General features: G+C 40.1%; 1 protein-coding gene across 4 annotated transcripts; it reads right to left on the bottom strand.

Moving 5' to 3' along the window:
* Positions 1–26632: 26632 nt before the first annotated feature.
* Positions 26633–55870, bottom strand: VGLL3 (vestigial like family member 3). 4 transcript variants are annotated; one of them, XR_011338571.1, is made up of 5 exons: positions 55636–55869; positions 46298–46553; positions 39157–39657; positions 32185–32638; positions 26634–29861 (listed from the first exon to the last, which is right to left on the bottom strand). XR_011338571.1 is itself a non-coding variant. In XM_069870065.1 (4 exons), the coding sequence occupies exons 1-4, from the start codon at positions 55729–55731 to the stop codon at positions 32595–32597; spliced, it is 891 nt and encodes a 296-aa protein (XP_069726166.1). In that variant the 5' UTR covers positions 55732–55870; the 3' UTR covers positions 26633–32594. The 4 variants fall into 4 exon arrangements, 3 of the variants coding, with proteins under 3 accessions (XP_069726166.1, XP_069726155.1, XP_069726139.1); XM_069870065.1 differs by having other exon boundaries at positions 26633–32638; positions 46298–46547; positions 55636–55870; XM_069870054.1 differs by having other exon boundaries at positions 26634–32638; positions 46298–46550; positions 55636–55870.
* Positions 55871–72089: the final 16219 nt, after the last annotated feature.

The following is a 72089-nucleotide window of genomic DNA, read 5'->3' as shown; positions in this document are numbered from 1 at the left end:
GGGATAATAATTGTGTTACTCTTTTTTTTTTCCACATCAAACATTTTTAAAATATATATCACATTACATATATACTCATACACACCTATCCCACATTGATTCTAAACATGCATTCATTGACTAAAAAACTCCAAACATCCATTTCTCAATTTTCATTATGTAGATCTGCAGGTATATTCTAAACTAAAGCAATATTCAACTTTTAGTCTGCTAAAAATCTTGATTATACTTGCACAGAATGTTAAAGTGATAGTAAATTCTTTGCTTTATAATTCCATAAATTAAGCCTTTTTTCTGAAAAAAAAAAAATTCACTTGACCCTATAAATTCCATATTCGTTTAGTAGATTTGTAGTCTGGAATAATATGAACGGTTACCAGCTAAGCCCTTTGTTTTGTTGAACTGGTATAATGTGTTTTACCAGTCTCAAAACCCAGAAACACTTTTTTTACTTAATACTATTTCTATGCAGCTCAGGAAAAACCTGTTATCAAAGTGAAAGCATTTACTATATCCTGAAGACTTTCAGACACTCTTTCCAAAATTAATAAGCAGTCCCCACAGAGTACTTATCTCTGGAAATTTTAATTGCTCAAAAAAATAAAAAGTCATTGCAAGTCTTTTTTCAGTTATCCAGTGATATTTAAACACAGATAAATTCTGCAGTTCATTTGGACAGGCAGATATGTATATCAAATTTTAGATCTAGTCAAAGCAAGTTTTGGTCCATGTGGCGTGTCACTAATACCACTAAGGTATTTTCTTATGGATCACAGAATGATCAGTAATTCTTTCAAGATGGCACTATCAGAACCTCAAACCATCTTTCTGTGTGGTTACAGTGAATTGGAGAAAAAAAAAGAAGTTATTCTTTGATGAACCTACCAAGAACTGGCTGCTAGTAAAACAAGCTGTTTCTGTTCAGCAGGATTTATGAGTTATACCAGGTGCTTCATTCTAGAAATCTCAAAATTTTCCAGGGATTCATTATCATTGCTATATGAATATTTTACTGTATTTCATGAATATTTTACACACCCCTGAATAAGAAGTAATGTTATCCAAGAATATATAAAATCAGCATCCAGGAGCTAACCCAGTAAAGCAGAACCACTTACAGCCTTTTGCTTTCTGGTCTATGGATATGATTTTCATGATTCCCATCAAACCGGTCCATGGAAAGCTGCTAGTCCTCTGTGATCCCAGGAAAGTTAAAGACTCACTTTAAACTGCAGTAATTGATAAACGTGCTTTTCATTTTAATGAAAGCAAGTATTTTCTTCACTTTTCCAAGATAGAGAGAATGCCAGGAGCCAAATATCTTATGTAGATTACTGTGAATATAGAGCCAGGCCTGTTTCTGATGAATTTCCTCATCCTGAGTAGTTCCTCTGTATTACAAAGTATGAGTCAACATGAGCAAAGGTGGCAGAGACTGTTGGCTTAATCTCTGCAGCAGCAGGGTTTCTATCTAAATTTAGACTAGATTTTGGCAACCAACAGACTAATTAATCACTGGTACTAATTACCAAGAATGATGGTAGTGACTCTCACCAAAATGTATAAACCAAGTGCCAGTTTTGGGCTACTTCGGTATCCCTACATTTTAAAACACACCTCCACCACTGAGGCCGGCTGAGTATTACATAGGCAATGTCACTCCCTCAGCATAAGGAGACAGTCAGTTCTATGTCCACCACCCTCTGGTTCAGCTTCATAAAGGAGCAATGGAATGAAACCTCAAGTCCTTCTTGGTTTCCTCAACTACTTTAATGCTCTCTCAGGGGAAACAGGAGAAGAGGTTGAATAGTGATTCAAGGATTTTTACTGGAATTCTTCAGCAAGTTGGGTCAGAGTTTAATCACCATTCCTCATGGGTGCCAAGTTGAGCTCATCACATGGCACAGAATCTGTTGGCCAGAATTAAACCCATGCAAGAAGAGTTATGTTAGCAAGTAAAAGAAAATGTCATTTCTGGAAGGCAGTTGCCACAGAGATGTCTTCAGTGGTTAAGGACAGGCACCAAGAGATCCTCAAGGAGAGGCCACAAGTTCAAGACCTGCATTCCTCACTGACTCGCAGGCAGTGCTGCCTGTAATAGACCATGGCAGGTTGGAAATTCCATAAGCTCTTCATTCACAATGATCTGACTCCATTTACGCTCATTCTTGTCCTTTCCATAAAAGATCACAGATCTGGAATTAACCTGAATTAGGAATAGGCCATCTGAAAAAAACTACAAAATTGGTGTACTCTCAAGATGGTCTTCCAGGAATCCTGAGGTCTAAGTCTGCCCCTCAGTAGCAGTCTTCAAGGTTAGGCTTGGGTTTACCTATACGTTTAAGTCGTGGACTGTGTTCTCATTTGCTATTAACAGTTATATTCAGGACAAGGTTTTGGCATTCTTGAACACGGGTGCTTCATCTTTCTCAGGATCAGGTCCAAAGCCATGCAAACCAATACCAGTTGAACCCAGACTGTCAATAACTCAAACTTTCGATGTTCTGCCCAGACAAATACTCAGATCTTATAAAACAAGAAATTGGGTAAATAACTACCTCCATAACATTTCTCTGAAAAGAGATAATAACAAAATTTTATTGACTGTATTGACTTTATACTGACTAATAAAAGTCTTCTGGTTCATTTCTAGCTGTGAAGAGCACTCAGATGTTACCATGATAAAGACAAGACACTGCGCAGAACAGAATTTTTAACAACTTCAGATGCCTGGCTGTCAGGTTGAATTACATTTTTATTCAACACCAAGTAGTTGTTGTGAGGAAGTTAAAGCCCATAGCAAGGGGAGGAAGGAACCTAGGACTCCTATGCTTAACTTCATGCATACTTACTTTCTGAAATTTAAGAGTACAAAGAAACTGCTAAGCAAAGCCAGACTTGTCAGACAAAACAATGAATGTCGTATGCAGCAAAGGATGCAAGTACACTTTTATAGTGTGCATGAAATAAGAAAATACTGTGTAGTCTTAACACAGGTTTCTGTCGCATTCTAAAACACAGGTCTCCAGAAGGTAAGAATACATGTTAACTACATACTCCAGGTGCTTCTGGAAAAGAGTTTTCTTGTAATCTAAGAGTTTCTGTTTGTAAATTTGAAAGATGAAATTCCCATCTCCAGTGGGCTCCTTAAACAAATATGATTCTTTGGGAAACAACAGCAAAAAGCCATGAGCACCAAGCCTACACTTCAAGAAACTTAACTGTGAACTGTGAACTGGTAAATTCAGCATCAAAATTATAACAAAAATTAATGAATTATGCACTACTCATTCCTGGAAGATCTGAGCAAATGAGAAGGCATATAGAGAGATCAAGGGAGGGAATGATCTAAAAATAAACAGCTCCTCTACTACCAGCTACCTGTGTAGTTGCATTACAGCACAGCTCATTTCTGAGCAGTCACTTCAAAGGGTACATTTGCTTATGTGAGTTTTTTTCTGTTGCTTTCTGGAAGCAGTGGGGCAGCAGAGAGACCTTTCTGTTTGCAAGGTTTCTGGCCAAATTTGGAATCTGCTGTAGAGCAAGAAGTACAGTTGCTTCCTGGTAGTGTGCATATGAAGTCCTCCTCCTTCAGAAGTTCTCAGTGTGGTACTTTTCCTCAATACATGACCCTTCAGAGGAAGAAGCATTTTGGTCATTAAGTTCCTCCTTCTGTTTCCTATAACCCTCCTTTGTTTGCATGACAAGGAGGACAGGAGTTGGACGTGGGCTGCAGAGCTCATTTCTATTGGCAGGGCAGCATGAAGTCCTGTGAGTTGTTTATAGTGTTGATGACAACCCTCACTTCAAATGCTATGTTAAAGTGCATGGGAGACAACATGGTTAATTTTTAAGCCTTTTTATGGCCAAAGGCCACTGCCACCATGTATGCCCTTCCCCAGGGCGCTGCATCTGGAGCAGTTTTAAAACAGGGACAAATTTGGCTTCTTTCCTCATTTTTGGGCCTCATCTCTCCTCGGATAGAGCCGTGCAAGGTCAAAATGAAGAGTGAATAACGGAAGCAGACCCAGGGTCAAATCAGAAAAGGTGGTACTCAGGCATCACACAGAAGGCAGAACCAATGAGTTAGGGTAGAGCCCAGGATAGGACTGCTCCCTCTTTTGTTGTAATCTGCTATTACTCAGCAGGAAACTGTCTTGGTCATAGCATTATTACAGGATACCACATGATTTTTATAGTTGTGTCTTGCACTCCCCAACACAGTCTTCCCAACAAGCAAGATGCAGGAGATTGGAAAATAGTATAGCCTTTGTTGTAGGATGGCTTGAGACATCACTTTTCCAGGACCATGATCATCCTTATGTCAGGCTAGATAGTGGTGCAACTTTTGAATGCTCCTTATAAAAGCTGCAGGAGCAAACTATTGTCATGGCAACACCTGCCTGTGGAGGGTACCATTTACCTCAAATGTTGGGCTCTGCATAATCTCAGCTAGACTGTTGCCTCAGTTAAATTAGATCACCATGGCACCAGACAAATGACATTCAGAGAAAAGTGTCTACAAGTTGGCATGTGTGTCAATTCAACTGTTTTGACACTAGCTATTTGTGGGGATTTGCACTGAAAGAAATCCGATTTCTCATGAAAGGAAATTCTGAAAATAATTCCTCTGGCCTCAACTAAAATATCTGATTGAACTAAAAAGGTCCTCTTTTACCTGATTTGTGACTATTTTTACAAGTAGAGACAGATTTATAAAAGGTAGAAGGAAAGAAATAAACATGAAAGCTTCTTTTAGGCAAATAGTTTATTTTAGTTTAAAAATGCTATAAAAAACAACACCATCTCAAATAATCTCTCAGAGTCAGATACTTGTTTTCACTGAGACACATCAAGAAGGAATATTCCCAAAGGTGCACACAAACAACACAAACCACTGCATTTAGGTAAGCTCCACAGATGTCTTTCAAAAGTTTTAAGACTGGTAGGGAAAAGATTGGGTTTACTTCTCAAGGAAAGCCAGAAGTTGTGCCTGTCTTCATTAATCAGTCTCACAGAATTACTGCCATCTCCATACGTTATACATCCAACACTCAGGCATTCTCTTAGCCAACATATATGTGGGCCTAGACCCAGTAACTCTAGAATTTAATATAAAGCATGCTTTCAGCAGCAAAAAGCATATTTTTGTGATCTTGAAGAAAAGATACCTTCCTTCTGTTCTTAAAACAAATAGGATTGTTCTGTATTTCCAGAATATCAGATTTTTTATTTCACAACAATGGTGCATTACATCGATGTATGTTTACAATAAAATACGTAATTAAGAAATATATCACTTCAGCATTCTTTAAGAATTCGCATCCAATACCACAGGCTAAGCCACCTCCCAAAAGAAATAATAGCTGTCCTTCTCCACTAGCCTGAGAGGAAAAATAAGCCCACGAGTCATAGAAATTTATATTTAAAATTCTTTCTATAGAGTGAAGTGGCCTCTTAGGTGGCTCTAGAAAAAAAAAAAGCAGCGCATAAGAATCCTGCCGTTAATTTTGACAGTCTTTGGATCTGTCCCTATTGTTTCATAAAAAATTGGAAATAAGTCTTGTCTACTCACATAATTTGAACCATACTGTAGCTATGTAAGTATAATTCACTGCAGTCCCATCCTCCTATGGGGATAGAGGCATAAATTCATATTATGTGAAAGGGATATAATCCATAACTGCATCCACAAGATGGCTCTGACCAGTATAACAGTACTGATCAGAAAACCACCTGCCTGCCCCCTCCCCAACAAGGTCATGCATATGGCGTAACAGCTGCTCGTCAGAGGGCTCCTTTCCCACAGCCCTTCTAATTTGTGCCTATCACCCATGAGCATGCACACAGAGCTCTTTGGCTCCCATTCGCTAGGTCTCTCTGCTAATCCAGAAAGCCACGACATTAAGAAACCTATTAAATACATGAGCAAAAAAATTGGCAAGTAGTCAAAATATTTCATATAGGCTTGAACTGCTGATGCTGCTTCTGGATATGCACTGCATGCTTTGCAATGGGCAACTCTGACAGATTCACTAAAAGTGAGAAGGTGTCTGAGTGCATAACAGAGCACATTTTAAAAAACCAACTAACAAAAAAACCCTTGGCCAGCTGACTTCTGATTAAAGCCTGATCACCAGCTGCCTGCTACCTCCAGCCCCATTCTGTCACTATGTGAAACTATAAAGAACAAAATGCTGTAAGAGACTTAAAGCAGGTATAAATGTAATGTTACCCACTCTTACAAGTTTTCCTCTTGAATTGCAACTGTGGACGTATTTTAATAAGATTTAAGGCCCTACATCTGACTACTTAAACCTGTAAAACCAGAGTATAAATCACTTCCCCCTCTACCCTTCTGCACAGACAGAAACTAATGCAGTGAGTACAAGAAGGAAAGATGCTCATTACCTCTCTCTGTGCCTTCCAAGACAGTCAAGCACACACACAGATGCTCTCACATTACATGATTTATATAAAATTTGTTTTCATATGAAGGGAAGTTTTGGAAATGGTTAATAAATACTGCATATATACAATGAATAGGTGAGGTCAATAACCATATCCACATGCAGAAGTGTCAGCGCTGTTTCTGGTAAAAGGAGAGGAAGGCAGGTGGGGAAAGAGCAGAGACACAAACCAGCCTTGTGCATCAAGGAGATCACCGCTGTCTCTTGGTCCACGCAGCAGCCTAAGGAAAAGGGTAAGCAATTCAAGATGCTGAGCACTCACACTCAGCAGCCTTGGGCTACAAGAGCATGACTGCTTCCCTCCTACTGTCAGCCCAGTAGATGCCACTAAAGTTAATAAAAATTTTTACTGATCCCTTCTGGAATAATTATGAGCCAAAAAGGATGTGAATTGAGAAACACTTTTTTACTGTGAGGGTGATTGAGCAGTGGCATTGGTTACTGTAGTCTCCCACCATGGAGATATTTAAAAGCTGTCTGGACTTAGTCCTAGGCAACCAGGCCTAGGTGATGCTGTTTGCGTAGGACAGTCAGACCAAATGACATCCAGCAGCCCCTTCCAACCTCAACCAGTCTGTGAAAAAGTGAAGTAGCAATGCTACATGCACACATCAAGTCTCCATGGGTCTTTAGAGCTGAACTTAGCCATCCCTATTATTTTGAACAGATGCATTAACTGGGCATATGCCATGATTATGTCCAAGTAAAGTCATTGTCTCCTGCTCTCTTCCCCACTAAAATTCAGAGTTGCCTACATTAAGCTTCAAAGATTGTTTTGAAATAACTAGCCAAAAATATACATATGTTGCACATAGGTCTACAAAGCTTGCAGCAAAGCAAATTATAGTCTGGGATGGATGATGGAAGCTGAATCAAAACACATCTCTGTACAAAATGCTTGTGGCTTAGCAGAAGTGGTCTTTTTCTTTCCTCACATGGTTAAAATATATTGTGTTATGAGCTAGCCTCATGCTAAGAAGCACAGAGAAGAAACCATGCTGGTCTTTTAAATAGACTATTGAGGGACCAAATCTAATCCACAGAAAATTCCAAATACCTTTGAAATGGAAGAGTTATATTGTTGCCTCTCTTCAGCAGCCTGACAATGGCTTCATACTAGATTTCATAAAAGACCATAACAGCACTTCAAGAGTAGTCACAGACAGGGAGATGGGAAAACATCAATTCTGAATTCTGACTGGAGTACCTTCCAAGCAAAATTAAAACTTCAAGTTTTACTCTCAAACCATTATCCACCAATAAACAGATGTAGCTGACAGTTGTATTGGTATTAAATCTAACCAGATTACTTCAGGTAACAATATTTAAACAATGCAGAGCTCAGTGCAGGCCAAAACCGACTTGCATATTCTGTCTGGCCCCAGTAATGCCAGCCTGTGTTTTGGGTCCTCCAGTGCCCTGGCTACATTGTGACCAGCTTCCAGACAGACAGAAGTTTAACTGCTTAGATGCATCTTTGTAATCTAAACTCAATTTGTCTTGTACATGCAGGTCTTATTTTGTAAGCTTCATCACAAGAAGTCATTGGACGTCTGAATTAAAGCAGTTGCACAGATCACATGTTCTTATGCTTCTATCTTGGTATCACACCTCCTTGCACAGATAGCATTGAATACCTGGCTAAGGTTTTCACTCCACGGTGAAAGGTGTTAGAATGCAACCCTAGAAGGAAGCAATAAGGAGAACACACAATGCACTTATTTTTAATAGGTGGATATTACACATTCCAAGTACTTTTCTTCATGGATGTGCATGGTACTGTATTCCCATATCCACAGAGTAAGGAATATTTTTTATTTTATTATTAAGAAAGTAAATGAAGTCTTAAATATCAAATTTTGTGTTTGTCTTGTGCCGTCATCCTCCTAGTCCACTTGGAGAACAATCCATCCTTTCTCAGCAATCTACACATTTAGCTTCAGATTTTTAACCCTTAATAACAAAACCCTATGCACAGCATATCTTTGGCGCAATTAAAAGTAGCCAAACTAAAATGAGCACAACTCAGCTTTAAGACTAATGTCAAAATAATTCAAGGGCTTCAATATTGAATATGGCTTTCTCAAGATAAACACAGTTGGGGAGGGCAGGGAGAGACATTCCATTTTTTGTTTGCTTGCTTTTTAATTGGTGCAATAGTAGAGGAGATAGATGAGAAAAAGCTTTCTCAGAGCATCATATGTCTTGTGCTACACTGTATAGTATGCTCTCTTCAGAGACAGACAACTGGTTTTAATCATCCCTGTAGGAGACCGTCATATTCCTAGCAGGGAAGTTTCAAGAGAAAGAAAGAAAAAAAAAAGAGGAAAAGAAAAAAAGAAAGAAAGAAGGAAGCAAAGAAAGAAAGGAAGGAAAAAAGAGCAAAACACTGAGCTGGCAAAGGCTATATTATTCAGATAGTTTTACACTGAGGTTCATCTGTTCACCAATTGCTAAACACTATAGTAGGAGTCGGCATTTATGCAGAGAGAGAACAAAATTCACTTCAGCATCCTTCCCATCATCTCAGGAGAATGTTTTCACATGCTTAAGTCTGTGCATGAGCAACTGCTAAGCATAAAGTGACAGCTGTGTTCATCTGTATGGTCTCAATGCAAAACCAACATTAAAAAAGCTGCCTTGGGCCAAACTACAGGTTAAAGGCATGCAGTTCACAGCTCGAATCCAATAGCACATATATATGTATATGTTGCCTTAACCTCACAAAGCTCACATGTCCAGTGTGTTGGGAGTCTACTTCCCTGGCTTTGACTGTAGTTAACCTACCCCATCTTCCCCCACTTCCGTCTCAGTGAAGTAAGAGCTGGACTTTTCATCCCTAAATGGCACTAAAATCACTGCATCACCCTCTTCTGAGGACCAGGGAGGGTTGGGACAGAGTAATGAGTGCTGTTAGGACATTGGTGATTTGCAATACTAGCTCAAGCACTCTTCAAGCTTGGTTAGCCTTGCAAATGGAAGAGGAGGATTTTAAATTCCCTTCAGCCTTCCCTTGAGCAATTAAAATACATTGTTTCTTATCTAATTTTGGTTTGGTTTTGTTTTTTTTTTTAAACCGATTCATTTCTCCAACACTGTTCACTAAAGGTGAAATTATTTCCTGTCCTGGAAAGTATTATATCCCTAGCATACCTACACAAGCTTCAATGTAAATTTCTACACTCTCTGAAGTAATCTTGTTTCTGTTGAAACATCTGAAGCCCAAGTTTAGGCTTGAACATGTGCAATAGGAGATAAAATTTGGCACCCCAAGTGTGAAATAGCTCTGTTGTCCACTGACTCTACATCAAAAAAAGAGGATCAGCCTGTTGGAAATGGTTCATTTTCAAAACTTAATGTAGTGAGGAGGTGAGAAGAGGGGAAAAAAAACAGGAAGGGAAAAAAAAACCAGAAAAAGCCACTTGATCTTTTATGAAGCCATGTATCCATTCATAATGCTCTGTTGAAAACATTGTCACACGATAAACCCTTTTCCCAAAAAATTAACCAGAATATTTTTCTGCTATATTAAATTTCTCTTTCCTTTCATCTTTATTACCAATATTTATCAAGCATTTTTTGATAAAATTATCCTTAATTAGAATTTACAGGAAGTAATCCCCATCATACAATCTGAATTCAGCTACCTCTGAGAACAAATGGGTGCTACTTTCTGCAGTTGGCTTGGGTAGCAAAATTTTTATGCTTATTTTCATTCCATATTTAAAAGGAGACCAGCCACAGCCTTGCAATCCTTTAAAAGAAATCAAAACACAAAGCTCGTTCAATGAGATTTTAATCTCCAGTTCAAGTAAAACCATAAACTATTTCGGAGACCATGTAGGACACCCAGCTGACATGAAGCAACTGCACCTGCTACACATTCTCAGCACAGGCAGCCCCAGAGAGCCTGAGCCACTGACAGTCCTGCGCTGCTGCCCAAGGTGGAGAGGGAGGCAGTTTTCCTGGGGTCTGAGCCAAACCTGCACCACAAAACCTCTGCTGACAACCCTAGAAGTTTGGTTCCAAGTGCAGAGACATTTTGTTGGCTTATGGATGTACGTGTATGAGAATAAATCACCATGACCCATTATTTTCTTATGCAGCAGAAAATGTATTGCTGTGAACAATGGAAATAGCGGTACTCTACTAGACAAGCACTAAGTACACTCATTTGTTATACCATGAGATACCGAGATGCCCCAGTGATGGGCACAGAGCAGGAACCTGATTATATACTGCAATACCAAGTCCACTGTTATCCTTGGATTCACTCTTTCTTCAAGACTCCCACTGCACATTCCTCCCACCCATCATAAACATGGAAAGCAAAGCCCAGGGATTTTAATCAACAGAGCTCCAAGTGGAGGGAACAAGGCTATAGGACCCGATTCCCGGTTACATGAAAGCAAGAGATGCCAAAGTCTTAAAGTACTTTGGCAGAAAGCTAGCTCTGTGTAATCAAGAATGCAAGCTCTGTGGTTATTGTAATCCCTGGAATAGCTCTGCAGATTTCGGAGTAACATTGTACAGGGTGAGTTTGGCTGTAATTTTTTGATATCTTTAAATTACTTACTGCTGTGTTTTCTTTTCTTGTCTTTTTCAGTCTTTCATATAAGCTTTCATTTTAAAACATAGAGAAGTGAGAAAAATAAGTAACTGTCTGAAAACAGATAGCAGTTTCCACTGTAGAAAATTTGAATCCTGGGAGAGAAATTAGTTCCAGTAGCCACCCAAGCAGTGATGTATCTCCACCTAGAAAGGATGTATCTACTTGTCCAAGGAGTTTTTTCAAGAAAAGAGCATTCCAAAAAAATCTTTCTTACTGTTTTTATTCTTTTTATTGCTAGTAATTGAGTCTTAGACTGCTAAAGCTGCAGCGACCTGTTTCTGTATTATTGTCACTCTTCTGTGCCCGGAGAAATAATGCAAGTAAAGAGATGGAGGAGGAAGGGGAATTGGAGTTGCATGAATGAGACAGATTAGTTGAAGTTATTAGAGGGCATTTCAGAAACATTATTTTTTTCCCCCCTTTCTTCAAACACAGGCTTAACATCTGAATACAAATGTCTAGCTTAGTGGAGAAAGGAGAGAGAAATGGCTTATGATTCCCATATGTTTTTGTACCTTTAAAAAAAAAAAAAGGCATGGTAATACTTAAACAATATTAGGCTTCAAACAGCTGGTATTGTGTTTGTTAATATAATGATATATCTAATTATATTGGAATGCAACAAAAAAGTGAAAAAGGGGGTTGCTTTGACAGCTCTGCACTCTAGGCTCCCAAGAGGCCACCAATTAGAACTTGGAAAAAGGAAGGAACTTGTAAAAACTAATGAGTGTTCAGCAATGGGATATAGATCTATTTTTGTCATTAAAGTTCTTTTTTCTACAAGAACTCTAGCCTCCTTTAGCTAAAGCAGATTTCTTTAGGTCACGTTCATGGTGCATGAATAAAATTAAAGATTTTTTTTTGTCAGTCAGCACTTATTTTCTGTTCTTTATGATTACATCCATTGGTTTCTATAAACATGCAAAACCTGCCACAATCTTGGCATGAATTCCTGATGATGAATGAAGATATTCCAATTTCCAGAAAATTATGATTGTTTTGAAGGTTCTAAGTTGGTGGTTCTATGTACATTTGCACAATTGGATATAATTTCCACAGCATTCAGAGAACGAGTTTTCAATGTACTGATCCAAGCTCTATACACTGGTGACAGATTTCTTCTTTCTCAGTCTCAGGAACATATCTCATGCTTCAGGAAAAAAAAATGGACAAAATGCTGAGCACTACCAATGTAGCTGAAAAAGCTTAACAATATACAGGATGAAATGTAGAATATGATCCACTAAGTCAGTTATACCAGTTGAAGGGTTAATTCAGCTGCACAGAGGCTAAAGAGGATCTTTTCTCTCACTCCAGTGCAACTGAATTTGGCCTAAACTATATTCCTCTGTAATGAAGAGAAATGAGATTTTTGCCTCTACTACATTCATCGTACCGTTGCATTGTAGTATCCACATCTTATCTTTTCTGCCACTCTGTTCACATTTAAAATAGAACTACATTTCCACTGAACAGGCATAGTAGTGTGTGAAGTTAAATCTCATTTAAGTTAGGGTAAATAAAGCTTCCAAATGCTTTCAGATCTCAGTTTTGATGCTTGTCTGAGTCTATTCCACAATACTTAGCAATTCAATTTTCTGTTTTGAAATTACACAGAATTTTTCCACAGACAAGACTTGCCTAGTGGTTCAGTCAAAAGAGAAAGCAAGCCAAGTCTGCACAGGTATTTTTTTTATTTTTAAATTCCTTTGTTGAGGTTATTTGTACCCAGAAGCTCTGCTCAGTGACAGCTGCACAATCAGAGCCTCAGCTGGAGGAAGGTCTGTGCTTGGTTTTACAAGTCTATCATTTCAAAGTGAGATGGCTGAAGCAAGAACCATTTATCTATGTTCACACATGGCATACAAGTCATTTTGGCTCCCTGTACAAAGGACTCCATTTAATTTAGCACTTACAAACATAACTGCTGATAGTGGAGGTTACTTTTTTTGGTTGGGTGGGTGGTTATTTGTTCAGTAGCTTAACTCTACCTTAGTTACAAGCAAAGGACTTGTGCAAAATGCAATTACTTATATTAGGTCTACACTTCCTCCAAGTTTACATAATGGGCTAAAAAGACGTGAACTTGAAAAATAGGAATAGGCTTATAGTTCATACTCAAATACTTTTTGAAAAATACAGTTTATAGGAGTAACTGAACTGATCTTTCAATAAGTTTTCTGTTAACGTTCCCTGTCCATTAATTCTTTAGTGCTCTCCATTTGTATAGATATGATAACCAAACCTCTTTGAATGCCTTGTAATGAAAATTGAGAGTAATGAATGTCCTTCTAAAGATATACGAAGTGTTGTCAGTACTTTCAATACATGTCTTAAAAGAGAAAACACAAACAAGAAAGGAGAATATAATCTTAAATACCTGCTACTGTCTATAATATGTTGCAAAATTTATATTGAGTTGTATTGTCTCATTGGCCCATCAGTTATTAGCATGAAACAGAATGCTCAGCTGCTCTACTTCTTTTCATGGCACCACTTTGGTGACCAAAATTCTTGTATTAATTTCTGCAGTTATAGTGATGGAAGACATTTACTGAGATGGGTCACAGAAATTTAAAATATGTATATGATATTCATTTGTAAGGACTCAGAATATTTCCTCAACTCTCTAGCAATAGTGTCATGGTTTAGCCCCATCCTGACTGGCAGCTAAACACCAGCAGCTTGGATCCCAGTTCCCTTCTCCTCCTGCCCCAGGGAAAGGGAAATGAGGCAGACCCGTGGGTTGGAAACAGAAACAGCTTTCATGAGAAAATATTAATAATAAGGAAAATACTAATAAGAAAATTATTAAGTGTATACAAAAATACAAAATTGCCTTGCTCCCCCCAAAGACTGCATCACCACAGATGCTGCAAATTGAGCACAGGAAAATGGTCCCAGGCTAGACTTGGTGGCAGGAGGGAGCTGAACTCGAGAATGCACAGACCCAGGATCAGGGCAGAAAGACAGACAAGGTCCTCACTGGATGTTGGCCATCAAAGAAGAGAGCTTGACCCTCGTGATCTCTCATTTTTATTCAGAGCACGATGTATATGGAATGAAATACTCTGTTGGTCCTTTTTGGGTCACCTGTCCTGTCCACTCCTCCCTGCAGGTGTGACCGTTTTTTGCTCTTCTCATTTACAGCATTCCATCAGCTCAAGGATGGCCTTGGTTACTATGAGAATAAGTATAAGCACTGGTCTTTCTGCGTACTAATGCCCTGTGTTATCACTTCTATAGAGAGAAAGACACTGTCTGAAAAACGTAAACTTTCAGAAAATGAAGTTACCCAGATGAGGCTTAGCTGAATTTAGAAAATTGATTTTGCTTTAGCTCAAACCAGAAAAACAGGCATTTGGAGGATGCATCCTCAAAACTGCTTTAATGCTTTTTTTCCTATTATTTCCAACTTTGTAGCAGGAATTCAGAAATCTTTTCAAGAATCTTAAAGTTTATGAAGATGCATTCCTATACTATAACATTCTTTCCAGTTTTTGATGTAAAGTCTAAGTCTATCTTGTTCTGCAAGCCTGCTTGTTTTATGTAGTTAATGAGTTATTGTAGTTTTGTCCATTAATGATTTCACAGAAACAGACTGGAATTACCCTCAGAAACTAACATTGTATTCTTCCATGCTTTCCAGCTTCTTTTCCACTGTCACGTAGCACTGTGACAATGATTCACATGACATGGTTTGCAGGGCACTAGTGCAAAATCTTTTTCTTTACCAAAACATATCTTGGTTTTATTAAGGTTTTAATTGCAAAGGAAGTTGCACTGAGCAGGCTTCTAAAGTTGATATCTACAATAGATATCATTTCAATTTAAAAGTGAAAGAGTGTAAACAGAAAAATGTAAACCCGCAACAGCTACAAGGCAAAACTTACATAAAACAACTGGGAGCCCCAGGGTGGATCCCCATGACCACCCAGGTACTGCGACTTAACAAGCTGTCAGTTGTCACTGCCTGGCTGGCTGTCACCAGAAATGTGCCACGTACCTCAGCCTGGTGCACCTACAGAGCCATGCACCTCAGTTTAAATATGCTTGTTTACTAACAACTATTGAACAAGAGCAATATACATTTCTAATGACATAAAACTCTTTTTAAGCTTTAGATCCAATCCTTATGCAAGAGGTTATTCTCTAACATGAACAAAATACAAGGGGACAAACACACAAAAGGTGCTTTTTTCTCTTTTCATACGCATATATAGAATGGTATCTTTCCACTACACCTCCTGAAGATGACCTGACGCATCAGAGACTTCCATGCAACTGATTAAATCATGTTTTCAATCTGGTCCATATGGATGGAGACACACACCCAAAAATTTAGTGTCAGAGAATGGATCTGGTCTGTTAGCTTTCTCCAGCAGTGCAAAAGCCATTGAAAAGAGGTTTAGATAGTATCTTTCCAGCACAAGTTTGTTTTTTTTTTCAGGAAAATCCAGCATCACTGAACAATGTTGCTGGCAGAAATGACTATTCAGGCAGTGTTCAAATGCATTCAGTAAAACTGTCACCGAAAAAGACAGTAACACTAGCAGGGGAAAATGGTGCCTGTGACCCGCAGCCCCAGGATGATGGTACTGATGGCAACAACAGGCTGTGTTTTAGCCTTTGTCTTCAGCCCTGCCTTTGCTCAGAGCCTTCCCCCAACAGCAGTACGAGGAGGTTGTTGGTGGACCAGCTCTGGACAGGCTGCTTACAGACATAACCCTTCTTGGTGCTACAGGTCTAGCGTAAAGAAGGTCTCCCATATAGTAAACTCTTTTGTTGCTTCAAGAGCTATACAACTTCCATTCTTTTTCCCATTGCATTCCCCTTCTCGCACATGCACTCCATTTTTAACCAATATAAAAATTTTCCTTTTTCAGGCCACATCTTAGACCAAGCTATGTGCCTCTATTTGCATACCATATAATAGCATAGATTTATTCAACAGTGGTAAAATGATCATGTTAAAAAGAAATAAAAACAAAAAGCAAACCAAACAGTATTGTAAAAGCAAGTATAGGTAAAGCACACAGCTTTCTTGAATGACTGATTTCATGGTAAGGTACTCTGTTAACCATTTCACCTCCTGCTCAGCAGCTTCCCTCCTGCCTTGTTTCCCAGCTCCATTTCTTTAGATGAGATCAGCTGTTCATGTCCAGTCCATAAACAGCTGGAGAAATTTACCTTGCTGTGAATGAGACTTTGTTTGTATAACTGGGGAAAATTAGCTCAATCTTAACTTCTCTGTTAAGGACAGAAAAGCAGCCTGCTGTAATAGTGCACCATGAAAGCTAAATAAACATACAGGTTATAAATATGAGAACACATACATGGTCTTTAATGGTAGATTTACACTTAAATATCTCAATTTTTTTTAAGACAAAACCTCTATAGGTATATCCAGTTTAAAGCCATTTCCTCTCAATGTGACACATACAGCTACTTTTTACTTAACAGTCCAATGCCACTGAAAATGCTTCTGCCTCCAATACTAATTAGAGAGGTGCCAGTGATGATTTTCTAATTAAAGCTGATTTAACTTTTGTATGTTAATCAGTCTTAGTTAATATCAATTAAATAAAGGAGTAATGAGGTCATTTCACATTTAAATCACGGAAGCATCAAGCATAATCTGCCTTAGAGGAAATTAGCTTGCAATTAAACGGTGTTATTAATAATTGCTTGTAAATGTTAACAGCCAAGCTGTTGCACAGGCCATACCTAGTGGCTGAATTAGAACCATCCACACAAAAATTGACAGAGGTGAATTTTTAATAAATCTTTCTCAAGATTTCAATCTGCTTGTTCTATTTAAACTTCCTGCCTTCTTAATTAATGTTATCCATCATTGTCTGTCAACAAGACATTTGTTGTGGAACAACAGAGTACTATAATGTGCTATTCCACAATACTGTCATCGTCTGCATTCACCTGCCTTCTGACAGCAGGGGGACCTCCCAGTTCTCTGAGCTCCTCTCAGTTACACTTAGAGGCAATTTGGTCAACGTTAAGTACTGTATTTGCATGCAGCAGTTAACTTAGAATGAGCCTGTGGTCACACTAGAACTCTTAATATAAAACTACAATGTGAAAACTAATATCAGTAATATCACCCACTGACATATTTAAACCTCTTTTTACCTGCACAATCTTTATATAAATAGTCCAAATGCACAACCAAGCAACTGATACAGGCTCTCCTCAGAAAAACAGACACTTATCCTCAGAACAAGCTTAAAATCATAAGTTATGTGGTTTATTTTCTGAAGGGGTGGACAGAGTGCCCATGCTTTTCACAATTAGAAATAAGCAGTTTGGGAAAGTAGATAAAGAAAGCAAAAAGTGGCCTTATAAAAGTAAATAACAAAACACTACCTGAAGCTGGGCTACAGTTTTACTCAAAGATTCTTATAGCAGGAGTTTTTGTGCTGTCACATCCATTCCCAGAAGCACACCTATTATTGAGCATCAAGCACAATAACAGATTGCACTCCTTAAAGTGTTCAATTCAAGTGCAAGCTTCTCAAATCTTCGCCAGCTTTTGTAAGTTTTATTAAATAAGACAGTTATTGAGAAACCAAGTTACTTTCTTGACCTCAGGAATAGAATCACAGAAAATATAAGGTCCACTCAGATCAGTATTATTTACTTAGCTGATTTCAGTGCTACAGATCAGCCCCTACAAAAACACAAGGAATTTTGTTGGTTTGAAATAGCTGATAGCCTACATGAGGTTTCATCTTTTTCACCAATTGTATGATGAAATACAACAAAACCTCTTATCTCTTCCTTCGGCTTAGTCAGCAATGTGCTCTGCACTGCTGTGAATTTCTGTGCCATTACCCTGACCTATAATTAGTTAATCAAACTACTTTGCTTTATATAAGAATACACTGATCACAATGTACAATGTTGATCACCCTTCTGGAAGTGAAATCTCCTTTAATGATGCCTAGTCAGTGAAACAACACCTATAAAAAAGGAGCAGCATCTATCATACTGAGTTTTCTAATCCGTGTTTCTCCCCTCCACATATTATATCACTAGTGCTAGGAAGTTTGACCGTATTCAGCTGTGTACTGAGCAAGGCAACACCTGTCATAGTACTCTAATATGCACAAACCAGCCAGAATCAATGGTGGCAGTGCATTTGGATGATGTCTTGCTATCAAAAACACTTCCATAACAGGACAGAAAGAACAAAGCAGAGGAATTGTTTTGCTGAACTTTTGGGAAATTGTCATAGACTACTTCCCACCTCCAAGTGAATCACCCTGCAAGTAGAAGGAAAAGAAACATCATCTGATAATTGTTCTCTTGTTCCCACTTGAACTTCCAGAGACCATGACCAGGATAGCAGTATGGAAGTAAACATATATCACTAAGAACCACTGCAGCACAGACAGAACTGCACATCTGGCTGTTTGCAAGGGTTGCAAGGGTTAAAGTAAATCTCTGTCTTTCTCCTGAGAGGTGGAGAGCTGTTTGCAGCAGCTACAAGTTGCATTTGTATCCCACAATGCTTTCCCTACTAACAGTTTTTGGATGACCTTTGGTTATTCTCTCCTTAAAACATTCCACACATCAGCTCAGAGCTCACTAAATTAGCATTTCTACTTAGTTTTCTTAGTTTTATTTCAGGTTCTCTTGTTATTTGATCCTGTTACCCTCCTTCTCTCAAGGAGAGACAGGGATTGCTACAGATGCACCTGCTCAGAGATCACAGGGAGGCAACTGCAACTGGATCTGCCATATGGGAATTAATCTTTTAAACCTACAGACAGCAGCAAACAACACGAACATGAATGGCTCTGAGAGACCAGGACAGTCTCAGCTGTTTGGCCATTTTTGTGCTCCTTGACATCAATGTTAAGTAGGTGCAAATGAGCCTAACCAGTGTTGAGGGGCAACATTTCACACCCACTTTGTGCAGGTGTAAATAACTATGCAGGGTACATGCTTAGGAATATTGTCCCTTACATCCTCCTACTAAGTCTGTAAATAGTATTTGTCCAAGCACTGTATATTAAGCACAGAGAGAGAAAATTTTCCCTTTATGAAAGTCAGTTTTGATACACTCTTTCCATCAGGTTTATACTCACTGGATTAATTAAAGGACATGAACAAGATTTGGCCTCTAATATATGTGATCTATCTTTCCTAGGCTCCCTGTTGTCAATAGATCTCTAATTTCTTGGTTTTCTTGTTGAACTAAAGATACTGGCTCCTAAAACAGGTAAAATAAGAAAACTGGAACATATTCAGGGCTTTCACTTCCTCCTAGCCTAGCCAAATTGTGACAACTTCAGCAGCACAGTCTATTCATACCTTGATCCAGGATTGGTGTGAAGCAGGGTCTTCTGAGCTATTTCAGAAGACCAGCTGTCCATCCAATTAATTATTTCCAAAACTGCTTTTCAATTTGAGCTTTTGTATACATGTTCAGTAACTACAGAATAACAAGATCGCAACTCAAAACTTGTGCATTGCAAGGGTTCAGATGACTTAACAATAGATAATAGCTCATAGTTCATTAATGTCTTATTCTCTTAGTTTTAGCTTAGCTTAAGCACATTCTGTCTACAGATTTACACAGCCAAATTATTTTAGGGAAAAAACCACAATGTGAATATATGCTAGCACAATAGTATCAGCCATGGGAGATGGAAATGATATATGATTGTTACTTCAGAGCAGAACAATACACCTCCCAATGACTTTGGAAGATGATCACTCTCAAAACTCAAAATGAAAGAATAAAAATTCTATTGTTAACTGTCTTAGCCCACACTGCTAATGTTAATACTGAAGTTGTTAAAAAAAACCCAAATGAAATGAAACAAAACACAGAAAACTCAGCAAGAGTCTTACATTAAATGATAAAAAAAGCATCAATCAGGAAGGTCTTGCTGTTACAAACTTCATGTTAACAATGAAGAAACACACTTCTACATGCCAAGATACCTAGAAATGTGTAAGAAGTTTTGAATTTTAGTCCAGTTTGGTAACTTATTTATGTTTCTTGAAGATGCCTATCATGCTGTAAGTGGAAGGAACACTTGCAAACATCAGCACCAAAAATGCCAGCAGCAAGATTTACAAGCTCCCAGTGGCAGATCTGGCTTTCATGCAGCCTAGGCTCTTGTGGAAAGATCTGCTTTGAAAACAAGTAGTACTTGTATCACCAAGGAGCCACTAATGTTTGGACACAAAGCAGTGGAGTAATTTTCTAGTCCATTCTGAGAGGCTTTGAGTCATAGCTCCTGGTGTCCCTCCTTGAAAGCTCGGCTTTAAGCCCTTTTTCATTGGCTGAGGTTAATGACAGGGCCATAAATTACACTGAATTATAAAAGCAGTATGTCGTGACATGTACTGGAAGCAGTGGTCTATATAGTGACTATTACTTAGAGAGTCTCCCACCTTTGTGCTGAAACCAACGGGGTCTCACTGCCTAGTAAAAACAGTTTTCTCTGAAAAGCCCTTGAATATGGCTAAGGAATGATCTTGTTTACCTCATTTAGCCCCAAGTTCTACAAGTAAGAGCCTGCCATGAAGAGTTCTTATGCTCTCTGATATCCAGCAGGGACAATGTGTCCTGTCTTTGTTTTCAGCCATCAGGCCTGTGTAAAAAACACCCTGACAGCTGCAAAATTTTTTGGTGAAAACAATAATTCTAGTTTTCCTTTCCATCTGCCTGCAGATGGTTTAAATCTGACCCATCAAAACATGAAGCAAAAAGAGGCGGGTGGGGATAATATTCCAGCTGAGATGAAATGAAAATGATTGCTGACTTTATATAAAGAAAATAATAGGTTTGAGATTTGAAGAAGAGTCCCTGCAATGATGCATTAAACCGTGCTTAAGAGAACTGGAGGTTCTACCTGTTCATTTGGGTTCTCCAAACTTCCTCTCAGACCTCTTCAAATCAGCAAACATCCACGTGACAAACAATCAGCAATATTTGTCATGTTTGACAGCTACTTTTTCTTCTTTACTAAGGAGAGCTTTTGTTAAGAATCACTGAAATACAGTCCAAAATATTAGAAGGAAATAATTTCTGAAGGGCAGATTCGAAATTCGAGGATTCTACTTAATTTCAGTGTTCCTCCAAGCTTATCTATGTTTCAAATGCAAATAAAAAAGTATAGGTTATTCCCTCTTTGTTACCAACTTCCAGCATTGCAAATGGTACTTTGCAAATGTACTTTATGAGTGAGAGAATATCAGTTATTGCAAGTAAATCACTAGCCAACTGATTTCAGTGTTTGCTGTTTCAGTGTTTCAGTCTTCGATAAGATCAGCACATACTGTAAAGTATCTTAAATACAAAGTGACAAAAGTTAATTACTTTCTGCCTAGAAATATGGGAGTGAAGAATGAAATGGCATCTCTTGTTGTGCTGGTCACTTTAAGACAGCACACAAACATTTCAGTGAAGATAGGTAGCAAGAAGTTCAGTGCCATATTCTTGAGTTGTTTATACTTCTGGGCATGGCTCATACATATCTGAAGCTCCTTGCACAAGTAGGGCATTCTGGTCTTTTGGTATCAACTTTAATGTGAAAAATATCTATTTCTCCATCACAGAAAACAACCAGGCCACATATGAGCCACAAAATAGTAAATTTTTTTCAAGTCACGGGCTTTAACAGTGACCTCAAAGATTTATCTGCATCATGTAGGCTCATAGCAATTTCCAGTCCCTGTAAGGGAAAACGTGTGGTAGAATGTGCAGTCACTGGAAGATGTCATATAGGGTAAGGGATGAGGAAACTAGAGTTAAGGAACCTGACAGTTTAAACTAGGGGAATATAGCACTAAGGAATTGTAAAATGTTATCGGTTACCAGAGTGTTCTGTCCCCAGGGTGTTGGTTTTTGGGTTTTATTTTTCATTAGGACACAGCAGGAAAAGTGTAAAGTGGGAATGAGGTTCCTAACAATGTTAGATCTCATAGACATCCCCTTAGGCCACTTCGCCTTCTCGCCAGGGCTGTTGTTCCTGCCATTGACTGTGGCCACCAGTCAAACAAATGGAGCTTATATTTGTATTGCACCTTTTGACGTCCACAAGCCTAAGCATCATGGCTTACAGATAAGTCAAACTCACTGTGCACTCAGATGCTAACTGTGTGACATGTCACTCTCCCATGTCCCTGGACATCTGCATCCAGACAGCTAGGAGTTTGGAAGACTGCCTTTTAAGCAGTGGAAGTGGAAAACAAGAGTAAGGATAAGTGTGGAAGAAATCATTAAAAACAACAGGTGGCTAAGTTACACAAAATATCCTGTAGAATTCGAAGCAGAACAGAGACTTATTGCACATAGAGATGAATTACCCACTCTGAAAGGGTTTCTAAAAAGAAGTACATTGTTCAATTTAAAAAAAAAAAAAGTGAAAAGTTTGGGAACATTATGACTGAATTTGTTCTAGGTGACTTTCTTTTCTTTTTACTGCAGTGACCTCAAATTTTTTCAGTAGGATCATGTATGTGTAGTCCTTGACTCTCCCTGGCTAAATAAAAGACTTGAGGCTGCAAAACTGTCACTTTTTCCTAAGCAACAGATTCAGTTCAGATAATTAAGACTCATACTCAAGTGACTAATGCATTTGTCAGGCTAGTTATGAAGCACCCAAGGATGGCCATGAATGCTGTGTGCTACATGTTATGTCTTGCATTACCATTCTTCAAAGACCAAGTTCAATCAAACCCAGGTGCCATCCCACCTCTGACAAAGAGTGACTGTTTTGTGCTGCCCTCAGGGCATGTGCTCCTGTGTTCTGCGGAGAGCGGGTTTCTAGATACAGTATGGGGTTCTTCACAGATGTTCAGGCAGACTTTAGGGCATCACATAGGCCTATCGTGCCTCCTCCCTCTTTGTCCAGTGGGAATCACAAAGTGATTATCTTGGAACAGACACAGATGCATAAAAAAAAGAGGGGATGATGGAAAAGAAACATTACAGAAAGCCTCCTCACGTAAGCAATGAGTACACCCCACAGCTGTTAGCTTTGTTTTGCATATTTTACATATTTACATACACAAAATATTTCCAAACATCCTTGTGTTTATTTTAAACTCCGTCAGTAACATATCTAGCAGAACAGATCCAGTGCAAACATGTTCACTGGATGACACTTCCCTGCATTGGTTTTCAAAGTGTCAGGGGTCAAAGGCTGCTTCTATTGAAGTAAAAAAAATAAATCCTAGGTTTCCAAAGGAGGAGGACCTAAGTCTATAATCCTGAAGTATTCACCTTGGAGCACAGGCCTTCTGCCAAACAGTCTGAAAATGAATGAGGCAACACTTCTGAACCAAGGACAATCGGTACATGAAAGAAAGAGATGTTTTTGCTCACATATCACAGATGTCAGTTGCTTATGGGTGGGTGGTAGGGGTAGGTTGGAATGGGAATAAATCCTTTGAAGGAAAGGATGAGTAGCCTTCCTTAGATGGTGTAGAAAAGTCAAAGAAACTGCTCAAGTTCAGAAAGATCCATGTACATGTACATGCTTATCTTCAAATGGCATTAGTTCCAAATCAAAGGTCAAATGATCACCCGAGGAAGTATTTAGCCATGAACTTTTGTGTTTTTTATTTGCAAGACATCCCTTCTCTTCCATCCCAGACAGCCAGGCAAGGAACTGGACAGCCCCACTCTCCCCATTCACTCTCTGTGGGCACCGCACAACTTGAAAGTCTGGCCATGGGAAAGGCTATAGGGCTGGCTATCCACATACTCCCCTCACAAGAAAGCCAAGGAGGCAAGGAGTGTGGGACAATGCTGCTGCTTCACGCTGCCTCATCAAGCTTACATGCTAGGTGGAGCAAGAGTTTGTCCATCACATCCAAGGAATTAACATCTCCACAAAAGCAAACCAGAAAAAAAAGGGTAAGAAAAAGTAAGGGTAATTGTGCAACTCATTGAGCTCCTTTTAAGCATCGACTTTCTTGCTCAGAAGACAGAAAAAGCAAGGCAGAAAAAGCACACCAGCACATGGGCAAGATTTATCCAGACTGCCAGTCCAAAAGGGCTTTACTGAAGGAACTCAACAGAAGTCTTCTTATAGGCTTCTACACAGATGCCAAAAAATAAGTTCATACCTTCTACTCTGGGCATTTGAGAGAGACTAGAGTGTTTCCTACTGAGAAACTGACTTTCTTAAGGTTGAACTTTCTCTTTATCTGTCTCCATCAGAAAAGAATTAAAATGTTATTCCTAAAAGGGAACAGATTTTTTGGTTTTGGCCAGATACAGAAATCTTTGTTGCTATATTTGGCTTCCAGTGTAGGACAAACTGCTTGCTGGTGGGAGGAGGAAATTAGAGCTGGTGTTACTCATCATTAAATGGGCATGAAAAACAAGCCACCTCTCTTTGAACTTTGGTGCTACTATGGGCATTCACATAACAAGTCCTTTGATACCTCTGTAGATGAAACAGCCAACACCAAAACTTTAATACCCACTCATTTTCCCATAGTGATAAACCTTTGCAGATATGTATCTACTGTCAAGGCAAAAATATTGGTAGTTCCTGGTGATCATTTGTTGTTTTGGGTTGGTTTTTTTTTAAATATCATTTCTCACTTGTCCTCAAAGAAAGAAAAAGTGATATTTTGAAGAAAAGACAATTACTGGAAGCCTGGAGAATTCAGCCCCCCTCCTCCTCCTCCCAACAACCCCAAAAAAGAAATCAGCTAAATCAATCGGCATCCCAGCCCAACTCACAGCTCAGCTGTGTGGAATTCTCACCAGATGTCTTGGCCCCCACCCGGCCTCCCACGTCACACAGGGAGCATAACCCCTCGGAGTCTGAGTTCCTGCTGGGATGACTGACCCCACTGTTACTGGGATCTCAGTGAAAGGCTGATGGCACCCCTGTCCCAACACAGCCAACCACAGACTAGCCCACAGACACATTTGCCTCCTCATCCTCCAGCATGGAGGATGCCAGACCTGCTCCTCGTGTTTTCTGTAGCATTTCCCCTGAGCACCACTGAAGTCACCCGGCTGGATCTTGGCTTTGAGGAAGCACCTCCCTCAGACACTAGGCTGGGACACAGTTTCCAGCTGATAACACTCAGAATAAAATTTATCCAGATGTAACCAGTGAGATTCTCAATGTGCATTAAGGTCACTGAAGTCAAATGAGTGATATCGATTTGCATTAACAGAGGACATAGATAGTCATGAATAAAATCAATCTCAAAATAATGATTACTCTTGAACATCATCTCCTCTGCTGTCATTTCTTGATGAAATGAAAGCACATAGAAATAATTCCCACGAGCACCTGGAAATCCAGGTGTGGGGCAACAGAGCTGGAGCCCTGCTGTGATGAGAGCAGTAGAAGGTATAGGGAGAAGAAAAAACTAGCTCATTCCCTAGCTTAATGAACTCTTGCTTCCTAAAATACATTTGCTTTGCTGAGGATAATAGTCATCGTCTTAAAGCAATAGGTCACCCCTATCTTTTCTCAAACTTAACCACAGTGTACACAGCTCACTTCAAAGAGATAAATTTCCTGCAATGTTTATCCTAAGTTTTCCTTGACACAAAGTTTATACCAAATTGCTAAGTCCTCACATTATTCTGGTATTTTTTGATAGTTGTTACATCCCCCTCCACATATTTCATGTTTTAGGCAAGTGATCGTTAGGCATTATTAGCTCATTTTTCAGCAGTCTGCATCCCATCTTCTCCCCCACTGCCCATGGAGACTGTTTCTCTCCTGGTACCTCCCAAACCCATTCTCTCCTACAGGAAGCTTTTGGACCCAGTCTTCTCCTTTCCTGGCCTTCTTCTCCTTGAGTTTCTGGCTGGCAACTCTCTCCATCTCTTTCTCACAGCGTAGAGAAGAAGAGCATTGTGATTTTGTGCAGAGAAAAAGCACCCTACCTGCTGTCTGCGCCTGGAAACAGGGTCTGAAACAAGATGTATGGGGAAAACCCTGCTCACCTCCTGATGCTCTAAAACAGAGTACATCCCTTATGGTCAGGATCTTCACAGGATTTTGTAACTAAACTCTTAACTGCTCCCTGCTGATTGCATGCAAGTGGCAATCTTTCAAAAGCTCAGTGCCTGGACAAAATTTGGAGGGATTGTTTCCCCACTCTGTTGGAACAGTAAATCATGTATTTGTGACCAGAACACCAAAGCTTCAGCCCTCAAGCCAGAATAGAGACATGTAAACATTTCTTAATTAAATAGTTTTAAGATAATTGTAGCAAGCGCAAAGTTAACTCCTTAGTGTGAATCACTGAAATTTGCCAAAAAAAAAAAAAAAAAAGTCAATTTGAGATAAATACATTGCATGGGAAGTCTCTACTTGACTGTCAAAACTGCCAGAAAGTGATAAAATTAAAAAGGGTCTTACATTAAGAAATGTCAGGTAGTGATTCTACTAGGTCTGATTGTAAAATAGCCTGTAGTGTTAAAGCAATTTAAAAAGATGTTTTTTAAAAAAGACATTGTAGCAGAACCAATTGACACTATCTGAAATGGAAAGCTAGTGCCTTCATGAAAGCCCTGTTTGAAATTCCTTTCATGCTAGGTTTTCACTCCACCTAATTTTAGTAGAAAACCATTTCAAAATCCTTGCTTTAAAACGTTCTCAATAGAAGATAAACTCTTGCTCTAAAAATTAATCTCTTGACAAAAAATAGAAACTCAGGATGCTCCAGTTTACAAAGAGATTTATGACTTCTTCAGTTCCACAAGAAGAAAAAGAAAGCATTAGCTAATTCTTGAGAAATACAGGCCAAACAAAAAAATGCTACATAAAAAAATACAACAGTAAATTTCACATTAAATTATTTATTCAGTAATTAAAACAGTGACACTTTTCTTTATACAAAGCCCCCCCCCAATCAGTTTTGATGAGAAGGGCAAAAAAGTTCAATGGAGTTTTGAGGGAAGCAGGGTTGGAAAACAAGTTGGGGGAAGAGAGAGACCCTGATTTGACTGATGGTTTTAAACAACAGCGACAAACAGCTAGCAGGGAAAGTGCAGTATAGTTCTGCAGATTCTTTACTAGATTACTGTAAACCTCAACTGCTATAAATATCAGTTGTCTACAGGTACTAGTTACCTGAGCCCACACTCACTGGAATCAATACTGATTCCAGCTGATATCCACACCAATGTTCAACTAGTCCTCAAGCAACCATGCTGCACCATCCAACACTGGACTGCAATTTAGGCATTTGAGGCTGGTCCAAACGATCTCAATGTCATCAAAGCTTTCTAAAGACACTAAGGGTAGGAAGCAGTATTTGGGCTCCTGTATGCAAACAGCCATCATCAATGATGCACAGCTGATGCATCTTGAAAGCTTGAACCATTGGGCAGGTGCATGAGATAACTATGATGCCTTAACAACCCCTTTCCCTAAACTATCTTTATTTGGAACTAAAAACATTCTGCCTTTTACAAGGAACTTCAGCCCAGCTTTCACAGGTCACACTGTGGTGTCATGGAGACGACAGTGTAAGAACAGGGGGAGGGTGATGGGCACTGTGCAGACCAAGGGCAGCTAACACAGGTTTCCAGGGATACCTCCAATTTCCTTGGAAATCAGATCGCCCCATAAGATAGGACGAATACAAACCTGCCACCACAGCCTGATTTTAATAGGTTGAGAAGTGGCTGCCCAAGCATCTACATACAATGCTGCAGAGGATCATCCTTGGTCACAGCTCTACCAGCTCAATCTTTACAAGAAGAGTGCTCCTGCCTCTGCTACACGGACTCTCATTTGACCTTGCTCAGTCAAGAGTCCCTTAAAGGGGCGTCTTCCTGCATCACAACTCTCAGATTGTCCCAAAGGGGCTAATATGCAAAAGCAGTATTTATTTTTAAATACCTTCCTGCTTGAGATTTCAGTTGCAAACAACATGCATCACCTTTTTTTAAAAATACACACACAATCAATATTTACCAAATAACCTTTAAAAGCTCAAAGTCTGACATATTAAAGCCAAGAAGTCAATTTTTAAAATATATATACTTCTAAAATGTATATAAGAAATATATTTTGCTGGTCCATTGATATGGAGTAAAAGCTTGTACCTGAAATTAGTTAAAAGAATCATATTAAAAATATATGCTTGTCTGCTGAAAGGCAATATATTGCACCTCTCTAAATAACTCAGCTGACTCCATAGTCATCTTTACAGATAAAACAAATCAGGGATTTTGAAAGTTTTGGGGTTTTTTTTGTTGGGTTTCCTGTTGGTGTTTTTGGTTTTTTACAAATACAAAAATTCCATTCACTCCTGAGGTTACAAAGAATGCAATAAAATGCCTACATTTTTCTCAGTCTCAGATGAGATTTAGTGATGTAATTCATTTCCAAAGGACATACATTTGAAGCATGAGGGTCGAATGGAGGGAATCAGGTATTGCTACATACACAAAGAATTGTGGAAAGAGAGCAAGACATATGCAATAACCCATAACCAGAAAGACCTGCTACAGGCAAGTTACTCCTAAGTGCAAGTGGGAGTAAACGTGACACTCCCACCCCGCAACCTCTGCTCCCTCTGAAAGCTATGATATTCACCCTTGAAAGCATGTTTTGAAGCAGAAGTAGATGACTGAGAGAAAACTACCATTCACTGAAGATCTTCATGCTATGAAAGAGGTATCAGATAAACTAATAACTGCATTTGTGTCTGGTGAGGAAAGTAATCAGAACAAAGTGCATGTTACTACTGCTAAACATAGCTTATTCAGCTTTCCAGAAATCAAATCTGCTGGGCAGTCAGCAGCTGCACTATTCCATCATCTTTTTAGGATGGAAATACCCAGTTGAAACAAACTGGTATCTGCTTTTCAAAAACCTTGTGGACATCTAGAACCCTCCCAGTCTTCAAATGAGGACACAGAAATTGACAGCAGACTTCTCAATGTTGATAGGAATAAAATCAAATCCTGGACAACTTTCAGGAGTTTAGCATACAGCTTTTCTTTAAATTAAATAGTAATTTTCCTATGTTCTCCCAGAAATAGTGACAGAGTACATTATGTTCTATATATCCTCATAAAATGAATCATCTAATTTCTTGGGACAGCATCAGAACTCCTCACACACAAAATGAATTAAACAACTCCTTCAGTAATGGCTTAAGATACATAACTTGTCTGTGACCTGATTTTAAGGGCCTTTTTTTCCTCCTATCTGCAGAAACATGAGCAGTTTTAATATTTCTGTTTCATTCTCACTGCTATCAATTCCCCATAACTGCAAGATTGCAAGCAAGTACTCCCCTCTTTCAATGAAAGCAGCACAGCATCTGCTTCTCATAAGCATGTGTGCGTGTAAACATGTGTGTATGAGAAAGAGAAGGAAATCTGCTGAATTTAACTTAAAAGTTTGTCACATGGAAGGATTTCCTCCTTCCTGTCCTTCGAATTGTGGAACATAGAAGGGCTACTGTCATGCACTTGTGCTTTTACTTTCAGCTTTCTTGTTAATACCAGGGGATGGTTAGTAACTGAGAAAAATTAAAAAGAATTTATTTGATTTTCAAAGTCAGTTGACTGGTGCACGAATAGCTATAGATGATGGCAGATTTATATTGACACATATTCTAGAGCCTGTAGAGAAACAAAAGTTGCTAGGCGCGTAACAGTAGTCCTTGAGGTGGAAGAGCCAATAGCTTCACCACATATTCATCTCCACTACCCATCAGCTCAATAAAACAATCCACAAATGGATTCCAGTGCAAACTGTAGGCCTGTTTTCTCCTGTCCCATTCTTCTTTGACATCTGTAGGGAACAAGAAGAGATCCCTCATCATCTGAACTTGCAAATAGGAAGGCAATGAACTGACTACTCGTGTTAGACTTCAAAGTATTTCAGGAAGTTAAACACATTCCACCTGAAAAAGAAATTTTGTCTTTTCTTTTGCTCCTCCCATCACCCAAACTCTCCATCGCTGAAGCTCAAAAAGGACACATTGCCTGTTTGCTGTCCAGCTTTGCCAACTCCAGAAAAAAAAGAAAGAAATTTAAAAAAAAAAAAAAAAGGCTTGGATTTTTCCCCCCAGTATTCCTAATACTATCAGAATTCCTAAGTTAGAACTTTTATTCTTAAGATAGTTCCTGAAATAAATTGTTCTCATAAGAAAGTGAACCATGGCAGCTATTACTACATCCTCTCCTATGCAATCTTCCCATTACATTATGAATTCATTGATAAACTGAGCTGCATCAGAGCAGAAATAATATATAGAACTGTCATAAGAGTGAAGTTTATTATAAGAAAGAAATGCTGATGGACTATAAAGATGACGGGGAAAAAAATCATCACATTTAATTCAGCATCCCAACACAGAAACTACAACCCTACTATTTTAAGTAATAGTTAGGCATAGTGTATTCAGCACTTTTATGCTGCCTCAAACTTCAAATCAGCGCGCTATACACTCAAGAGCCTTGCCAAATTGTGACATAATCCTAATGCCTCCAGTGCCAGTATGTCAAGCTCTCTCACACAGCAAGAGAGAACACTTATCACCTCACACAATCACGTTCAAAAAGCCTGAAGAGAAGCAGCCATGCAGGGAGCCTGACCTGAACCTCAGAGTGGCATGCACACCCCAACACTTCTCCTCCCCTCTCAAATGCAGATCCAGGTGGTCTCCACTTGACACATCTACATTTACAATGCTCATTGCCTTAAAATTAAGCTTGTTCTTCTCTCAGCCATGTGTTTACACTTTGGTTTCCATTTAGATGGCTTGAATTTCAGACACCGATGTCTGAAAACAGTGGTAACAAAAATATAATAGCTTATGACAGCCTTGGGAAATATTATGGAGGGACCTCAGGTGCACAGAGCAGAAAGCCAACATTTCCAAGCACTAGCTAGGGTCTGGCAATGCAGGCCCTGATCCTGCACTCAGTCCCACCTAAGCACAAGCTGACACTCACACTGGAGCCCTTAGGGTTGGACATGGGGGCTGACCCAGCTCTGGGTCACAGAACTGGAGCTGTCAAGTGTCATCTTGCAGCTGTTATTCAGGATTGGATCATTCTCACTTCGGCTTCAATTAAAGTCCTTATTATGGAAGTCAGACCCAAGGTGCAGGCTAGAAATGGTGTTTTGCAAACATCTTGCAGAGTGCTGTGGCTAGACATGGCCATTATTAACAAGCTCAGATTCTTACCAAGACAGCAGTCAAGCCTGAATTTGTGCATGTTAAGCACATGCAACTTCTAACAAAATTCAAGGCGCTGCAGTTGGTGTCTCACAAGGCCCATGGCAAATCTTAGGTTAGACAAACAGATTTTGAAGTTAACAGGAGTTGAAAAATCCAGCACTTTCCTTGAGGTGCTCAACAGATAGATCAGGCCAGGTGAAAAGATCTTTTTACCACAAGCCACACATTTAACTGACATTTCTCTCCTGAAAATTGATGTTATAAGTTACAACTGTTGAAATGGCTTAGATGAAATCCTGCCTTGTGAGTTAAAATTAAGAACATGCTGGTATTCGTGAACACTATGAGGGCCTGAAACATAACCCACAGAAGACTGTGTTCAACAGCTTCAGTGGATTGTGGATGAGGCCCAGACCCGTGTCTGACTAAAATGCAGAAGAGTATTTGGTCCATTTTGAAAGAATGGATAGGTTGGAAATGCAGTTCCTGTAACCCCAAGCTTTGCTCCATGCTAAAGGTGTTTGCAAATTTCTGACAATCAGCACAGCACAAAGCCATCTTTAGAAGCAAGAAAATAAAAATATCCTTATTACAATCTAACACCAGCAGGGAAAATACTTGGCTGAAACTTTAGGTGCGAGTTACACTTGCTTAATCTAGAAGAAAGAAAAAAAAAAAAGACTAAAACATTGAAATCTAGTAATGTGGAAAAATGGAATATTTAGCTCTTTAAGAAGGGAGGAAAGAGACATTTGAGGTAACAAACAAAAAACCAAAATGCACAAACATCACAGACATCTAAAAATAGCATTTTATACATTTTTTGCCAGTGCTTCTCTGAGAGCAAGTTCTTTAAACAGAACTTAAGAATTTTACAATTTTTTTAAAAAAAAATATGTCATCCTAAAATAGCCCATCAATCCTTACCCAAACTTTCTGTATTTCTACAAAAATAGATGCACAAAGAGCTACAAAATACTGTATTCCTGAAAGGAGGCGCACTGTAATCAAGGGAGAGTCTTTTTCCTGACAATTGAGACTGTTCATAAAAATATCAAGCTGAACAAAACAAAACACTGTTAAAGGAGCAGAAAGGAGTTAGGTTGCTCAGCTGCATCAGGCTCAGATGACGAAAGAAAGAAAAGTTAGGTTTGTTTTCTTCCAACGCTGTGGGACCCATAAATGGCCTTACAAACAAAAGGCTCAATAGCAAAATCAGAATGGTTGGCTCTTCATCTTTGTGCGTGTCCTTTGCCCCATGCAGGATAGTCAACGGCTGTTATCGCCTGCCCAGCTGGACTGACTCCATCTCTAGCTGGTCTTAATTTACTTGAACTTCAGAACCAAGAAGCTTCCTTGCTCTTGTCCTGATGCTGTAGACCTACATTTCAGAAAAGGAAAAAAAAAATAAATTAAGATTTGACACAGTTTTTTCCTCCCTCTCCCCAAGCAACTGAAGTAACTGAAGTAAGAATACACAGGTTTTGATTAAAAAAAAAAACAAACAAACCCCAAACCCTATAACTTACCAGCCTAGTGGACTTGTTAGTAACATTGCTATTGCCGCCAATTTTATAGTGTACATGGGGTAAGTTTAAATCACACTCAAGTCTTAGACTGGCTCAAGCAGTTCAGGAATGCTGATAAAATCCTGCATGCAATTCCTTGGTTTGGCTTCATTTGAAGTATGGCATGGTGTGATAAAATCCTCCAGCAAGGTCTGCACAGACAATCCCGTATGCAACAAAATAATTTTTCCTGATAGGACAGAGCCACAGACCTACCTCTGTTAGAAAAGGCCTGTGACACTTTGGAATCCCTTGGTTTGTGGTATTTCACCTTACAGAGGAGAGAGGGAAAATGTTCCCGCAGCGTGTAAAAACCCAAATAATTTCACCTACAGATTGTCAGACTTTTAGCCAAGACCAGCCAGTACTTCCACATGGGAAAAATTAATGATTTTCAGCTTGCATTTGTTATGAGTTATTCTAACATTTTCCTTTATAAAAAGTGAGGACTATCTAATAAATGTGGTGCTATGTTGCGGCTTTAGCATTATAGACTTGGAATCTATGTTATAATCTGTGATTCCTCTGCTCCAGAGGGATTCAATCTTTGCTAGATTTACACTCAACAGGGCGTATACCTAAAATTCAGACAATAGATGGGGAGGTGCTGATGAAACTTCCCAAAGAAGATACATTCCTGCTTACTTTTAGGGAAAGCAGAAAGGAGAGAGGTTCAGGCAGATATTTTAAGAAGTAGTAAGGCATTTAGGACTCACTGATTTAAAACATTCTCCTTGACATTTTTAGCCAAACAAATCACATATTTCGAAATGAAGACAATCTTTTCACTATAAATCACCATTGCTACACAAACAGAAATACAGAAAAACTCCACTCTGTGTTATATTATATGTATATAATAATATATATACTCTTATATTAATGTAAATGACATATAATAATATATATATACGTAGCAGGGTAACACACACACACATATATATAGTGTACCAAGACCAACGTATCAACTACCCAACCTGGTAAGAATTTAGGGCTATTTCACAGCTCATGTACATCAGTGTAACTCCAGACCTCAGTGATATTGCAGCTATTGAAGTTCCACATTCAATTGATCATTAACCTGTGAAAACTGACAGATCCATGTGCTAGGCATGGATGTCTCACTTCCATATCTGATGACATAATGAAAGACAAAGAAAGGCCCCCTTAACAGGTGCAAGGGGTTCAGATCTGACCACCACTTCCTTGTTTTAGGAGTACAAAGAGTTAAATCTCTAATGATGATTAACTTCATTTCAGAGCCGAACTACAAAGCAATTAACAGTCATATAAGACATGATAGCATATTGCTCCATCTGTGTAAGGATCCCCAAGCAGTGTCCGAACACGCGTGTGTCCAGCAGGGAACAAGCAGGGAAAGGAGAGCACACAGGTACAGCATGCCAAACCCTGTTCAGTGGCTTTCTGCTCCATCTCACATGCACTTGCACCTATTTCTTTAAGCTGGAAAAATTGAGATGTCCCTCAACTAAAGCATGCCTATAAAAACATGTTCAGAGGCTCTTTACTCAAAGTCTCCCTGTTATTTAGGAGTTACTTGATTTCCTGTCAGCTTCGTTCACAGAAGCAGTCTTTAACTGTTATTTTCTTTCAAAGCTCCCTCAAAGACAGCAGTAAAAATTTGTGTGGTATTTTCCCTGTTTAAACTTCTTTAAACAAAAAAATAAGAGGGACTCGGACAGCAGAAATCTTTCAGAGTGTAAGGAAGTCATTTAAGTTCACCAGAGGAGCACTAAAAGCCACCAGAGGCAATGAAAGCTGATGAGAAGAGAAACAGGTTATATGGCTCCTAGCAGAGGATATCTTCCTGACAGTAGCAACTGGTAGAAGGGGAATAACCAGCTGAACAGACACCTTCCCAGTTAGGTGTCTTTGCAACTAATAGAATAAGTGCAACAAGGAAGTTTAAGGCACAGCTATTAAGTCTAAGCAGCTACAGAAACCAATCCAAAAAAACCAAAGTTGCCTTAGTTACAGAACTGAATGTGAAACACTTTCTATGCCTTTTCTTCATTATATTCTCATCCGCTTCACAGGAAGGCTATCTGCAGTCCTAACATGTCATCCAAATGCAGCCTTGCTATTGACTGAGAGCTCCCGCTTGTAGACTGCTTCCTGAACATTTTCCTCTCAAAGACAAGCTTGCTTGCATTACATAGGTCAGTATTGCCACACCAATACAACTCCTCATCTCTGGGACACCAACATTACAGCTAATAACCACACAAGCAGGATGCAGGTTCTGTGGGAGCATCTAAACAAACTGAATGAGTTGTGACAGACTCATGGGGTGTGTGTGAACAGAGATAATTCTACAGAAGGCAGCAGACTGACCATTTAAATTCCATATTCAACATGCCACATTGACCTACAGGGATTTCCGAAAGTAGGCCTCCCATCATTAGCCATGACGAGGATGGAGATTAATTCACCTAAATGTAAAGTTACGTGCCTCAACGTGCATAATTTTACACAATAAAGGAAATACACCTCAGTTTTAAGACAGACTTACAACCCTCAGATGTGCCAAAATCCTACTCTGCTTTTCTTGTGCTGGGGCTACAGAAAACCTCCTCCAGCACATCTGTCCAACAGCAGGACAGGATATCCTCCTAGGCTGTGCAGCAGCAGGGCAAGTTGCACTGCTATCCTCCCCACAAGGCTGCCAGCAGACCTGGCAGCTGCCAGCACAGCTGGATCCGATCGACCACCTGAAGTGCCCAATGTGCAAGGCAGTCTCCCATCCTGTTCCCAAGGAAAACACTGATGGCTGTAACCATCAGCTCCAGTAGCTGTAACACAGTAATTCCCACTTCCCTCCTGGTTTTAAGTGCTCAACCTAAACATGAAGATTTCACCCCAAAAACTGTGGAATTACAGCTGCAGCAACGCTCTCTGTATGTATGCCATGAACTGCAATCAATGCAGTTAGAGGCTGACCTTGCTTTGCTTAGCTGGGCAGGGAACTGTGACCTAAAGCATAAACATGCTGTGCTTATACCAAGGTGTTTATATCAAAACATACTTTCCTACTGAGCATTATAGCTTGGGCACTTCAACTTTAGAAAGACACTGCATACCAGCAGCCACAAACAACAGCTTTTAATAGATTTTGATGTAGATTAACATATTCCTTAGTCTTACTTGTCCTTGTAAAGAACCCACTCCTAAAAGGGTTAATTTGCAGCACACAATGTAAGGATTAAGCCACATTTAATGGGAATCAGGTAGCTAAATCCTACTTCATCCTCTAAAACAGGACCATGTAAGTTCAAACAGATGTGCAAGACAGATCAATACTTTGTTAGCTCTATGAATGGCGATACACTGATGTCCCACACAATCTGTTCTGAAACATTAATTCCCAAACTATATCATGCATGCAAGAGGAACCCCCTCTTAACCTTTGGAGTGATTCAGCATCATCCATTCATGAGAATATTTGGTTTAGTAGGGCAGAGATGCAACAATGTAGCTGGAAGAGGGTAAGATTACAACCAGACTGCCCTAATGCCAACACTATCATTCCTTATAGTTCAGCATGAAGAATTTTGCTAACATGTCTATAGTCACACATGACAGTAGCACAAGAAATGTGAGCCACAGTAAGATTGGGGGGGAAAAGAAAGGAATTTTTGTTTCTGAAGTGCTCTGAAAAACAATGTCCAGGTATACACCAAATTAACTTTTCCATATAAATCATCTGAAGTTCATATATACTGACAGCTCTACAGGTTGATGTCTTTTATGCTCCAGACACTTATGAGCAAAGCCTTCCAGAGCTGAAGTTGTCTTCCCATCATGATCTTACCCTACTCAGGAGCAACCACTTCTATGCCAAAGAAAGCCAGTACATTCTTCTAGGCCCCTCAGTTTTTAGCCTCCCTCTGCTGAGATTACATTTAATTCATGTGCTAGACAGCAATGAAATTCTGCATGATGTGGAGACTTATCCAGTATTAATCTACCCTAGAGGGGACATGAAGCAAGAAAAACATCATCTGCATTGGCGAGTGGTGGATGTGACTCAGTGTGGTGCTTCAGCAGCCCCCTCCTCTCCCTGGCAGCACAACTCGCCTTCCCTAGGATGACACTGTTTGAGATGCATGCAAAACACTGGACAACTAAGCTTTCCCAGTTGTAAAAGGAGGCCAGAGCCCTCCTGCCCTTCCCAGCAAGCTTCTGTTTGGAAAGCACAGGAGAGAGGAATGAGCAGGGAAAGGGAGCAAGTAATTGCAGCGTCACAGGCTACCATTACCTGCTGTACCTCATTGCTTGCTCCCTTGTATCCAAAGACTTAATGTGACATACTGGGGCTGCCTGATAGGGTTTTGCTGTTGTGTTTCAGTGCATGGTCATTTTGAATAGTTAAAAACAAGCAAGACATTGCTCTGCTGACATTCTCTGCTTTTGCAAACCACTCACACAGCATTTCACCTTTTTCTTTTCCCCCACAGGAACTGATGGATTATGACCCACACATGAGGCATGGGCCAGAAATTAACAGTTCAAGCCTTCTGCACTGTCTCTCACACTGAGGGGACAATTACAAGACATGAAAACCACTTTTAAGAATCTCCAAATCGGGATTCAGATAAAATTAACATGCAATTGTACTCCTCCATAGAGATTTTCATAAGAAACAGGCAGCACCAAGCAAAGGATATGCTGGTTCTGGAAGGCAGTTTTAGGACTCATTGTCCTTCATGAAGTACTGGGGTTTTACAGAAAAAAAAATAAAAACACTTGGTTCGCTAGACGTTTTACTAACAACAAAATAGCAGAAAGCAAATCAACTTGTCTAGCATTGAAACAACTCACAGCCTAGGCTGAACTTATAACTAAGGCAGGTAGCAGTTTCTCCTGCCTAGTAACTCCTTTAAGCAGTTTTCAGCTCCATCCCCAAAAGGTAAGTTGAATACCAGAGCTCCAGACCTGGACTGCTGGGGCTGCTGTCAGACCAGGGGGCTCACCCCTTCTATGGATGGCAGTGAAAATGTGCTCATGCTTCAGAGAAGGCAGCTCACTCCCATCATGGAATTTACCAGAAAGGCAAAACTCAAGATCCTATTCCTGAGAGATTATCATTTCATACCCAAAAGCATAAGATGTAATTCCTCTTGTATCACTGGCATGGCTGGAAATATCATTAATAGTTATAATATTGTTCAGTAGTAAGAACCCTATTATGCTTTTTCTTAATTTCTTGAGGCAGCAAGTGGCATGGTATTCAGAAGAGATTATTGGTTCCTAGTTGCTATTAAGGGAAGAGAGATTGACTTGCATTAGGTTAGCTCACTTATAATTGAGTTTTGGGTTCATATTATTTAATATTTAAGAAACAGCATTTTTTTTTTCTCCACCAACCCTTTGTTCCCCTGCACACTGATCAAAGCTAGGAAGTGCTTCTCACATTGAATCAGTTAGCTAGAGCTATCAAGACGACACATACCTTAAAGAAAAAGGAAGAGACATGCAAACACAGTATTTCCTTAAAAAAAATAACACAACATATTTAATAAGCACTAACCTGCAAGGATTTCTGCTGTTCAGATGAGTATCAAGCAGAAAATGGAAACCTAAATAGTGCATTTGAGCTCCAGGATGGGTACACTGGAAACTGTTAGCCACCTATCATCTGATTGCGAGTAACTATGAACAGTGAGGACTGATAGACAGCTCCTAACATTGAGATGAGAGCCTGCCAGTTAAAGCTCACAGATGCAGTTTATGGAGGCCATCCTACGACTACAGACCCTGCAGTAAAACGAGGCTAATTCACACACCTCTGCCTAGAGTCTAAAGAAAGAAATTCAGTTTCATGGTGAGTGCAGCTCAGCCAGCATCTCTACTCTCTATGTGACACCTGGATACTACACAGGAAGGAAACGCTAATCTGTTCCAATTTAGACGAGTAAGATGCAATCCTCACATACCGACAATTTACTAGTTCAATCCTCATTGGAACTATTTTTTGGTGAATACACATATAAACTAGCTGAACGAGCTGGAAGCTTCCACATGGAAGTTTAATTAACCATTTCCCACAAGACTTAAACCAAAAAATGCACATCATGTCACAACTCATTTGGCTTGAACGGGACCAAGGCAGACAAAGGTCTCTCAGCAAAAGGCAGCTGGATATTTCACAGCTCATCTGCCCTGACAGCAATTTCAGGAGGGATTCCCACCCAGAAATATATTTGGAGAAGGCTCTGAGAACAAGCCTTGCTTCAGCTGCAGGGAGTCCATTTCTTTGGTGAAATTCTTCCTGCTAAAACAAGTTACAGACACAACCGAACTATCTTACCTGTGTCAAACCCAAAACTTGGCACAATGTCCACTGTTCCATGAAAGGCTCCAGCCCATGCTGAGGTAGCACTGGTGACTGCGGCAGGATCTGTCTTTGTCACGTCACACTGGGGAGCAGGAATCCTGGCTGCACGGACTGAAGGCATCAGCAGGGACCCATACCGGGGGTCACGGTGCGAGCTGGGATGGTGATGGTGCATGTGTGGATGAGGGTGATGGTGATGCATGTACACATCATGCATGTGTGCATATGAAGGGCTCACCTGAGATGCTAAAGGATAATGCCAAGATTCAGATGCAGCAGGGGGAGGAGGTGGGGCAGTCTGATGAAGGCCATGTCCTGGCCAGCTGCTGGGATCTGGTGTTGGGAAGGTGCCTGGTGCAGTAACAGGGAAATCGGGGTGTACTCCACTTAAACATGGTGGAGGGGGAGGCTGATAAGAGCTGGTCCAAAATGAAGTTGGAAAACTGCTCCTTTGGCTTGAAATTGTTGAACTTTCTGGTAGAGAGGAGAGAAATAAAGTATGACTCATGCTGAACAGCAAGTTTAATGACAAGAACCCCACAACGATTTTCTAGTCTTTCAAATTTGTAACACTGAACTCGAGCTTCCCCAGCAACTACAGAATCACAGGACAGTTGAGGTAGGAGGGGACCCTCTTGAGATCATCTAGTCCAACCGTCCTGCTCAAGCAGGGTCACCTGGAGCAGGTTGTGCAGGACTGTGCCCATCAGATATTGACAGAGATCCAAACTCTCTGGGCAGCCTATTCTAGTGGCTGGCCACTCTCAAAATAAAAATTAAAAAAAAAATATTTTCTTTGATTCAGATGGAATTTCTTGTTTCCTAACTCATGCCTATTGCCTCTTGTCCTGTAAGCAAGTATTGCTGAGGAGAGTCTAGCTCCCTCATCGTCATTCCCTCCTATCAGGTATCTGCACATATTGATATGATTCCCCCCTCTCCGTCTGCCCCTTCCCCCCTCACTCCCTTTCCCTTCCCCACCCTCCTCCCCCCAAGAAGAATTCTCCAGTCTGAAGAATCACAGTTCTCTCAGGACCTTGGTATGGGAATCATAACAAGAGGCTAACTCCTGGCTAGACCAGAACACATCCTTTAGAAAGGCAGACATTGTGGCTGCAAATGCTTCTGAGGACAGACAGCCAGGTCACACTGCAGAATATGAAACATTTGGCTAAAGGAATAATACCAGATCTTTTCAAACTAATTGCATGCTTTGATGGGGTAAAGATTGTATCTAGCGCATCTTACATTAATCCCTTATAGAATACACCATACTGTCCTGCCCCCAATAGGATCAGAGTTTTTGTAGAAATAAAAGACCACTGCCTATTACAGCTAGGGCTCAAATTATATTTAAACAGATTCCAATACCTCTACACTATGAAATCACATTCTAAAAATTCATCTTTTGAAGGAGAGGTTAGTGTTTTTTGATGTGTAGGAAAGTATTGGCACCTACATTCTCACAATCCTCTTGCCAGCTCATGTTTGAAAGTATTGCTTCATGCAATATGTCTCAGCTCAAATAGGAAATTTTTGGGTCAAAGATAGAACCATAAAAATACAGGACTTTACCTCTGATGAAAGAACAGTCATAAAAACTGCCTACAGAGAAATAAAGCCAGGAAAGTTTAATATTTGATAAAGTGAGGAATCCTCTGTTCCTCACATAGCATTTACAAAATATTTTTTTAAATTACCTTTTGTTTTGCTTTGTTTAACAAGCAAGTGGAATGAGACTTGGGTGAAGACACAATTAAGAATGAACCAATTCTTCAAATGCTCCTGCCTCTGAACTTCACTTACACAAAAATATTTTGGAAACAAAAACTCTAAGACTGTTTCCTGTCTGCATCTTTAGAACACTCATGTATCTGTTTGAAAACCCATTAAAATCACAAAATTTTCTCCACACATCAGTTTGCTTTGATTTACGCAGTTATTAAGCCCAATTCACGTCTGATATGGGAAATAAACTTTGCAAGCCCACTATAGACAAACATAGAGAATTTTTTTGAGCCAAACTCCTTCAGAGGCTGTAAGCTTACCTAACAAACTGCATTCCAACACTGCTTTCTTCAAAAGGCTGATTCTTTATTAGCAACATATTTCTACTATAATTCATCCTAAAAGACTGGTGAGAGCTTCAAGCATATAACAGAAGCCTCAGCACCCCTTTAAAATTGGTATAGTTCTTTGTAAATTGTTCCTTTGTAAATTGTTGCAAGGGAGTAGGCTAAAACAAAGGGTGCACATGGCTTAGTGTTGGCAGCAGGGCTTACAGCAAAAAAAAAAATGCAAAACCAAACTGCTTCATGTTCAATCTGCTGTCTTCCTCAGTGCTTAACAGAGGAGTACAGTTTGACAAAACATTGCCAGTATTCTGGAAAACTAATCTCTAATCTAGCATTTTTGGAAACTCACTAGATGTTATCTGCATAGAAGAGCCCTAAGTCCAAACCATCTCACTTCAAAAATAGCACAGAAAACCAAACAGTATCTGGACATCAGAAGAGAGCACTTCAAACCACAGATTTGCCAGTATGAGTTCAACCCAAAGTACACACCAGCTTGGCTTCACCAATCATGCAGAAGGTCTACTGTAGAGGAAACACTTTTGGTCACCTCCGTTTTTCAAATGTGCACATTTCACAAAGCCATTAACACTGTCAGAAACTTCCATGGATCAGCCCTCAGAGAGACATCATTCCCTGTAACTGCAGAGATCAATCTCACAGGTCAACGTCAAGTCACGTTACCAGAGATACAGGGTCCATCCAGGTTACATGAACATGCAAGAAAAGTTCATCTACCTGGATTGTTCACAGTATGCTACTAAATATTAAATGTGCAGCAATCCCATCAATAAGAACCATCTCTACGTTGAGCCACATCCCCCAGCTACCACATATTTCCACACTGCTTGATAGGCATCCTTTCCTTCCCACCTTTAAAACAGTGAGCACAACCAATTATCTTTACAGATCATTGAACGGTTTGAGTCAGAAAGGACCTTATAGACCATCCAATTCCATCTCCCACTAGATCAGGCTGCTCAAGGCCTGGCCTTGAATGCTTCCAGGGATGGGGCATCCACAACTTCCTTGGGCAACCTGTGGCACTGCCTCACCACCTTCATTGTGAAGAAATTCCTCCTTATGTCTAGTTTAAATCTGCCCCTCTCCAATTTACAGCCATTCCCCTTGGTCCTCTCACTACATGCCTTTATGAAAAATCCCTCTCCAGCTTTCCTGTATGCCCCCTTCAGGTACTGGAACAGAAACTGGAACTACAGATACCATCACATCAGATACGTGGTGTCTATGGGATATGTAAAAAGAGAAACACCCATTTCAGTGATGTCCTTGAGAAAGAAAAATAATAATTTGAGTTACTTCCATGGGCTTTCAGGAGTAGGGGAAGAAGGCACTTAACAAAAACCATCTGCCAAGAAAAACACTATAGTTACTCTAATTTCCTAGTCAAGGTACAGGGAGATGGCAATATCTCAGATACCATGAAGGGGCAACTAATGCAAGTGTTTGTAGTGACTGGACAAAACACACTGAAAACATGCTAACGCACACATGTTGTAAAGAAGACAATGTATGGAATTTTCTGTAGTAGATTATTCTCAGTTAAGGCAGGAGGAAAAAGAAAACAAGCACCCCTAAAACAAAAAAAAATAAAATCCACACAACACTTGCAGCTAGGAAAACACATTGATAAAATACCACTATGGTTACATTAGTTTCAAGGTATCACTAGTTTTATTAGCCCCTGCAAAAGATTTTAAAAATCTACACCTATAGCTGAAAATTCATAAAATCATAGAATGGCTTGGGTTGGAAGGGACTGTAAAAATCATCTCGTTGCAACAACTCTGGCCTTGCACACTTCCAGGAATGGAGCATCTACAGCTTCCCTGGACAACCTGTCCCGGTGCCTCATGACCCTCACAGTAAAGCATTTCTTCCCAATGTCTAATCTAAATCTTTGCTCCTTCAGCTTAAAACCACTACCGTCACTGATAAAGTGTCCCTCCCCAGCTTTCATGTGGGCCCCCTTTAAGTTCTGGAAGGCTGTTCTAAAGCCTCCCTGGAACCTTCTCTTCTCTAGGCTGACCAAGCCCAACTCTCTCAGCCTTTCCTTGTATGGGAGGTGCTCCAGCCCTCTGATCATCTTTGTGGCCCTTCTTGGGATTCAGTTTAACAGGTCCATGTCCTTACTGGGCTGAGGACTCCAAAATTGAACACAGTACTCCAGATAAGGTCTCATAAGAGTAGAGTAGAGGAGTAGAATCACATCCCTTGACCTGCTGGGCACATTTCTTTTGATGCAGCCCAGGATATGGCTGGCTTTCGGGGCTGCAAGTACATGTTGCTGACTGATGTTGAGCTTCCCATCTAAAGTCCTTCTCTTCAGCAGTGTTCTAAACCCATTTTCTGCACAGCCTGTATTTGTGCTTGGGATTGCCCTGACACAGGTGTAGGACCTTGCACTTGGCCTTGTTGAACTTCATGAGGTTCGCAAAGGCCCACCTCTCAAGCCTGTCAAGGTCTCCCTGGATAGCATCCCTTCCCTCCAGCGTGTCAACCACACCATGCAGCTTGGTGTCATCAGCAAACCTGCTGAGGGTGTCTGTAACAAACACATTAAAGAACACCAGTCCCAATACCAACCCCTGTAGAACACCACTCATCAGCCTCCACTTGGACACTGAGTCATTGAATGCAACTCTGAGTGTGACCATCTATTCAAAGTCCATTCTACTGGTTCCTGTTGTAGGGAACTACATTTATAAAAGTCAGTTTTGAAGTTAGCCTAAGCCGATTAGTATTTTCAAAACATAAAAGACAAAAGTTTGCCCTTTTCAGGAAAATGGGTTCTATTTTCTATACATAAGCAAAATACCTCCTTGAAATAAAGCCCCCATAGTATCATCTTAGTGTTGAAATTACATCTTGCTCTTCCATCAGGACACTGAGAAAACTCCAAAAGAAGATGGAAAGAAAAAAAAATAGTATAAAACATTACAAATTCCTCCTTTCAGGTAAAGAAATAACACAGTTTGCTAAGTAGCCAGCTCATGCCCACGCACTTTCCATTTAAATCTGTACCTTCCAAAACAGCTACTGCAAATGCAAAAGCTTTTTTTTTTTTTTTAATTGTTTATTTATCTTTGAGTAATTTATTGACAAAAAAACTGACTACCCATGAAGGTTATTTATAAAAGACCTTCAAGCTAGTGATATTTTAGCCTCTTTAGGTAACAGGCTACAAATTCACATCCATTTGCTCTAAGCATCTTTGACAACTGTACATGAACCACAAGATCAAGGTACAAGCATCACTCCTTCCCCACTTTCTTCAAGTAGGCACGTTTCCAAAACTCATTTAGGCCTGGTAAGTCTCATCAGCTTCTGTTCTCTGAAGAAGCAGATACCCTCAGCTTTCTCGGCATCCACAGCACAGAACCAAGCAGATCTGCCCAGCAGCCTCCCTGGGGATTTTCACACTGCTTCAGCAGGTGTGGGGACAGCAAAGGACATATCCTCTTACTTTATTCCCAGAAGAATTTCAGGACACACAGACGTCTGTTCCCTGCTTAGGGCATGGGGCATGCCAGGTCAGAAGGCAGCATGGCTGAAGAACCCTTATGCCAGGCCACCCTATCCCATGCAGGGCCCTCTGGGGAGGGCTGTGCAGCTATGAGGGGAGCCAGGGAAAAACAGCAGAGTATGTCTAAAGGCAAAGAGAAGACACGTAACCCCACCCATGGTATGTCTCCAGGCTCATGAAGAGGGCTTGCTGTATGCATGGGATCTCTGAGGACTGCCTTGAACCCATTTCTAAAACATTTATAGCCTGCCTGGGCAATTTATAAATGCTCCAGACTCCTTTTTAGTAAGCTTAAGTTCAATCCTGCTCTCAGTCAAGTCGACCGAAACCTTCCCATTAGAATTAATGGTCCCGGCTCAAGCCATAAATTCCTCTAGCTCCCTAGCCACTTGTGCTGACCTCTGCTTAAACTTCCGTGGATTTGTCATCATCTTTCTGGAAAGCAAGTCTTTCTGTGCTATTTTGCTCCACAGAGTGGTTTCTAAAAATCCCATGACTTTTATCAAAACACTCTCACCTCAAAATTCCCAATTACGACCACCGCCCCTATAAGGAACCTCACAGTATCTCTCTTGCTCCACCCAAGGCAAGGTCATTGCTCACGATGTTTAGGTCACATCCCTTTGCCAGTCTACACACAGACATGATCAGAAATAATGCACTTGTCGATCTGAAAAACTACTCAGACTGCTATAGTCAACAAAATGGAAATAGCATCTTACTGGCACACTTTCTCCTGTCACTAACCTTGTCTTGAAGGTCTACCTAGTTTACCTGACAAGATCTGCTCCTTGTTACACTTACCATGTGTACACACATTACAAGACAAATGTTATGGCAGTATTCAGACACCTTGCAGCACCTACTGCATGTCTACTCCCTGCTCAGAAGCAGATTAACAGGTCATCCTCACTTCACACACAGAAGCCAACAGGGCTCTGCCCCTGGGCAAGGCAGCAACACATCATGCCACATGACTGCAGCCACATGGGCTCCAGCTAGCACCCAAGCCTATTCCAGTATGTGCTGCCTCCTCCACACCTGGGAAGTAGCTGTAGACGAATCATAATCCCCTGGCAAAGTCACCCAAGAAGACTGCATGAGTCTCCTCACATCCAAGGACACCATTCCAAATAGCTTTGCTCTTGCCTCGCAGGCCAAGTTCCACACTTGGAGCTTAAAAATAAGCCTCCAACCTTGCAGCAGACATTCGTGAAAACACGTAAATTCTGCCCTGCTCCTTCCAGGCCTCAAGGGAGCCACAGGCTATGGCAAGAAAGGGAGACGCCTGCTCCTTCTATGCCTTTGGCACCTCTTTCCCTTTTTAACACTTCAGATCACTCAACCCCAAGAAGCTGCTTGTTTCTTTCAAAACTGGGGGGAATTTTTCCACTCCACAGAGGAGCAAAATTTCAGCTGCAATGCAATATGAGTTACCGGGATACAGACCAAGTGAGTCACACCACGGAGAGCAAGTTACTATTCCTCTTACCTCTCCATAGAGGACTTAGCCCTGCCTTGCTCTTGGTAAGGGCAGATTCTGGATTGAAGCTACTGGCTTGGCTTAAAGCTCTTGAGAAGTGTTCATCCACTACTGAACCAATGTCTCCCTGGAAGTAAGTGAAAAGGACGCAGCGAGAGTTAAGGTACTCCATCTCAGCAGGCTGGTCTTTCTCATCCTCCTCTTGCTTGCTAGGAAGGGTCACTTCCAGAGACTCCTGCATCTTGTGGTATACTGCTAACTTCTTCTGGGATTAAAAACAAAACAAACAAGAGATGTATCACTGACAGCATTCAGTGCAAGCTCAACATCTGGTTTTCTTAAAGAAAAATAACTGAATAAGTTGAATATTCATTTCATAATTACAGTTGGAAACCAGAAATATTTTGCACCGACATTTCACAAAGAAGAGATTATCAGCGCCACTTAGAGTTTTTATTCCTCACACACAGATGGACCTGCTTCTCAGGCACATTTCACCACAACAATTTATCGGCAACAGCTTTCATTCAATAGCTTGAAAAGAAAACAGATTCTAACAATTCACTCCTGACTCCCACCTGGAAAGGAAATTCCCATCAGTGAAGGCTACTAGAGGCTGAGTCCAGCCCTCTGGAAGGTTAGCCAGATCAACACAGTCTGCATTTCACCCAACTAGTTGAACATGAAGCAGCTTTCCCCAGACGTGCTCCCCTAATTGAGAATACACAGCTCTCTGGACTCCCCACATCTACTCCTTGATGAGGGAGTAAAGATGGGAGAATTTAGTACTTCCTGAAAAATTTTCCTCCATGTTACAAAAGTCCACAAAACACAAATTCTCAGTCACTGACAAGGAAATTTTTACTACAGGAAGCTATACTTTAGGTTGGCAAGCAGGGGTTGGGAGGAGGGGAGGTGTTGGTTGGTTTGGGGTGTTTTGTTGTTGTTGTTTTGAGGCTGGGGTGGAGTTTTTTTTACATTTTTCCTTATTATTTTTCAAACATCAGCTTCTGGAAAAAAAAGAACAAAAATTCAAGTCATAAAAAGTTAAACATGTGATCTGGGTGAAGAGGAGGATTGACAAGTCTGCAAACACATACAAAAAATCCACCCCAAACCAAAAAACACAGAGAAGCTTATAAAAAAAATAAAACCCGGACAAGCCATCTGTGAATAGCTATTTCTTCTCTCTCTCTCAAACCAAACTTAAACATCAAAATAAATGTGTGTGAAGATCCATTCTGCATAGAACATATCTTTCAGATGTTCTACTTTACAACTGTTTTCACACAAAAAAATAACCTCCCCACAACAATCAAGCTGCAGGAATCATAGCTCTTAGCAAGCTAGCCACTTCTACAGCTGACTCTACACACAAGTGACTTCAGGAATCCAAAAACAACGACAGCACATATGCAGAAGTATTTCATAGTTTTTCTATAGAATTACAGCCTGACTTATCTTTTATGGTTTGCTTGGCAACACTTCAGCGCCATCAGAATCTCTTTAAAGTTTACGTGGTTTTTTTCTCTTTTTCCAAAGTTGTTCTATAGAAAAAGTTAAATAACCACATAAGTTACACTTATAGAATAAATAAGCTTGTCCCATTTAGAAATAATTGAAAGTAATTTTCTGACCTTGTATACCATCAATACAATTACATTTGATGCTTTCTAAAATCATATAAGCCAATACAAATTCTCTTATTGTTACACATACCAGATATTCTGGGGCTAATTCTTAATTATGAATGGTTATTTAAAAATTAACTGTAAGAAAGAGCTATTGAAAAGTGGAATTAAAACCTGAAATACTAAAAGCTTATAACAATACTGACAGATCCGTCATTACAGTAGGTTAACTGATAAAATAGCTCAGCAATACCTTTAATTCTAACATTGTTACATGAACTGCAATGTGAGATGAGTAATTTTGTTTTACAGTTTGGGATGTCCAGACAATGGTTTGGTATTCAAGTAAATCTGTGCAGCACAAAGCAAGTTATAGTGTGGATCTGCTTAGCACAGTATTAATTACTCAGACTTAAGGTTTTATTCCAAGATCCCAAAACACATATTATAAGAACCCGGTGGGATTCACTTTAAAAAAAAAAAGTAAATAGGAAATTAAGACAATTTTACTACAAACTAATTGCTGAAATGAAACCTAGTCTGAGGCTCTGAAAGTAACTTTTGCAAATCCAGAAACTGGGGTGAGCTATATTTTTTTCTTAAATGCTCTGTCCCTTCTGTAAACAAAGCAAAAGTCTCCTAATATTTGTTCCTGAAATGCTTACTAAGACATCACTTATAGTGAGCTTCAAGGTTTTGCCTAAGTAATCATGTAATGATGATACATTTGAAAGACATAAATGGTTATAATATTGCATATATAGAAGATATAGGCATCAGATATCTGTAACACATCTACCTCAGTGACCTGATCATTCTTAAAGGTGTGTCATAACCCAGAATCTCTTTAAAATGCAAGACAGGTGGTTGGAGAGGGTGCTTTTCTCATTTTTGTGTTTGGCTGCATTTGGGGTTTTTTGTTGGGGTTTTTTCTTTGGTTTTTTGGTTGGTTTTTTTTTTTTTTTTTTTACATAGGGCAAAGGTATGAAAGAGATCCTTTACAGAACTGTAAATAGATATTGATATATTACAATATTTTAAATGCAGTGTACATGCCACACTTTGAATACATGCAATACACTTTAAAAGCTGATTTCTATCATTACAGGTACACTATTCTTATTTATACTGTGAGTATGCAAATACATATACAAGCATAAAATTATATACAGAAACACATCGTTTAACATAGCCCCTGGCTTGACTCGGTTATCAGGAAGGAAGTCTTTCAATGTTCCTATATAGGGACTGGAGCTCAGGAAATTAAAACTTATCTCCAGAGTAGCTTCTCTGCGCAGGAATGTTCCCCCTTCCACAGCCTAAGAATCTAATTCATTTTCCATTTCAACTCTCTTCTCTCCCCTCCAGTCCATGGACAGTCATTACAAGATATTCTGAGCACTTGCTGGGCCTCTACGCTTGGTGTTTTTGAAAACGCTAAATCTGACTTTTAATACATACATATATACATATTTATATATATATAGATATATAAAAGATGGTAGCACTGACAGACAAGTACAAGGCCTTGTGTATGGACTGATGTTACTTACAATGAAAAAAGCTGTCTTTTGTGCTGAATTTTTTACAAGGGATAAGAGTTCTAAATTAAAATATTTTTCAAAATTGTATCAAGACTGTGATCAGATAGATCTATTTAATTTGTATTTCAATAGGAAATTATCAGCTTGTAATTACAAGACTCTTTGAATGAGAGAATACAGAGAGATAAGGTCACTGAATAAGTTTTCCCTGAATGCAACATACTTATACCCTTTCCATTATGCGTATCTTTTAATAATGTTTTTTCTTCCCCTAACTCCCTTAAAATGCTTTGCCTGCAAACAAATTTCAAGTTACTTGTTCTGACCTTAACAGTAATCTTCTCAGAACATTTCTGACTGCACATGTGCAAGTTGAAATGTATGCAAGATCATAAACTGCTAATGAATTTGTCCCACGATCATGGCAGGGGCTGGGGAGAGGAAGGGGTGCGAGATGAAGCAAAAAAAATCCCCAGCTTAGATTTCTGATAACTAATCTGAGCTAGCACAGTTTCACTTGAACCCTTCTCATCGAAACAGTTCTGGCATATAATTAAGCAGCCAACAGCATCTGTAGTATCTTTACAAACAAAGGATATTTTCTGACCAAACAACATATTTCTTGCCTGTGTTCATATCTGTAATACTTTCATATATTCATGAATTCCACCTCTCTCTTCCTTACAAACTAGAGACTGAGATTAAGCAGTCTCTTGAAAAACAAAACAAACACAAAATCTCATCTTGGCCAGGATCCAGAACACAGAATTCAAAGTCAGTTTAGCATACTGGGAAATAGGAAAGTCCAGTGTCTATAGCACCTGATCCAGCTGAGATAACAGACCAAGTTTGTGGCTGAAGGATGAATGGTACAGCCTCTGAGTAAACAATGTTGTACAGCACGGGCTGAATTCAGCTTAAACAAACATTATTTTTGTTACTTCATATATACACAAACAGGCTCTTCCAAAGAGAATTTAAACTCCTAACTGCAAGCTATCAAAAGGAAACTGAAGGTCAATGGTAAATCACCGCTAATATAGGAATATTCAAGAGAAGGCTTGTACTGGTTAAGCATCCTCTTGTCTTCTGACGCAGAACTGACCTCTTTTAGACCAAGAAATCATGTGGTCCAAAAGCCTCACACAAAACCCATCTTTAAGATTCCTGTTATTTTCTGACATACCCTATCCAGAACCAAATAAAACAGTTCTCATACAGTGAAATTCTGGCAACATTAAATGAGTGGCAAAAGTCCAACTGACTTCAAGGGTCCCAGACCTTACCTAAGGTGTCTGGTAAAAATGTCAGAATGTTACTTTTTTGCAAATTGAAAAAAAATTTACTTCCAGCTGAACCCAGCTAACAGAAAAACAACTGAGCACAGTTGAGAACAGAGAAAGTTTTAGTTTAGCCAAGTTCGAATCAAAAATTCAGACCAGCTCTTATTTTACATATAAGCTGGTTGCTTATTGCTACAACTTATTATCTCCATACATGTCATCATTCAGCATATGGTCCCTTATGCTCCCAAGTATGAAAGTCTGGTGTGCCTGTGGCCACCTGTTACAGATTTTCCATTATGAGAGAAAGAACAGAAACCAAAAATAAATACTAACTACACTGACGAAACACTATATGACCCTACCCTGAGAAAAAAGGCTGTCATTTGACATAAGCTTCTGAGAAGGAATTTCAGCAACAAACTCAAGGCAAATCATGGACAGTCCTCCATTTGTGGAGCTGTCTGCCAAGCAGGCTCCTATTGATAACACAGAAAGTGTTCAAGGAAGAAGACAATTTCAAGCAATCAGAGCATGGAATGCTGGGCCTGAAAGCAATATTTACAGCATGCCCTGAAAACATGAAATGCTAACTTCTGCCCTCGCAAACTGAGAGCAAAGCCACACGCTTGCTTTCAGGTGAGCCACTGGATTTGGAGCAGTTGATCCTGGAGCTCCTGATGTGTTCTGTTTGTGCAGAGAAGCAGTGGAAAAAGAATTAATTTATACATCCTTTGCTGTACATTTCAACAGAAGTGTATCACTAGAGTCTAAAGCTCTATTTTTATGTAGATAGAGGAAGATCAAATAGAACTTAGTCCCAATCAGAACGACAAAGTAAAGAAAGCCAAATATTTTAAATCGGCAGTGTCTCATGGATTTAAACAAAAGAAACAAACAAAATCCCCACACATCGGGCAAGACTCAATCCAGTTTTTAAATGCTGTAATTCTGGAAGTAGCATTTATAGGTGAGTTATATATGTCTGATTCAATTTCCAGTGAAGTCAGCAGCAGGGCAACCACTGGGGGCTTCGGAATAAGCCTTGAGAAAGCACCTGAACTATAAAAACTAAACGTAAAGCTATCTTCTGCTTCTATCTGCTGTGTTCAATGCTGTGGACTGCCACACAGTGTAAGTGTTGTAATAAGGCTGTCCTCAAAGTTGTGATCATGTGATACAAAGAACTTTACTGAAAAACTGAAGTTAAAGTAAGTGAATTAGGGTTTAGCTACAGCCAGCTGACAACATTAAATGTAACTTGTCCTTGTCTGCAGTGTTGTTGTTAGTTTGGAAGGAAGAGCCCAGTTAGTGACCTAATTTACTAATGGAGACAAATCCTTATCTGGAAAAAGTCTGTCTACAGCATGCGAGCAGATAGTCTGACTCGAGTATACCACAACTCTTTATTCAAGAATTGATTTAGCAAGTATGGTGTTGGCTCTCTACATCTACATACCATGGAGAAATTCCAAAACTACCATATACTGTAATTTCTTGTTTCAAAGGTCTTAAGCTCAGCTGTTTTAGCGAGCCGGGGTGAATTCTACCTTAGCCATAGCTCTGCAGCTCGCTATACCTAGATCAACAGGGCACGGCAAGCTGTCCCAGCATTTCATAGGTGCCAAGAATACGACAGGATTCTTCACCCATTATGCGTTTGCAGAGTCTCTTCAAATGAGCAACTCTGTTACACCCATTCCTCACTCAAACCACAGCAGAGCCAAAACTCACTACTACAGCTGCACAGCCCCTCAGAAAAGCTTATGATGAAGACATTTCTAATCTCGCCATTCTGCAGGGCTTTACAGAAGCACAGGCACAGCTTCTTACCACGCACAGGAATGCGTGTGTAATTCTAACAACAGCACATACTCAGTGTCTTTTGTTAAAGGAATATGGAAACCCCAATTTATCTGTAGAATTAGGGCCACATCCCATTTTTATCAGTTCCTTCTGGCGTCGTATGAGCACATATATCCCTACTCTACTTACTCCCCTCCAGCAAACACCCCGAACTTCAGCAATTCAAAGATCTAAGGTGTTAAGCCTCCAATGCTATTAACATTCAATAGAAATTCAGGCTTCAATCCTTTACGCACTATTAAAAAAAATCCCATCTAAATTAATTTGCCAGCAAGTTTTCTTGGCTATGGATTGGTGAAAGCTAAGCTTCCAGAAATTCTGCATTGCTGTGCAAGGCAAAAAACCAATTCTGCTCCAATTTTACCAGAAAACCGCATATAGAGGAATATGGGAATAACTTTAGAGTGCAGTAACTTTAAAAAGGCATGATGAACCATCCTCTAAGAAAAAAACAAAAATCTGTCACTTCTGCACGATCTGCATACTAGTCAATCATTCAAAAGCAATTCCAGTATCAGCCATTTAAAAAAAAAAAACAAAAAACTAAAAACAAAAAATGGAGATGTCCATTCATCCCTTTTCACTGCAGAGCAGCCAATTTCTGGAGACAATTCTCCTGACCGACATTTGTAGCACACAACACACAGGTTCAAAATGAGGTTACCTCTCTTCAGAGAGACCCCACGGCCCAGAACTCGAGCCTACGCATCTGCAAGGGCAGCTCCACAGCTAAGGATCTTGCTTTGCTCTTTAGAGGATACAAAACTGATATCAAACACTGGTATAAGCAATTACATGGTTGCAACAGACTTATTACAAATACCTATAAAGCTGCACAAGCTTCAGTTAGAACAACACACCTACCCCTCCTCACGCTGAGGAAGAAAGGAAAGCTAACAGGAGAATAGCATGGAACAGCTTGCATTCTCAGAAATCAAACAACTTTACTGAGTACAGAAAGACAACAGAGTAGTAAAGCAACAGCAAAAAAAATGCTTCAATGGAGTCCTCAGATATTTTGAGGGTTCACTCCACGTCATCAGCTCCAATGCAGAACTTTATTTTTAAGCTATCCCACTAATTCATCTTCCCTCACAGCTTTTCAAACCACAGTTTAAAAGAAGAACATTTTTTTAAATGGTCCTTATCCTCATGATGAGTGCAGGCACATTTTACATGTTGAACACACGTGTAAGAAGAAACAAAAACCTGGCAACAAATTCTTCATTCTTCTTTCTTACACGCTTTGCCACTTGTTAAATGACAAGAAAATCCTGAAGAAAAAAAGGAGACTTGCAAACTGTCATAACGTTACCCAAACGATACTATTTCCACTACAACTACAGATGCACAAGGAGTTCATTCTACATTTACTTTGGGGTTTTTCTGGTGTTGGCTTTTTTTTTAAACCGGATTCCAAGAAAATATATAAAATGCTCTGAAGTTCATAACTGTTAGAATTAGAAGGTGAAACATTCTCAGTTCAGCAACAACAGCTTGGTTTTCCAGTCCAATATTGAAGTAATTGGCGAAGACCCTCCAGCTCCAAATATTTCATGAAAGCTGGCGCAGGCAGGACTAACTAAAGAAAAATTGACAATAACTCACAGGACAGCAAGGTTTAGAATGGTTTTTGGCGATAAAGGGATATATTTTGCTGGTCACAACTCATGAGCTGCATTGGCTCAACAGAGCTATCTATGTTTCTTGTCTTGCTTATCTACCTCCACTTTACTTAAACAACAAAAGCCACAAGAACCCAGTTTATTTGAAATTTCAAGAAACTTTAGTATTCATTAGGGTGACTCTGGGATGTTTCATACATGGTGCTGCTTTACAGCTGACAGAGAAACTTCACAATTCTGTTTAAAAATAAAAAGCAATTACACTTGAGTGTGACACAACTGCTAATAATTGTTTAATAGATTTTCACATACTATGTGCCCTACACTCCAGATCTGGAAGAGAAATACAGCTGATCACCTAGAGATAAATGCCAAAAGTTCACCAAAGTTTCAATTGCAGTTTTCTACTTATAGGTGTCTTAGTCAAAGAGTCAAGTTATTTGGGAATATGTATTTATTTTTCCTCCAAATCATGCAGGCTAACAACTTGAGCTCCAGATATCCCAACCGAAACATCTTAAGTAAAAAGTATTCTACAAATGGAAGGTTCTGCAAGCCATTACCTAGAATAAAGAAGAAATAACAAAGGCACACTGCAACAGACAAAACTCACAAGTTTTCCAGAGCCTGCGTTTACAGTGAACAACAGGAGCAACCTGGAGAAGTTCTCTGGGGTATCATTTCTGCAAATGGGCTCTCTCTCCCAACAATAAGGAAAAAAACCAATAACACGCAATAGGAATTTTAATGGTTTAGCCCATATTCGTGTCTCCCAGGCAAGATGATATTAGGGGTCACTTCCCATGTACGGGGAAAACAATCTTCATGGATAATAATGATAAAACCTTATGGAATGCAGCAACAACCAAAAAATGTATTCTCAGATGACTGCATTAGGGCCAAGTCAATATTAGTCCCACTTCACCCACGCACTGCATAGTCTAAAAATGCTGTCAGCCTGATAAGAATTTCCTGATTCACTTTCATAAATAAGCAAATAAATAAATAATTACATCTGATCGCCAAATTCAGCTGGAAACTCCACCGGAGCGCTGTTCCCGGCTGAGCGGGCGGGCAGGGAGTCTCGTTAAGTAAGGAAGGGAAAGAAGGCAAGAAATAACTTTCTCCCCCCGTTCCCCACTCCGGCAAGCCTACGCCCACCCCCAGAATATATCAGAACACGGGGAGGAAAAGTAGTTATTTCTATAGGGAAAAGTTCTCAGCAGGCTGCGCTGCGCTGCCCTCGGGACCCCCAGCTCCCCGCATCTCCAAATCGGGCTGGGGGCTGCCGAGCGCCCCGCTGCCCGGCCGGGGCGGAGACCTCCAGCCCCGCTAACGGGGGAGGCTCCCCCAGAGCCCCCCACAACCACCTCCCAGCCCGTCCCCCCCGCGGCTCACCTGCGGGCATCCCGCGGCGGGCGCTGCCGGCGGGTAGCGGGGCGCCCCGCACGCCGCCGGGACGGGCTGCTGCATAGCCACGTCCGAGCAGCTCATGGCAGCGGCCGCTCCGCACCACCTCCTCCCTCTCCTCCTCCTCCTCCTTCCTTCTTTTTCCTCTCCTTTTCCGCGCAGGGCGGCCGCGGCGGGGCGCCGCGCAGCCCCGGCTGCCCGCGCATCTTCGGCGGCCGCCGCGCCCCGCGCCCGCACTTATAGCGCGACGCGGGCAGCGGGGGAGGGACCGCGCCCCGCCCGCCCCCGCCGGCCCCCGCGGCACCTGCGCCCCCGCCCCGGGGCGAACCCTGGGGCGCCTGTGAGCTCCCGGTGAGGCGACCCCAACCCAAGAGCCGGGCCGTGGTCCGGGAGAGGCTCCGCCGAGCTTCAGCAGCGCGGACTCGCCGGTGCCAAGAGCGGCTGCATCCCGCACGCTTTTGCCTCCCGAGGGATTCGTCCTGGAAATCGTTCTTGGAGTACCGCTTGTCCCATAGGAGGTGGCGGGTTGGATGCCTTTCAGCTTACCTGGGAAGCCTCTCTTCCCACATTTGGTCCACGGTATTTAAAAACAACAACAGAATCACAGAATCACCAGGTTGGAAAAGACCTCCAGGATCACGAGTCTAACCATTCCTGTCAACCACTAAACCATGCCCCTCAGCACCTCATCCACCTGTCCCTTAAACACCTCCAGGGAAGGTGACTCAACCACCTCCCTGGGCAGCCTGTTCCAGCATCCAATGACCCTTTCCGCGAAATTTTTTTTCTGATGTCCAGCCTGAACCTCCCCTGGTGGAGCTTGAGGCCATTCCCTCTTGTCCTGTCTGCTGACACTTGGGAGAAGAGGCCAGCACCCTCCTCTCTACCACACAAACCAATCCCCAATTAAGTACACTGCTGTACTTGGAAAAATATGCAGAAATCCAGGATCTGGTTGTAATGGCTCAAGTCCTACTCAAACATATTCATGGCCTAACCCCCCCCTCCCCCCCAAATTTCTGTGGAGGGGCTGTGCTGGGTGTCCAGAGGCCAGCCTTCACTTTAGGCAGGGTTAGCCCCTAGGAATACTTATTCACTCCTGATGAGAGTTCCCTCTTCAAAAGAGCTTCTGTGCCAGGTTTTGCTCAATGAGAAGCTCAGCCGAGCTTCAGCAGTGCGGATTCTCTGTTGTCAAGTGCACCTGCATCATGCATACTTCACCTCCCAAGGGATTCATCCTGGAAATTCTTCTTGGAATACCACTTGTCCCATAGGAGGTGGCAGGTTGGAGGCACTTGCAAACTACCTGGAAAGTCTCTCTTCCCACATTTGGTCCACAAAAAAAAAAAAACCAAAAAAAAACCTAAAAATTCCTACCTCTGTACACAGATTTTGCCTGCAAGCCACCCTACTGTAGTACCCCACCTGAAGGCTTTCAATGCCATTCCTCACATGGAAAAGACTATGTATATGGCTTGTTAGCTTTATCCCAGCTTATGAGTCCAGGAATGACTGCACTTGTTTGCTCATGTTTTCTTCTCATTTGGCCTAAGAGGAATTACTTAAAGCTTCTTAAAAAAAAATGTTTTGAGGTTTACCTACATTTAATAGTGGCCAAAAAATTCAAGCCTTCTATCAAAAATTCTAAATTTATACTCTCCCTTCTCTCTTTATTTATATATACACACAAACACATCTCCTTGGCCAGAACAGTTAGATGAATGCACAAGGTTAAAATAGCTCTGTCTGACCCCAGTAGGATTCCCTGTTTATAGAAAGCATTTCTCTGAAACAGTCAACTGGAATACTTTGAAAAAAATCCAATTTCCTGCAAGCACATTTTATTTATTTATTTATTTATTTTAGTTTCGGTCATACAGTTTTTAAAGTAGCTATACACTTTAATAGTACTCTTAAATTGTTCCTGTTGCATTTTGTATGTCTCCCTATAAGAATCCAGTCTTAACATTTAAGCATTAATGCTTTGCAGCTGTCACTCAGAAGTTTCCACAAGGGTACAGTACACATACAGCATACACTTTGCTATACCAAATATTCAGGCTTCTGAATGGTTTCTTCAGGGAAACAGAAAATCTGAGTGCAGATTGCATCTACAAATCTCTGGTTGATCTGGGCCCTATTAATTTCAGAAATCTCTTTTGCCTCGTTTCCTACTGCAACAGGGTGCCTATAGCAGAACATTATCCCAACAGCAATGTTTGCAGGATGTGGTGGCCATCAATTGGCAATAACACGTACCACTTTCTGAAGTTCACTGTTCCTGGACACATGCCTGTTCCTGACCTGGAGGTTTTTACCGTGAGCGGAGAGCTGGGCTGCCTTCAGGCATTCCTCTGGCTGCTCTGTCTCCTGGCACCCAGCCTCCTCATATTTGGACGACTGGCTGCTATCCACCCTCGCAGATCCTCTCAGGGAAGTTGTGCTGCTTGCAGGAGAGTATTGTGAAACACGTTTCCTGTTTTAGGGAAGATGTTGTTTAGCACAGTTCTGTCTGAGGTAAAACACTTTCAGATGCAATGGCAATAAGGCCCAACACTAGTTATTAATAAAAAAGCCCCAAACCAACACCCACCTATGCTTAGTAAGCAGTAACAATCTGTAAAAGTTCAAACAGGTACAAATTCTTTCAATACCAATTGATCGTTCTTAGGAGAAGATCTACTATCTGTCCTTAACGCAGACCCAAACAAAACCAGAAAATGGTTTATTATCTCATACACTAATGGAATACGCTGAGGTGGGTGTATATGGACACGCAAATACGAGGCCCTTACAGGACTTTTACAGGTGTGCTAACAGATACCCACATTTTCCACAGGATGCCAGAAATGTTCCAATATTCAATTAGCATAAATTCCTTATTATCGGATCCTACCACAATTCTTATGTGATGCCTTTGAACACAGTGGCACGATGCATCATGGTAAAAAGCAGGACGGGACTATTATCAGGCAGATGTTCGACATGATGCATTGTCTCAGCCAGCCAGTGGCACTCAGCCATTGCTGAAAAAGATTTTGACATGATACAGTGTGCCAATGCTGTAGCACAAAACTAGCATGTTCCTAAAATAGGGACAAATTCACCTCTGGCATAAGAATAGAAGTAACTGCAGTGACTTCATTAGATTTGCATCTGCTTATGTCAACAGAGAGTTTGGCCTGTAATCTGGAATTTATATAAGAGTGGTTAGATGCTGCATTTTTAGATACTTATTATATTCTTTTCTACTCCCATCATTCAAGTATCATGAGATAGTTGGGGTATAACCACCCCCTTTCTCAACTCTTTTCCCTCCACCTCACAAGAAGCAGCATCAAATTTCCATTTTTATCAGCATAACAATGCCCCAGAGCCCAGAGTATGTAGGGAGTCACTCTCTTTAGAAGCATAGGAAGTTGTGTTGTGGGTTCAGGAATTTCACGAGGAACAAGAATTTACACACACACAAGAAAAAAACAGAAACCAAAAAACCCCAAAAAACCAAACCAAACAGGAAGAGAAGATCTCCACTTTCCACCTCCATACTATTGCAAATGCTTCAAATTCTAGGTGCTCAAGAACAGCAGCAACATAAGTATTCAGCAGCGATTGGGCAGTGCAATAGTAAAAGAATTGTGTGAAAGAGCAGTCAGGATGAAATGAGGGATCTGATAAGATTTGAAGATGTCTTAAAAGGTACTGTAACTTACTGTTTCCCCCTTTCACCACTCCAGAATGAAAAGCACAGCTTGCTAATGAAGATGCATCACACTGACAAAAGGAGAGGAGGGGAACAGGCTAAGGTATAACTGGTGTGAGATCTTTACAAAAGAGAAACACCCTGGATCTCTGCCGTAGCCTTTTTTTTTTTCATGAGGAACCAATCAGCTGTATTTTAAGTAAAGTTCATTCATCTTTGCTTTGTATTCTAACTTCTTAAATCCATCAGGCTACATTGATTGTTGAACTGGCTGAACTTCAGTGATGCTGAAGGCAACTATAGGAAATAAAGACATGAAAATCTTCACAAAGCAATAGGTAAGTACCACAGACCACAACCTGGTACAGTAACTATGTGGGCTGTAACATTAAGGGAATGCAAGTTCTCTGGTATACTATAGTTCTGGAGGAAAGAGGAAGAGCATAACAGCATAGAGGAAGCAGCCACTGCACGGGCTCTTCAAGAATTCGTTTGTTTGTCTGTTCTGAGATGAGCTTTTCCCATCAGAGTTGCGTGTACTCACCACTTCCAGAGATCAGAAAATTTATGTAGAGATTTGAATAAGTTCTGGAAAAGAATTGCAAGCCTTTCAAGCCTTTTGAAGAATAACAACAAAAAGGAAGGGTCCTCCCCCTCCCTTCTCACCACTATGCAATTATTTCAGGATATTTCTTTGAGGAGACAACTCTATACAGTTAGCAGTTCCACAGAGAGTAAAACAAAACAAGTCCTCTCCTTTATTACTCCCCTCAACTCCTAGTTTCACCCTCTACTGGCATTCTATAAGGATTTAAATCATTGGAAACCACACCCTAGCTAGCTCTGGCTAATATTTACAGGCAAAGCCCCTTGGCTTTGCTGTTACGGTCCACTCAACAGCCAAAAATGTAACACGTTAGTTTTTCCTAAATGAGGAGACCAAATCTGAAGATAAACACAGCATCCCAAGGAAATAAATACTAGGTGTTGTCTATGTCTTTAAATAAAAAGATTAGGAAGGGTACAAGTAATACTTATTCACAACTGGCTGCAAATTCTCACGTGCGCTGGATGAAAAAAAAATTTAAAAGTTGATTTTGATGAAATGGCATTTTTGAGAAGACAATTCATTTTTGACAAATGCCCTCTAAAGCAAATTAGTTTTCTGCTCAAATTTGCCACACAGATTTCTAAAAGTTCCAGACCAACTTACATGATACCAAGCAGCCCAGCTAAGGTTAGCTTGACCTAGGGACTCAAGGGCTGCTGGCATTTTCCTGTAAAGCTGCCATTGCCACTGCGATCTACACTGCCAGCTGATATAGTGGGAGTCTCAGAAGTGTAGGAGGTGACGAAGAGCTGTAGAACTGCTGGGCTGAGCTTGGGCTCTCCCCATTTCCCAGGGGACTAGGGGCAGGCAGGCAACTCCCTTTCATTCCTGAAGAAAAGGAATGGAAAAAGAGACTGCCCCAAACATTTGGAGAGGGAGAGAAGGATGAGAGTTATTTGAGGACAAAGTTTCTCTTCTCACATACTTACATTGCTCCAATTTAAAACTATGGAAATCAAAGGCTTAGGTGTTTGGAGGAAGAAAAAAAAGTAAAAAGTGTTCCATTCATTCCATACCTTATTCATTCATACAGTGTCTTCGGAGTACAGAAAACAGGATTTACATTTTCCTTACAAATACAGAAATTGCACACTTGCCACTGAGGTCTTGATCCCTCTGAAATGGGAGGCAGCACCTTTTGTGTGGTAAGTGCATTGTCCTGAGATTTTAGGATCACTTGATTCAAAAGACAATGAAATACTGGCCAAAGTTACGATCTTGAGATGCATAGCAACCTTTTCATACAATGCGAGGAGCAGGATACCTCTCTAGTCTTCTCCTTCCTATTTTGTAATGTGAGCAAAGCTGCAATGCCAATTACAGCAAATATCTTTCTTCAAAGACACTCACAGCTTTCACATCTCGTGCCTGTAATCTTCAGCAAATAGATCAACTCTTACTCATTTCAATGCCTAAATTCATTCTTGATACAATGTTTTCTGTTACCACAGAGAATGTTTGGCTCCCAGAGAAGAGAGATTTGTTTCAAAAGCCCAAGTTCTTCCTTGAAACATGAGCATTTTTAATGCCTTTAACAGAAGATATGCATTGGAATCTCAGGGCACAATTTGGCACTAAAATCTTCCATCTATGTTGGAATTTTTCACCATGCCTTTTTCATAATATAATATTAAACATGTTTCCATCTCAAGCAGTTGAATTTTGAAGCCCTGTTGCATCTGTAAGGGAAGTACAAAGCAGATGGGGAGTAACTGTAAGGGAGAAGCAGAAAACTGATCAAAACCATCAGAGGGAAGATGATGCCTTTCTCGTCAATCTTCCTTCTCATAGGAAAAAAACCACTTTGGGATGCTGCTTCGGTGCTGTTCCCAGGCAGGATACCTGGTTCTTAACTGGCCAGGGATTGAGCATAGACTCACTCCCTTCTTCTGCTCCTAGCTGAACTCTGGGGCTGCAGCGCAAGTCATGAATATGGAGCAATTGAGGATAAAGTCCAGTGGCTCCTGGCAACTGAAAAGCCTGGCAGAATATGGTTTTATTATTATGCAGACTGGGGACCAGTGACCGGTTCAAAACACCGATTGACACTTTGCTCTGACATTAGTCTTGCTGTCAGCAGCATAGCTGCTCACAAAATATTACAGTGGTCCTCCAGTCTTTGATACATCACCTGTAACTGCTGAGCGGCATGCACATGAACGCTTTTTTGATAAATTAGCCAGAACACAATATAGAATGTTTGAGGGCGTTATGCAGCTGAGGGCAAGCTGACAACACCTGATCGGACATGAAGCCCATAGAAAAACATTAGCCCAGCAGCACATTTAGAACAAATCTTAAAAGCAAAGGGAGTTTGAAGCAGAGTATGTTAGCATCAGCCAGCTGCAAAGGTTTTGATCCAGTCAAATAAGCCCAAATGTAGGACTAAGGCTTTTGATGACACTTAGGCCGTAATTGCTACTTAAAAATTCCCAGCTCCTTGCTTACCTTCACTTCCCCGCGTGTCAACACAAACACAGGTGTCTATAAGTTTAACAGGACAGATACACCAGTCCAAAAGCTAGGAGTAACTTAGCAAAGTAATGATAAAATTTATCTTGGATTAATTCTTAGTTTGAAAAAAAACCCTAGTCTTACAACATAGACTTCTGAATTCCCCTGCTGAAATGATGCCTAGATTTTCTACAGCCATACCCAGTGGCATAGGTAACATTCCCACCCATGCTCACCCCAGTCTTGCAATCTGCAGAAAAATAGGAATGATTTTAAATTCCTGCTTCACTGTCACACCTGTATTGCAATCATACAGTTGTGTCACCAAACATAGTAAATTCATCTTTCCCAGAGAGCTTGCTTCAGATAACTCATTATGAAACAAAGTAATGGTAGAACTGCATCTAGTTGAGCTGCACTTGTTTTACTTTCTCCTCCTTCCCCTCTGCTTGAAGTAAGCAGTTTCTGTAATAATTCAGCTAGTAACACTCCTTATGTTTTATTTGGTGCAATTAATAGGAGCGTTTGTTGAACACTTTTGTTTTACAGAAATGGAGCAATGCAGATCTTTTATTTGGCTTAAGTGACAGAAAGTATTTACTATAAGAAACATTGCCATGTTTTTAATACCATGCACCACTTCCCAATTCTCTATTTATTTGCTAAATTGAAGTGAAAAGCTGTTTTGCTGCTGCAACAGACAGTTTCATAAGTGCCTCTAACACTTCAACAATTGCTTAGGTTTTTTGGTTTTTTTGGTTTTTTTTTTTAACTCATTTTGGCAAAAGCATATATTAAAGTAGTAATGTAATTTGCTTCTATACAAGATTACCATAATAAAGACTGTCAGCATTTACCAGTTTCTTTTCATAGTGCCCTTGTAATCTCATTATCACAGGCTTTTCATTAGCTTTTCTTTGCTCATCAAAAGAACATGTGTTCAGAGTGAAGGAAATAACTAGAAAAATACTTCTGGAGTATTACTAGTCTCTTGGTAAATAAAATGTATCTATCAATAACACTTAGCCCTGTCTTCTCAGTTGACTATAATATCACTCCTTACCTATCACAAAACCAGAATGCTCTGTATGAGTGAGAAAGCAAGTGGTTAACATTTTGTGAATTAATGTTGTATAGTAAAATATTTATATATAAATGCACTAATTTCCACAATGACTATGAGAGTTATCACTACTATTTCTTTTAGAGCTGGAGATACAGAGGCTGTGGGCTTAATCAGCTCAAGAGAATGGCCAGAATTTTTGCTATTCAGGCACAGGCTTAAACTGTGCAACTCGTTTAGTTTCTTGTAAGGAACAAGATTCATTGACATGATTATTCCCTACTCCATGGACATCTCTACACTATAGGAAGCGACAATCTTAATGAAAAGGAAAGTCTGTCAGTGAGCAAAACCAGCATCCTGAAACTGGCTGGAAAAAGCAACTTAAAGAGGGAGTATATTCCTTACAGTGATGATTCTTCACTTCCCATAAAGCCAGAGGATGAAGAAAATATAATAGAATCACTTTATCTAGTGCCAAAGCTAAAGCAAGCTAATGAACAGAGATAGTATTCCTAAAGTCAAGGATGAGAGACCTGAAGATTAAGCTCCATCCACGCCCCCCCGTGGAATTTTCTCTCTTATTAAAAAGTCCTTACCACTCTACGTACAGAGGCATTATCCTTAGCATCTACAAGAAATACTATGCTTCTTTTTGAAATGTATACACAACAGATAAGGCATTTCAGTTTTTTGGAGGAGGTGGGTCCAGCACAATAGTACCCAGTGTTTTATGTCTTTAATGTTAACTTTCTAAAACAAAAAAAAAAAAAGAACAACCCAGTTAATTGAATGCTTTATTCTAAATTCACCTTTCATATTTCAAAGCAAGACAGAGAATTGTCACCTCAGGCAAGTTATATTTGAGGGGAAAAAAAACCAAACAAAACAGACAGGCTAAGAGCACTGGCATAGCTACTGAAGCGCACCACGAATAAACAATTTAATTCTCCAAGTGTATCAGTACCACAGTACCCATGAGCACCAACAGTTTTGGTGAGGGTTTGAGAATTTTTTTTCAAGGCTGCAGCAATAAATTACAGAGATTGGAGGTAGTTAACAACACTGCGACTAAATCGGGGCACTTGAATGACACACTACAGTTTATTTCAGAGGTATCTTTACAATTTCAGTAAAGCACACTGGGCAGCCTCTTTAGAGGGACACAGTCTCAAAGCCTACAAATTTGTGAAGCAGTACTAATTGCCTTCCAAATAAGAGAAGTCTGCACCACCAGAGAATGGCCATGCTTTTGCTGTAAGCAGTTTATTCTGTGGTCTCTTTCAGAGGTGTTAAACACCAACATTTTTGATTGCCATCACCCTCACATCCCAGCCCAAAAAAGCAAGTAGCAAAGAGAAATTGCTCACCTGTTCTTGAAATTCTCACAAAGAAACCCCAAGAAGGAACACGAGCTGTATACACAGGCAGTGATGGAGAAACATTTCCTCTCCTGGGCCAGGGAGAACAGCAACACTCATTTTCCTTAGAATGAGAAGTCTGTTTGTCTCCTCTATCCTTATACCTAATCCCCAGGGTCCAAGTCTGCTACCATAACTCGGAGTTAGAGGTGGCAAAGTACTTCCACTTTGACTACAGCATCTGCATGTTCCTAATCAGGGAATGCTTTAATAGGCTGCAGCATCTGAGAAAGGTGGGCTGCAGAGTCCTAATTAAACAGCAACTGACATATCGCTTTTCAAAGTAAACATACAACTGGGATGCTCAATCTACTGCACATGGTTTGTAAACAACTGAACAGAGTGCTCCATAGAGCAGCCCCACACACTTCCACAATGAAATACTGCAGAGGCTCCCTTTGCCCTTGTAACAAATGATCTAATGAATCTCAGGAGGAGGAAATAAGGCTGATTTGTAGCTCTCTTCAAGAGGCTAACCCAGTTAAGTATGACTTCTTAATTGCCTGCTCTTTATTATTTAATGCATAAGAAAGTTAAAAAAATCCTCAGGGTCAGATTCCAAAAAGTTCTATAGGTATCTAAGTAGGCAGCTAGGCAGGATATAGCTGCAGCCACAAATAGTGGTATTAAAAACCTCTGCTCAGCTGCTGCCCAACTCTGAAGGCTCTTTAAGTTAAGTGGGTACCTATTTCAGTTTTAAAGTTCTCCAGGTGCCTAGCATTTGGCTTCTGTATGTGCCAAGAAATACTTCATTCTTGACAGTGCTGAGGAGGCTCATGCTAGCCTTGCGCTAAGGCAGTCAAGAGCTGGGAGAAGCCAGACATGTTTCAGCCACGATGAGCGTTTGTCTGGTGGATAGAAGCATCTGAAAACCTTCCTATATCTGTTGAACGTGTTATAAATAAAGTCAGCCTAACTGTAAATTGTAATGTGGCAAGTAAACACACATTCTCAAAGACATGTTACAGATCCAACATTTACATAACAGGAAACAATACAGCAGATAAGCAGTCCTAATGCTCTCAGAAACATTCAGAATTACAAATTGTGAAGGAAAAGTGAGCCAGGTACCTCACCCACAGCAAGGCAAAACCCATGTTTTTAAATCCCTGCATCTTCTCCCCACAGACCGAAGAGTGAAAATTAATCCCTTAAATGGGTTGGATTGAGGTCAGACTTATGGTTGAATCTCCTCACCTGTCTCCTCAGGTGTCTGAAAGCAGGGAGGCAAACACCTGTAGCCTTGCCCCAGTCAGACCCCTGCCAGGAACAAGGAGGGAGAGACAGGAATGGAGGTTAAGAGCATATTGTGAATTCTACTGGCACATCCTATCACCAGTTTTATACAGAGATCATTTTAAACATCTCACTTTCCCAAAGAATGGCATTTATGCCATGCAATTTAGATATCACCATTTTGAAAAAAAATTAGTTGTTCTCTTTTGCTGCATGAGGTCTTACTCTCATTGATATTTGCTTGAGAGAGATGAGGCTCTCTCAGGAGAGCATTTAGGACTGAGCTATGTTCTGCCTACGACATCTAATAAGATTTATTGCCGTATTTCATTAGTTTGCTGTGAATTCAGGTGAATTCCACTAATGGAACAATAAGATAGACCCTTGACTTGGTAAATACAGAGTCAGAAGAAAAAATGCTTATGTAAGAGCCTATAAAAACAAGACAGTTCAAACATCAAGTAGCTGCTCTACTCTTGATTCCTTCTGTTGTGCCTCAGGATGGACAGACATCAGACTGCCAGATTGCTTACACACATTATTGCATTTTGTAAAGTTTGGGCATAAGAGAAAAATTACAAAGATTGAAAGGTAGTGTTAACTTTTGTGTTCATCTTCTGACACTTTAAATCACTTTATGTGGCATTGCACTCCTGGGAGATGGGATTACTTTTAAAATTATTGCTGTGTAAGAAAAAAATGTCCCTTAGGCATATTGCAATATTGATATAGATAATTGCTCTTTTCTCAGAATATTTAACCTGGGCAGAGATATTCTCCTTGTTCTGAATAGCATCTATATTGCAAACCAACATCAAAATAAGTCTTAAAAGCCAGGAGCAGTTCTGATCTATGTTTCACTTGCTGTCATGGTCAGTGCCTGGCAATCACTTCAGGACATTGCTAAGACTGCTCCATACTGAAAACTAGTTGGAAGCAAAGCCTATTTGGCATGAGATTTCTGCCTTTTGTGGAGTGAGGGTAGAGCTCCCAGAGTTCTACAGTGAAGGTGACAAAAATCTCTGCAGAAAACAAAAAATTTCCTGCACATAAAAAGGGAACAGCCTCTCCCCAGAGCCTTTGCAAACTTCAGTATTGCTTCAATCACATATAAATAATTGCTTTCTCCAAAACTTACACAACAACATGTATAGCTTTTTTAGTAATCAAACCTACTCTTCCCTTTCACACCTGTACCTCTCTGAAGAGAATGTAAACATTAGCAGGCACAGTTAGAAGGTGCTCAGATACTATAGTATTTTTATTATTGCTATGTGCAAGGAATAGAATTGGTGTTCTGTGAATACTGGTTTTAACATCAATAATGTTCTCCATGTGCAAAAGAGAATAAAGTTGTTGCATTCATTCATGGTTTTCTCTCTCAACACCCAAGAAAGATGAGTGCACATAGTGAATTTTGAGTTTATTAGTCAAATCATAAAGTTAAGCTGTTGCATATAGTTAAGCACCAACACAACCCAACATGTCACTTATCAATTGCCTCACTACTATGCTTTTTAAATGACCAAATTAAAGCGTGAGTAGGGTTTCATTGACTTTTTCTCTTGGAGCAGCCTTAAACAGCTGTTAGAATTAAAACTTTTTGAGAATATGTGAAGGTTTTTCATATAGAACTGCCGAGTTGTTAACCCTGAAGCTTCTTGCTGGAGAAATTCCATTACAGTGGAACAACTTTGATGTAACAAGCATACAGAACACATCAGGGGAAGAAAATGTCTTGCTAAACTGCAAACATCAATTTTTAAGAGAAGTTAATGTTGAGAATACTGCCCTACTCATTCTGAAAAGCATCAGGGGCAACACAGCTCGATGGGTAATTAATTAACCTGATATGGGTACTTGAAGGAGAAAAAGCATGCACAGCAGGACACTCAATGTTCAGAGACGATAAAAGCAAGATTTGCAACCACTTTCCAGTTACACTGTGGCCACAGCCTTTCTGTTAAACAACTGAAGTACAAGTTGGCTGGGATTCAGAGACATGGATCTATCAGTCACTTTACTCAGGCAGTGAGAGGCTGCAGGGAGAGTAGATGACTGCAGCACTTAGGCAGCAACAATTCAACCATTCTACATTGGCACGAAGCAGGGATGTGAAATGCAGCATCTTTCCCATTTCTGGCAGTTCAACACTTGGGTTTGGTGCTGAAAAATGCTTTACTTTTGAATAATTTTGATTAGAGGGTCCTCAAAATCACATCACATTTTCAAAAGGGTTTGGTGACTCATTTCTTGTCTCTGACCCATGTTTACTTCCATGGGTTACAGCAGTCAAGATAAGGAGGGACTTGGAATACTCTCAACTGTTCTTCATAATTAAAACTTATATGAAAACCTGTTTGTTAATCAAGCTAATTCAAGATTATATTTCTGTTTCATATGTCTCCTGTGCTATTACATATGCCAGCTGTACATCTCCTAGGCAGTAAGATCTAGTGCACACAAGTAAGAGGATACATTTAAGTCTCTCAGGAGTGTTCCTGGTGTCATGTCTGCTGAAGCAAATGGAGAGGGATTGCAGACCTGTGCCTTTAATTCATATATATGGTTTAGCTCTCCAAGATAACAATCAATAATTCTTCCCTAAAACTCCCACTGAAACAAAAGTGGGAATATACCTCCATCAAGAACTATAGGTTTATTGAGGAAAGCACTCAAACAGAGAAACTCAAGCCTTCTAAACCTATCTCTTCATTAAAAAAAAAAAAATCAATCATGTTTATATAGATAGACAGTGTTGACGTACCTTTTAAGAAGCTGTTGGGGTTTGTTGCTGTAATATCAACTTGTGTCCACTAGATGGATGTTATTTTCAAGAAGCTGAAAGGTTTGTGCCTGCACAGGCACCAGGGCTGGAAGTGGGGCATGAGCTGGTGCTGCAAAAGCACCTCCAGACCAAATTGCTGAGCTGAGGCTGCGCAATGAATAGCTGTCATCCCAGTTCTAATTTTCCAGACACATTATTCTATATTCTGATTGATATAACTCCTCAACAATTTAACAACACATACAAGTGATCTTTTCTATTTAACACCTAAGAGAGACTTCAGCAGTATTAGCTGAATATAATCATCTGCATCAATGATCTGGTATGTCCATTCCCACATTGCTATAGCCATTGTCTGGGTAAACATGTGCATTGACTGTGACTGTTTCTGGAAGGCTGCCCAGAAGGTAAGAACTGTTGGTGATCTCCATTTTAATTACCTGATTATAATAAGATGGTATTATTTTTGGTTTATTGCAATCAAAACTTATGATTCAGTGTTCCCCTAAAATCATAACTTAAAAATGACTCCTAAAAATTGCCTTTGAGATTTAAGAATGAGCACAATCTGGTTTTCTCATTAGACTAGAGGTTTCTGAGCCTTTGGTGGTTTTGTGTTTGTATTGTTTGGAAAACACCATTCTGGGATTTTCTTGTTTTCTCAATAATTGTGGGAACAAAATTTGGTTTGCATGTTAAATTAATGGTAAGGAATGTAAAAAATAATGAGCACATGGCTCAAAGAAAAGATACATAAACCCATCAAATACTGTGTGTTTTGCAATAATAACAACAAGTTTTGGCAAAACTGGAAGTGCTTCCTGTTTCTTATTGTCTTAGCCTCATGTTAAGCATTATACATTCAGGCACTTTGGTGTTTACATGGCTATGCTAGAAACTATACATATTTTTTTAAAATAAAATTTGGGCTACCAAAGTCCCTTTTGAATAACCTGCAAAATAAGCCTTACAACTTCTTATCTGAAGAAAGGGGGCATTCAGATACAGAACTAAACTGATCAATGGATTTCTCCAAGAAATCCTGAAACATGCTGAACCTCTGAAAGAAGCATTTTGCAACAGCAGCATGGAAATACAAGACAAGCTAAAAGAAAGAACAAAGTAGTATAGTAATCTGTAGAAAACTGCACAATCACAGATGTGATAAATTCAATTTATGAGATCACCCAGCCGTTTCTTCCACAACTACTATTTCCACTTTAAGGTTTAGATCCCTGTTTAAACCAACAAAATGCCTGGTTTAGCCAGAATCACACAAGATTTTGTCAATCAAAGATTAGGTCACAGTATGAGCTGCTGCTGTGTATGAATTAGACGAATATCACATTAATTAATACTACTGAGTGCTACTTACTTGAAAAAAAAACCCAACTATTTCTGGCAAGGCAGCCTGGTGCTAGCCACCCAGTCTGCCTGTGGATATTTCTGCCTCTGGTTCAGCCAGAAAGCCAGAGAGGGAAGGTAAAGCCCATAGACAGACCTGTTGGTTTTGAAGGACAAGAGGGTAGTAAGAGTGGAAAGCTTGATCCAAGGGTCTTGCGTGGGAGGAAACAGGAAAGATCCTGGTAGGAAAGGTGAAGGACATAGGGAACAGGCCCATACAAACAAATTGCATTATCCTAGGCATCATGGAACAATTCATTAATGGGCCAATCTGCATTTAGCATAGTTTTCAAAAAACACAGCCAAGTGAAAGAAGCTTTGATAAAAAGCCATTTGTCTGGCTTGCAAGGAAATATAGATACAGTGCATATAAATCGATATTTCTCGACCACTGCCATACAAACAGCTGCTTAAATCAATAAGCTTCTGAAAGACAAACATACATTAAAAAATGAATTAACCTCCAGGCTGCAAAATTTTAATAAAAATAGATCTTAAAGCAATGAAGGACAATTCTTCTAAAACCTGTGAAGTTAAATCATTTTTATACATCATTGTTCTTCCTATATACTTACATATGAATAATATTTTCATTTTAATTAATTGCATCGGCAGTTTTGTATTGTTCTTCAAAGTAAATCTTCTGTAACTCAGGCTAGCCATGAATAATTTTGTTATTCAAATGAAAAATCAAAACCTGGACTATTTTTGCTGCGTAATATGACCACTGTTCTTCAAGGGAAATAAACATACGGCTCCTGACTGTAGTCCAGGCTCGTACTGAATGGTGCCTTTCCATGCTTGGTGAGAGTCAGTTTTTCATCAAGCAAGAAGGAATTCAGATGTTGACCCTAACCCACAGAGTTCAGTGGATCTGTGAAGTAATTGATACAGACTCCTCAGGCATCACACCAGCAGTCTCCTAAGTCAAACCTGCATTTTTCTGGGAGCAGAGGCACTACAAGCATGGTAATAAAGGAAGGTAGTAAAGTATCTCTCTCTGATCAGCTACAGGAAACACTTGAAAATTGTTGAATTTCAGTCTAGATGGGACAGTTGGAATTGCAGTAGGAGTCAGATTTTGAGAATTAGACTGTGCCTACTTGGATGTTGGGAGATAAAGCCACTTCAAGTGAAATAGGTTTAATCCACCAAATGCGGTCATAAAACAGACACTTACAGTATCAAAAGTGTGCATACGTTGTATGCTGCATTGCAAGGAAATTACTTTTTCTTTTTTAATAGGGATACCTTTATGACCACACTGGGCTTAAATCAGTTCATGTAAGATTAAAGAAGGTCTGAGGATGAGAGCAAGTGCTGAAGAAAATATTTTATCTGATTAAAACTGAGCAATATGGATATGCCAAATTGCTGGGAAATAGTTGCCACAAGATAGTCAATAATATGGTATCAATCAGCTATAGAGCAGAGAAATCCACAATGATGACTTACTGATGGAAAACCAGGGGAAAATACCAAGCCTCTGCTAGGCATCTATAACATGGATTTATAAGTAAAAAATGACGTGTAAACTACCCAAGTTAGCTGAATTTTATTTAGTCATGCCTTCTGTCTATTTATCTAGTTTTCTTTTAAGCATATTAATCTATCATTTTTATATTCATTCTGTAACATGAAGCAAGGTTTCCTTTAAATGATGATTTCATTAGGATTTGTTCTGCCAGACAGCAATGCCTCCAGAGTTATGTACTACATTAATTCTATCAGCTCTTTTATCTTCCTTCTTTTTTATTTTGTAA

The sequence above is a fragment of the Phaenicophaeus curvirostris genome, chromosome 1 (genome assembly GCF_032191515.1).
Source record: "Phaenicophaeus curvirostris isolate KB17595 chromosome 1, BPBGC_Pcur_1.0, whole genome shotgun sequence".
NCBI lineage: Eukaryota > Metazoa > Chordata > Aves > Cuculiformes > Cuculidae > Phaenicophaeus > Phaenicophaeus curvirostris.
Note: the sequence above shows the minus strand (reverse complement) of the source record. Positions and strands in the feature narration are given on the sequence as shown.

Bases quoted from the DNA above. Each gene is read 5' to 3' on its own strand.
- VGLL3 (XM_069870038.1), bottom strand. From the start codon at position 55,731: ATGAGCTGCTCGGACGTGGCTATGCAGCAGCCCGTCCCGGCGGCGTGC. The intron at 46,554-55,635 runs GTGAGCCGCGGG...TTTTAATCCCAG, and splicing joins CCGCCGCGGGATGCCCGCAG to AAGAAGTTAGCAGTATACCA. The intron at 32,639-39,156 runs GTAAGATAGTTC...TCTGAAATGTAG, and splicing joins AAGTTTTGGGTTTGACACAG to GTCTACAGCATCAGGACAAG.